We start from the raw sequence: 72,089 nt of genomic DNA, 5'->3' as shown, positions 1-72,089 counted from the left end.
ACTACTACTTTACATGACACGTATGTAATTTATGATCATAATGATGTTTTGTAGGAGGTCCTTGTGGTGGCAGATTATGAAGACATGATTTGTATATGCGAAATCCTCTCCTAAAGATGAAGATGATGCTCAAGGTTTTGAAGCAAGTCACACCCTTCGACCCCACAACAAGGATTTACCCAAGAAGCATATGCCACTAACACCCAAAGACAAAAGTATGCTCCTTACCCACTCCTAGCACCATTGTGAGAATGGGATGAGTTGATGCCAATGGTAGGGGAGGGAACCTTGTGGGAGAATGTAGCAAAGAGCACAAAACTAGCCACCCTTCCAAACGCAAGACCTACTAGATATACTAGGGTCACATATATGATACTCTTCAGAGCTACAAAAGATGGCACTGCTAACATCCAATTCAGACAAGAAGTGGCTATTTCAAAATAGAGACATATAGTGGTATAACCCAAGGCTCAAGGATTTTGGAGTATAGCCATAGTTACTAGGATATAATACTAGAATACAACCAGGTCTACAAATATGTGCCTCTAGTGGACCACCCAACCTATGTGAAAATGCAAAGAAGGTTCACTCTAGTGGCCTTTGCAAAAGAGAAGAGTAGGGATTTCTGTATATGTTGCAATTTTTGAATCTTCAAGCATATAACTTTTGATTCAATAGGGTCACAAAGGCAACATCATTTGTTATGGATAAGGGTTGGGATAGATTACCTAATCCAACAATTGTAGTAGCATGTAAATTCATGGATCTGATTGTGTGGTACTTCTCGATTAAGGAAAAGAAAGTGTGGAGAACTACAACCTAGAAATTTTATGTTTTGACATGAATATATGAGTAACTAAAGCGGTCATGATGTGATGTACTACTATCATAATCTTCGGTGCCTACTAAGATACATGCACATTGCATTTAAAGACATGGTAGATATATCTTTTTGGACTCTATATCCATATTTGAGACATACACCCTAAGGAGGTTACAATGACAAAGAATCACTATCATCACACAAGCTAGATGATAGGGTATTTAGGTCTTAATAGGTTTTGGAGGACTGAACTTGCATGAGGTAGGGGATGATGCTAACCCTATTATGGGTTTTCTAGCACTAAGAGAGTAAATAGAAATATATATATATACACATACTACATACATGAGACATTCATACATACTTATCTATATATATGTATAGATATGTACGTTTGTATACACACACATGTAGATAGATAGATAGATAGATATATATATACACAAATATTATACACATACATATATATGTACATGTATATATGTATATATATACACACACATACATAATATATACACACATACATATATTTACATACATATATACACACATACGTATATAAATACATATATATATACACATACATATATACATACATATATATATATATATGTGCGTATGTATGTATGTATGTATATAGTACACACACACACACACTTGCACATAGTATATATATACAGACACACACACACACACACACACACACACACACACACACACACACACACACACACACATAGTATATATATACATACACACACACACACACACGTGTATATATATATATACACACACACACACACGTGTATGTATATATATACACACACATGTATGTATATACGTGTGTGGGAGAATGTGGCAAAGAGCACAAAGCTAGCCACAACCCCCCTCCCTATGTGCAATATATACTGGAGATACTAGTGGTCTATAGAGCTAGCTACTAAAGATGGCACCATCAACAAGAAGTGGCTATTACAAAATAGAGACAAATGGTGGTGACCCAAGGTAAAAGGATTTTGGAGTATAGCCACACATACTAGAATATAATACAAGAATATAGCTAAATGACCCGTGTGCCAATGCAAAGAAGGTTCACTCTGGTGGCCTTTGCAAAAGAGAAGGGGAGGGATTTCCTCATATGCTGCAATTTTCTAATCTTCAAGTCTATAGCTTGGCTCACAAAGGCAACATCTTTTGTTATGGATAAGGGCCTGGCATAGAACACCAGATCTAGTAGTTATAGCAGCATGCAAATTCATGAAGCTGATCATGGTACTTCTCGATCAAAGAAAAGAAAGTGTGGAGAATTATGACCTAAAATTTTTATGTTTCGACATGAACAACACTACTACAAGATCTTCAATATTTGATGTCCAATTTTGATGGTACCCACGTCATCAAAATGAGCGTCGAAATGGCCGTCGAAATAAGTGTCTATGTTTGTATGTAAATAAGCGTTGAAATGTTTGCCGAAAAAAGCGTCAAAATAGATGGTGATTTTTTTCTTGGTTTTTTTAATTTCGTGTCACTTATGAAAAAATGTCTACCGAAAAAAGCGTCGAAATAGACGGTGATTTTTTTTTGGTTTTTTTTATTTCGTGTCACTTATGAAAAAATTCAAGTGTTTTTTAAATTTTTATTTTGTTTTTTTATTTGGTGTTTTTAGTTCTCATGGTTCTTATCAACCCAGTTTTTAGTTACTTTTCAAATAAATACAAAGATATGTAACAATATTTATAAGAAATTAATATTCCAATATTTGTCTACCAATGCTTGCATTAATGATCCCAAATACAAGGATATATGTAGCAATATTTACAAGAGATTATGACAATTGTCTGCTAAAGTCCCCATTTATAGTCCCAAACACGAAAACTGTGATAAAAACCAAGTATTGCTTGCCAAATAAAAAAGAAATAAGATGTTATAGCTCATCATCGACTCTCTCATCCTCAGCTAGATCCATGGCTCCAAATACATCTATTTCTAGATAGACCTCTCCATCTGCATCTTCGTCATCTCAATGGGTGTAGCCTCGTTTGTTGTAGGAGTAGAAGGTAGTTCATTCGTATCGTCCTCTTCTATTTCAAGCATTGGAGGTGGTTGTGTTGAAAGTTGTTCTTCTATGTCTTATTCGAATACTTGATTAGCTATTGTGTTTGCTTCTGGTTCAAGTTTTAGTTGTTAAATTACTATACCTTCATTTGATCCTTCTTCTACTTGTTTAACTGGATCAATATCTGCTTCTGGTGCTTCTTGAGTGGGTTCCTCAACCTCTACTTCATCTGATATTTCCATATCTTCAAATATCTGTTTACTGCGTGTATCAATTTGCATTACAAAGAACCTTCTCACAATGTTTTGGTAGCACAAATGCGTCCCTTTGGTTTGTCCATATCTTTGTGGAGTCTACTTGAACAAATCCTCTCTTATCTCTATGCATGATTACTTGTGGTCCTTGAGTCACCACCTTGAACCACTTTACATAAAAAATGAACATAGAAAACTTTCTAAACCTAACCTTGATAATGTCTTGTATCATTCTACAGTAATCAAACATGCCAACTTCACTACTTAGGGCACTTGCACAGTAATCAAACATGCCAACTTCACTACTTAGGTCACTTGTACTTGAACAACTTTCTTGCATGAAATTTTCCTTCACACCACAATCAGATGTTGTTCTCTTCTTATCTATTCGACACAATGAGGATTTAGCAACGAAAATAGCAACGCTTTTATAACTAGAAGGGTACGGAGATGTTGGGTGTATATCACTGCTAAACATGCTGCTAGTTTCGCTGCAATGGATTGGCTGCTCAGCAGCAAAAATATCAGGGCTATTTCATTGCTGAGCAGCGAAAGTACTGCATAATAAAAAACAGCTGGGTGCAAGTGACCTAAGTAGTGAAGTTGGCATGTTTAATTACTGTGGAACGATACAAGACATTATGAAGGTTGGGTTCAAAAAGTTTTCTATGTTCATTTTTCATGGAAAGTGGTTCAAGGTGGTGACTCAAGGACCACAAGTAACCATGCATAGAGATAAGAGCGGATTTGTTCAAGTAGACTCCACAAAGATATGGATAAACCAAAGGGACACATTTGTGCTACCAGAGCATTGTGAGAAGATTGCCTTCAACGTGGACCCAAGAGATCATAGGTGGTTGTTTGTAATCCAAATTAATCCGTGGTAAACAAATTTTTGAAGATATGGAAATATCAGATGAAGTAAAGGTTGAGGAACCCACTCAAGAAGCACAAGAAGCAGATATTGATCCAGTTAAACAAGTAGAAGAAGGATCAAATGAAGGTATAGTAATTTAACAACTAGAACTTGAACCAGAAGCAAACACAACAGCTAATCCAGAAAATTAGAATTTTGTGGTGCTCATGAAATAGATCAAATATGTGGAGGAGAGAGACTCACAAAATACAAGAAAAGATCTTGCTTATTAAGTTGCTCAAAATACAACTAAGCTTCATGCTCATAAAATGCCTTCTAGCTCCACCTTTAAATAGGTGAGCTAGTGGACCATAAGTCCATTCACACACACACACTCTTCTCCTCCCCTTTTACATAACCTTAGTCTCTTAATACCCTTCTTCTCCCCTTTTACACACACCCTTCTCCTCCCCTGTTTTACATAACCTTATTGGAATAGGTCGTATTGGACATAGGATGCCTTTATAACATTAGGCATACAAGGTTAGGAATATAGGTGTGGTTACATTGAGATTTAAAAAAATTTCTCAGTGGAGTTAGAGGCTGATACAAAGTTAGCTTCTGACTCTTTGTTAGGACATTTGGAAGTGATATGTCCTGTTTGTTTACGCTTGTTACATTTCATTTTATTGGGATATTTGATCCAACAATTATTTGTTGCTAAATGACCCACATTTTTGCAATGGACACATCTTACTTTGATCACTTGTGATGTGACAAAGCTTGTTCGATATTCGATGAAGTTGTTGCATTTAAAAATTTCCTTTGGCCTCTTTTCTTCATCAAGACAAGATTGAATGACTCCTTCAAGGGTGGGATTAGGTATGTTCTTCAGGGTGGTGACTAAGTTGGGGTATACCTTCTTGACTGCTTTTAGCAAAACAGCCACTGCATCATCTTCATCCATTCTCGCATTCACTGATGCAAGTTGAGCCATAAGTCCCTTCAAGTGAGAGATGAAGGCTCCAATTTCATCTCCCTCTTTGAGTTCCAAGCTGAAAAATTCAATTTTAAGTGAGATCTTGGAATTCTTACCACCACGAGCTCCATAGAGCTTGTCAAGCTCATCACATTTCTCCTTTGCAGTCGGAAGCTGGTCTACATGGTGAATGAGAGCCTCATCAAGATGAAGCATGATGATGGCTTGTGCCCTCTCATCATCTTCAATATCTTCAGCCTTAGTTCGATCAATAACCTTAGTGCCGGAGATGAATGGCCAAAAACCTTTGGACATTATCTTGTACTTGACAAGGACTTGCCAAGTGTGGAAGCCCTCTCCAGAGAACTTCTTAATTTGGGTGTTGTCCTTTGACATTGGGTATTGAAGGAGATTATTAGAGAGTAATGGAATGATTTATGAAGAAGAAAAAAACCAAAAATTTTTGATGTTTTGGCTCAAGTAGAAAGAGAAAGGCTTATGAGAGTGCAACAACCCTTAATCAAGCCAAGGATGTTGCATAAAAAAGGAGATTAAGATGGTGAAGTTTATGGTTTAGCACTTAGAGTTTGTGCCCAACCACTAATTTCAATGGAGATTAGCTTCATTATTGTCAAAGAACACTTTGTTCAGTGATTAAGATCACCATTAGTGTTTAGCAACACTATTAGTGCTTAAGAACATATTTCTAGCATCTAATGACACTTGCATTGGTGATTAGATTCACCATTAGTATTTAAGAACACTCTTAGTGTTTAGAAACACTTTGGAATGGCTTTCCTTTTCTCGATTAGTAGTCTCATTAGTGTTAATCAATACTATTAGTGCTTATAAGCACACTTTGAGAAGCTTTGTGCACTTGAAGATGTTGATGAAGCTTGATGGCAATGAGGCTTATGAATACCCCATGGTGTATGCCCATAACATCAGAGAATCTGGAGCAAAACACTTCAAGAAGCACTTAAGAGTTTTGAAGCTAAGAGGAGAGGATTAGTGCAGAAAGGACACTTGATTTTGAAGCTTTAATGGAAGCTTCAATGGCTACCAAGTGAGCAGCCTGGTTTTTTGATTCTAGCGCACGCGTGGAGTGGCCATTGGGGCTGATCTCTGAGCTGTAGATAGTTGAGACTATGGCTTCAAAAGCCCTAAGCCCACATAGCCCTGAATTGCCTGCAAATGGCAAATGGGCTGTACGATATTAGCGCCTACAAATGGCGAATGGGCTGTATGATATCAGCGCTACAAAAAACGGGCACCGATTTGAACCAGATGCAATGCCACGTCCAGGAGAGATGTAATCCATCAATTGCTTGTACGAACCTGAGCGCCCGGAGGTCTTCTTCAAGTTCTTAGTTGAAATCACGCCGAGATTCGGCCTCCTCAAGCTGCTGGAGGGCCTCCACTGGCTGGGGGTAGATGAGGTGCAAAAAACCACTTTTTTGACCTATTCTACACCTTGCAAGTTGCCTAGCTTTGATACCATGTTAGAATTTCGTGGTGCTCATGAAATAGATCAAATATGTGGAGGAGAGAGATTCACAAAATACAAGAAAAGATCTTGCTTATTAAGTTGCTCAAAATACAACTAAGCTTCATGCTCATAAAATGCCTTCTAGCTCCACCTTTAAATAGGTGAGCTAGTGGACCATAAGTCCATTCACACACACACCCTTCTCCTCCCCTTTTACATAACCTTAGTCTCTTAATACAGAATTCAAATAAGACATATAAGAACAACTTTCAACACAACCACCTCTAATGCTTGAAATAGAAGAGGACGATACGAATGAACTACCTTCTACTCCTACAACAAACGAGGCTACACCCACTGAGACGAAGATGCAGATGGAGAGGTCTTTCTAGAAATAGATGTATTTGGAGCCATGGATCTAGCTGAGGATGAGAGAGTCGATGATGAGCTATAACATCTTATTTCTTTTTTATTTGGCAAGCAATACTTGGTTTTTGTCACACAGTTTTCTTGTTTGGGACTATAAATGGGAACTTTAGCAGACAATCATCATAATTTCTTGTAAATATTGCTACATATATCCTTGTATTTGGGATCATTAATGCAAGCTTTGGTAGACAAATATTAGAATATTAATTTCTTATAAATATTGTTACATATCTTTGTATTTATTTGAAAAGTAACTAAAAACTAGGTTGATAAGAACTATTAGAACTAAAAACACCGAATAAGTCACATAAAAAAAAATAAAACAAAATAAAAATTTTAAAAACAAAATAAAAAATTAAAAAACACTTGAATTTTTTCATGTCACACGAAATAAAAAAAATAAATAAAAAAATCACCATCTATTTTGATGCTTTTTTCAACAGACATTTTAACGCTTATATACATACAAACATAGATGCTTATTTCGATGGCCATTTTGACAATCATTTTGATAATGCAGGTACCATCAAAATTGGACATCGAAAATTGAAGATCTTGTAGTGTTTTGTTCATGTTGAAACATAAAATTTCTAGGTCGTAATTCTGCACACTTTCTTTTCTTTGATGGTGGAGAAGTACCATGATCAGCTTCATGAATTTACATGCTACTACAACTACTAAATCTGGTGTTCTATGCTAGGCCCTTATCCATAACAAAAGATGTTGCCTTTGTGAGCCAAGCTATAGACTTGAAGATTAGAAAATTGCAACATAACAGGAAATCCCTGCCCTTCTCTTTTGCAAAGGCCACCGGAGTGAACCTTCTTTGCAAAGGCCACTGGAGTGAACCTTCTTTGCATTGGCACGGGTCCACTTGTAGTTAACGGGGAAGAGGTGCATATGTGCATACTTAGTTGTATTCTTGTATTATATTCTAGTATGTATGGCTATACTCCAAAATCCTTTTACCTTGGGTCACCACCATATTTGTCTCTGTTTTGTAATAGCCACTTCTTGTTGATGGTGCCATCTTTAGTAGCTAGCTATAGACCACTAGTATCTCCAATGTATCTTGCATATAGGGAGGGGGGTTGGCTAGCTTTGTGCTCTTTGCCAAATTCTCCCACACGTATATACATACGTGTGTGTGTGTGTGTGTGTATATATGTGTGTGTGTGTGTGTGTGTGTATGTATGTATGTATGTATATACTATATGTGTGTGTGTGTGTGTGTGTGTGTGTGTGTACTATATACATACATACATACATACACAAATATATGTATGTATGTATGTATGTATGCATGTGTATATAGATATGTATTTATATATGTATATGTGTATATATGTATGTGTGTATATAGGTGTGTGTATATATATACATATATACATGTACATATATATGTATGTGTATAATATTTATGTATATATCTATCTATCTACATGTGTGTGTATACAAACATACATATCTATACATATATATAGATAAGTATGTATGTATGTCTCATGTATGTAGTATGTGTATATATATATATTTCTATTTACTCTCAGTGCTAGAAAACCCATAATAGGGTTAACATCCTCCCCTACCTCATGCAAGTTCAGTCCTCCAAAACCTATTAAGACCTAAATACCCTATCATCTAGCTTGTGTGATGATAGTGATTCTTTGTCATTGTAACCTCCTTAGGGTGTATGTCTCAAATATGGATATAGAGTCCAAAAAGATATATCTACCATGTCATGTCTTCAAATGCAATGTGCATGTATCTTAGTAGGCACCGAAGATGATGATAGTAGTACGTCACATCATGACTGCTTTAGTTACTCATATATTCATGTCAAAACATAAAATTTCTAGGTTGTAATTCTCCACACTTTCTTTTCCTTGATTGAGAAGTACCACACAATCAGATCCATGAATTTACATGCTACTACAATTGTTGGATTAGGTATTCTATCCCAAGCCCTTATCCATAAACAAATGATGTTGCCTTTGTGAGCCTATTGAATCAAAAGTTATATGCTTGAAGATTCAAAAATTGCAACATATATGGAATTCCCTACTCTTCTCTTTTGCAAAGGCCACTAGATTGAACCTTCTTCGCATTTTCACATAGGTTGGGTCCACTAGAGGCACATATTTGTAGCGTGGTTGTATTCTAGTATTATATCCTAGTAACTATGGCTATACTCCAAAATTCTTGAGCCTTGGGTTATACCACCATTTGTCTCTATTTTGAAATAGCCACTTCTTGTCTGAATTGGGATGTCAGCAGTGCCATCTTTTGTAGCTCTGAAGAGTATCATATATGTGACCCTAGTATATCTAGTAGATCTTGTATTTGGGAGGGTGGCTAGTTTTGTGCTCTTTGCTACATTCTTCCACAAGGTTCCCTCCCCTACCATTGGCATCAACTCATCCCATTCTCACAATGGTGCTAGGAGTGGGTAAGGAGCATACTTTTGTCTTTGGGTGTTAGTGGCATATGCTTCTTGGGTAAATCCTTGAACATTGTGGGGTCGAAGAGTGTGACCTGCTTCAAAACTTTGAGCATCATCTTCATCTTTAGGAGAGGCTTTCCCATACAGATCATGTCTTCATAATCTGCCACCACAAGGACCTCCTATAAAACATCATTATGATCATAAATTACATACATGTCATGTAAAGTAGTAGTGATTACCTTAATTGAAGGGTATGTAGTAGGCCAAACCACTGGTGAAACCAATGTGCTCCATACCCCACAAGGTCTCTTAACCTACATACAAGACTTCAAGAGTGGAAAGGCCTCTTGCAAATTGATTTGCCCTTCAACATCTCTGAGCTTTGCAAAAGCTCTCATCAAAGAACACGAGATAAGTGTGCAGAATTCAAGTCTTGGTGCTGAGATCAAGATTCATTGAACTTGTGTAAACTTATAACATTTGAAACAATTTTTTTTTACAAAGATGGGCAGTTGACTAATACTGATCTTTGGTCCAAATCCAAGTTGACTAATACTCATCTTTGGTTCAAATCCAAGTTGTGACAAACAAAAGAACCAAGAGACCATTACATAATGGTTTGTTGGACACACCATTTGGGGCCTTTTGCAACTGTGGGCATTTGAACAGTGTTAGCCATCCTTGAGCTTTAAAGCTCTAAATTCACAGGCACATCAAGGAATTCAAGTCTTTAGGCCAAGCTCAAGTTTTTTACCCCATTTGACCATAAGACTCTTGGGACGAGTAGAATGAAAAGGAGGAGTTCTTGTTGTTGGTCAAGCATGGATCATTGATACTATCCAAGCTTCCACTAAACGGAGGCCTTTTGAAGTAGTTAAGCTTCAAGAGCTATCACAAGGACTTGGCAGGCTATCACAAGCACTTGGCAAATCTAACAAAACAAGACTTTGGTTTGCTTCATCACTCAAGGTTCAGCGCAAGAGTGGAGCAGGAGTGTAGTTCTTTAAGATCTAGTGGATTCAAGATGTCATTGATGATAGCCCTAGTCAAGAACAAAGCAAGCTCATTTGCAACATCAAGATGTCTAGATTTGTATCATCATCAGATTCTAGAAGTAGAAGAAAAGCTTTGGCAACAACCTCAGCAGCAGAAGCGGGAACCTCAGCATAGAGAGAAGAAAGCAAGACAGAAGTGCAACACCATCACAGAAACATAGCGCCATCTCTTTTTGACTCTCTCTCATTTCAGGGGAGGGGCAAAGAACTCTTTGGCTTCACCCACATGCATGCCATGTGATGATAAGCAGCTAATGTGATTAGTGGTGCAGGCATTTTAGTATAATTGATCTTGGCCAAACAGAATTCATCGCCTCTCAGCTAGGAGGCTCAGTTGGATTGCAGTAACTCAACTATAATATATATAAAAAAGAAAACAAGAAGAAAATAAAAAAGAGAAGCAAGCCTCACTGAGCAAGGAGCCCTCAGCCACCATTATCATTAGTAGTCTTTTTAATTTTTAGGGTCTCTTTCACACAGGTCTATTTACATTTTGCCCATTCACACCTCCAACCTTAGTGTCCACATCCACTTACACGTTCTAGACCTTTTTCCCTATTCACACGTAGTGGACATTCCTACAAACATTATTTGGGGGTAGATTTGAGCATTACCACATGTTCATGTGCATTGGGGACACATAGTATGTTCACATGTTTTTTTGAGCTTCGGGTTTGAATGGTGATCACTATTTTTTTAGATTGGGAGATTCATCTTGATAGTGTTCACATGCAACATGCGAGTCGTAGGATTTGTTTACATGCCTTGAGCATTTGTGAGGGATTATTCACATGTGTAGCCATTTTAATTGGCATTATTCATGCGCATTGGCATTTTATTTGGGGATTATACACATGTGTAGTGCTTTGTGAGCGTGTTTTCACACATTTAAGGGTACTTTGTGGAGGGTTTTCACACATAGTTATGGGTTTTTCCTACTATTTTTACCCCTCATTTGATTGACACTCTCAACCCTATCATCATTATCAACATCACTATGTTACCATCATCTTAGATCCTAATCTTAGGAGGGATGCTCATGCATTATCTTCATGGCTTTACGGTTGTTATCGTGAGTTGCCATTTTATGTCACGGATCATATTTCTTTTGCCGCATTTACACATACTTTTGGCATTTTGAGGTTGAGGGTTTCAGATCCTCATTCATTGACTTCATGTGACGAGGTAGCCTATTCATGCCATGGGTGGTTTTTTGAGATCAAGGGATTGATATCTACTCACTCAAGATGTTTGTTTGATGAGGTGGATATTTGTACCAGATGGTTCGAATGGCCTACACATGGGGATTTTATTGTGTCATTGCTTGACTTTCTTCACATGGATGGTTTGATATTGTTCGCGTGGGATGATTCTTTCTTTGGCATCCTACATGAGTGTCCTACACTCTTGAGACATTATGATTATGTCCTTGAGTATGTGGACTACAAATGATGATGATGATGATGATCAGATGATGTATCACACCCGCATACCTATGATGATGTATCACACCCGCATACCTATGATGATGTATCTCATACACATGATGATGTACCACACACACACACTTATGATGATATTAGTACACATGCACATGAGCATAGTGATACATATGCACATTATCATAGTGATACACATGCACATGATGCTATTGAAACATATGTATACGATGATGATAATGATGTATGTGTACTACATTGCCATAACTGCCATCATAGCCAAGGAGGGCTCCGAGCTCTAGTCACCACCCAACTGTAGAGGAAATGTGGATAAGTATCCACATTGCTGGCTTATATAGTGGCATGCCTGCCCACACTAGCCCGGCCACCCACGGTGGTCCGCCAACCCATGCACCTCTGAACCCCGAACATACTCCCCACATGCACTCCGGCTTGTGGACTCCATGTCCATTCAAGCTCTACCGCCGTCTAACGGGCGACTCACGCATGCTTTTTTACAGTAGGGTACGTGACATTAACCCCCCCTTCTAAAGAGTTTTCGTCCACGAAACTGTAAGATTCCTCCCTCCAGCTTGTGAGGTGTAAAGGTGTAAGAACCTCCCCTTCCATTCTTGTAATTATTCCCCTCTTTGAAATAGAAGAAAGTGCTGTTTACCCTAATTTTGGCCTAGAGAGGGAAAATGTCTAGAGAGAGGTAATCCAAAATTGAGATATTTTTGGATATAAAAATCCTCCTAGCGTCTAAAATGGTTTCCCTTGAAAAACAAAAATTCAAAAATAACTTTCCAATGTGCATTTGGAATTAATTGAAAATGTGTATCGGTTGGCTAACCCATGGGACTGTGGATGGGGTTAGGCTGGACTGATGGATCCCTAAAATGAGACTCAATTTTGTTATGGTATGATAGATGAAGTAAATCCCGGCGGACAGTCCTTATTTTATAAAAAAGAATCAACGGTTGTGCCTCTCGATGAGGAAAAAAGCGTTGGTCTCTATGATCCAAGTGCAAGTCTTTTCCTTGATCTGACCATGTGATTTACGGGTTTGGTCGGATCAGTTTGGTTAGTGATAACCTTGACGACGTTAGAATAAAAATATCCTGGAGGAATCGCTCGTGCTTTCTGGTTGAGGGAAGTTTTCCAAGTTTGGTTTTGGAAGAACCGAGGGATTAGTCTCTTGTCCGGATATCCATGGGCGAGGCCCCGAGTGAGAGGCTCTGTCCCGCACAAGAAATGCTACTTCCGCTGCTAGCACCCCCGAATTCGTTGTGCAGAGGGGGCAGGGTTCTTTCAGCGAGAAGGGTATCAGAGCAAATTGGCTAAAGTGGATCAACCGAGAAACCAGAAATGTCAAAAATTTATGGAGTAGCAGTAAAAGGTTGTAATTGTGTGATGAAATTCATGCAAATTGATATTCAGAATGAAGATTCATAAATAGGTAATTGGGTCTTCAAATGGAAGTATCGCAATTGTATGGAATCCTTGACTTTCTTGAGGCCTAGACATGATGATATTTACCTTATAATTCTAAGGACCGTGATTACCCGTATATTTCGAGGGTATAACTGTAGCTCTTTACTGGCAGTATATATGAGTAAATCTAAGACCTTGAAATTATAAGAAAAATGCTATCCAGATGATGAATTCGAATGCTGATTGATATGATTTTAAAATTCTGGTTGAGAATTGATGAGTTGATTTGAATTCCGATTGAAAGATGATGATTCCTGAATTCTAGTTGAAAGAAGATAAGTTGAACAAAACCACAATGAGGATGAATGGGACGAATCCCAGTAAAATGATGTTAATAAGTGGAATGGTGATAATGACTTCAGCAAATCACTATGAGATTAGTGGATTGTGCTGACAGATTGCTACTGTTAACACTTGACCCAGTGGATCAAGTTAAGGGATGACAAATTAAAAACCTGCATAACTGAAATTCCCATGGAGGAATGTTCAGATGGAATTTTCGATCTAATGGACCATTATTATATTAAGGATATGAATGATATATTTTGAATGAATTATTATCTGATAATGAGTTCTATATGTTCTTCTTGTAGAAGGGATCTTTATCCCAGGATTCTGTTGGGTTGACCAGACTATAAGGAACCCAAGAACCAGTTGGATTTAAGGGAAAGAGTTGTCTTCCAGCTGCGAGATGAGGACATCTTGCGTTTTTTAAGTGGGGTAGGATGTAAGATTCCTCCCTCCAGCTTTTGAGGTGTAAAGGTGTAAGAACCTCCCCTTCTGTTCTTGTAATTATTCCTCTCTCTGAAATAGAAGAAAGATCTTATTTTACCCTATTTTAGCCTAGAGAGAGAAAATATCTAGAGAGAGATAATCCAAAATTGAGATATTTTTGGATCTCAAAATCCTCCTAGTGTCTAAAATGGTTTCCCCTAAAACAGAAATTCAAAAAGAACTTTCCAATGTGCATTTGGAATTAATTGAAAATATGTATAAAGGACCTTAGCCTAAGGGTCAAGATTTTTAGAAAATTTTAGATTATGGTCCAATTAAGGTTCCTATGAGCCAATAAGATTAATCCAAGTGTTTGGATGAGATAAATCCAAAGAATAAAAGAAAATACCCAAAAAATGAGTAAATGCTCACATAAGATGAAGAGTTGACTAAGTACAAGGTTTATTAGTTAAAAACTATGAGATATAACTAAAAAAAAGAGATATTTTAGAGGAATGATGAATTTTTAACACCTTGGTAAGGAAGGGGAAACCTTTAAGGTAAGTGCATATTTCACACATGTGGATGAGTTTTTAATTCAAAAAAATTATGATATTTTTATCTCTCCTCTTTCCTGGATCAAACCAAATAATCAAAAAGGGAGCTAAACTGGTCCAAATCTTGTCCAAATTCAGCCAAACTGAAGCTGGAAAATTCTAGAACTTAGTTGGACTCAATTAGTGGCCTTCCTCACTTATAAATAGACCCTCATTCTTTTGTATTCTCATCTTTGAGCTATACCATGACAGTATTACATTAAAATACTCATATTTTCTATTATCCCTTAAAAATCCTCATCTTTTGTATTCTCATCTTTGAGCTATACCATGACAGTATTACATTAAAATACTCATATTTTCTATTATCCCTTAAAAATCCTCTACTTTTGGAGAGAGTGGAGCTTCTCTCTCTCTCTTCAACCATCCTTGGAGCTTTCCTCTCAACACACTAACCAATTGATTGGTTGGGGGCTTTTTCTAAGATAGAGAAGCAAGCAAAAACAAGAGGTAAAGTGTAATTTTATGGTTTTTCTCTACTATTCTCAATGTTTTCACTTCTCAACCCCTCTCAAGCTTGAGAAGTTTCTAAATTAAGTATTTATAATGCAAATCAAGCTTTTCTTAAGAGTTGTAATGAATAATTAAGAAAAGTTTACATTTATGCTTAATTAGGATACTTTTTATGTTTATCTCTCTCTCCCCAAAAGAATGGTCATTCCTATGACCAATTCTCTATTCAAATGATGCTTCTCATTGATAAATTCTCAATTCACAAATCAAACTCTAGGCTTGTGAAGCTAGAGGTTAAGAAAGGACTTTTTATACTTTTATGGTTCTAAAATTATGATAATCTTATGATTTAAATCCATAAATTGGATTTAAGTTTAGAAGATAGTTATACGATCATAATTGTATTACTAAGTTTATTCTTTTCAAAAATATTTAAAATTATCAGTAATAGCGGAGCTATGGTAAAATTTTTAAGAAATTAATACATAATTCATTCTTATGCATAACGTGAAAAGAGGACTTCCTACCATATTCTAGGATTGGTCATCCTATGATAAAAGAATGATTTTCATCACATTCAATGGAAAACTAATTTTTAAGGTTTATGCATAATTAAATAATTAAGAAAAGAGAAAATTATGATAATTTTATTTAAATGATAAAAGAGGAATTTCCATGAAATTTGGAATTCAATCATTTAAATGGAAAAAGTAAAATTCTTAGCATATTGAATTAATGGATATTTTTATTAAAATTCAAAGAGAAATTTTAGATAAATTTATTTTATGCATGAGAAATATTTAAATGATAAAAGAGGAATTCTCATGACATTTGGAATTCAATCATTTAAATAGTAAAAGTGAAATTCTTGGCATATTGAATTAATGGATATTTTTATAAAAAAAGAGGAATTTTAGATAAATTTATTTGATGATAAAAGAGGAATTCCCATGACATTTAGAATTCAATGTAAAAAGAGGAATTCCCATGATATTTGAGATCCAAGAAATTAAATGGAAAAAAGAGAATTTTTTGGCATAATTCAAATTATGAGTATTTATCAAAAGTAGAATTTTGAGCATTATTGAAAAATATGGGTATAATTTTTTTTTTTGTAAATCCCATGAATTCTTTTATTCAAAAGAAGAATATTGAATACAATTCATTTGAGAAATTGAGAAAGAATATGGAAATAGCCGTCGAAAAAAAAGAACCTTTATCTAGGCCAAGCAATTGGTAGAAATTTAGAAAAAGTCCCATTATCGGTATCGAAGTAGGAAAAGCTACTAAATGGGAATACGATATAAATGGGATGCGATAGGATGTGAATGGATATGATAAGATGTAAATGGGATGCGAATGGATGTGATAAGATATGAATGGGATGTGATAGGATGTGGTGTGATGTAATAAATGAATGTGGATGAGATGTGATAGGATGTGGTGTGATGTAAATGAATGTGGATGAGATGTGAAGTAAATGGATGTGTATGTGTATGTGAAAGAATGTGATGTAAATGAATGTGTATGTGAAAGAATGTGATGTAAATGAATGTGGATGTGAATGATGAGATGAGATGAGATGTGAGGTTATGTGAAAGGATGAGATGTAAAGTAAATGGATGTGGATGTGTATGTGAAAGAATGTGATGTAAATGAATGTGGATGTGAATGATGAGATGAGAATGAGATGTGAGGTTATGAGAAAGGATGAGATGTAAAGTAAATGGATGTGGATGTGTATGTGAAAGAATGTGATATAAATGAATGTGGATGTGAATGATGAGATGAGAATGAGATGTGAGGCTATGTGAAAGGATGTGATGTGATGTAAATGGATGTGGATGTGGATGTAATGTGATGTAAATGGATGTGGATGTGGATGGTATAAGATGTGATGTGATGTAAATGGTTGTAGATGTGAATGGATGTGATTTGATGTAAAGGGATGTGGGTGTGATGTGATGTAAAGGGATGTGGATGTGGCTGTGATGTAAAGGGATGTGGATGTGAATGTGATGAGATGTGAAGTGATAGGTGTGAATGTGAATGAATGGATGGATGTGAATAGTCATGCATGTGAATGACTGCATGGATGCGGATGAATGAGATGGGATGTGTATGAATGAGAAATGATGAGGATAAATGTGGATGTGATGTAATATGGATAGAATGTATGTGATGGGATGGTGATGAGAATGAATATGATGGACATGAATGGATGTGATGTGATATAAATGAATGTGATGAATGTGAATGGATGTGATGTGATGGATGTGAATGGATGTGATGTGATGTGATGTGAATCGAGATAGATGTGAATGGATGAGATGTGATGTGAAATGAATGTGATGTGATGTGATGTGAATTGGGATAGATGTGAATGAATGAGATGTGATGTGATATGATGTAAATTGGGATAGATGTGAATGGATGTGATGTGATGTGAATCGAGATAGATGTGAATGAATGAGTTGTGATGTGAAATGGATGTGATGTGATATGGGATAGATATGAATGGATGATATGTGATGTGAATGGATGATATGTGATGTGAATGGATGTGATGTGATGTGAATCGAGATAGATGTGAATGAATGAGATGTGATGTGATATGATGTAAATTGGGATAGATATGAATGGATGTGATGTGATGTGAATGGATGTGATGTGATGTGAATCGGGATAGATATGAATGAATGAGATGTGATGTGAAATAGATGTGATGTGATATGATGTAAATTGGGATAGATGTGAATGGATGATATGTGATGTGAATGGATGTGATGTGAATCGGGATAGATGTGAATGGATGAGATGTGATGGGATGTGAATGGATGAGATGTGAATGAATGAGATGTGAGGTGAAATGGATGTGATGTGATGTGGATCGGGGTAGATATGAATGGATGAGATGTGATAAGATGTGGATATGGGTAGATGCGAGTGATGAGATGTGAAGAGTATAAATGTGGAAAGATGTGATGAGATGGAAAATGATGTGATTGGATGAGAATGGATTAAGGACGATGGTAATACATACGGGTAATACATACGATTGGACTTGGATTAAGTAATGTGGATTGATGTGGAACAATGTGGAAAGACGAGAGTTCGTTATAGAAACTGTATTTATGACCTGTTTTTAAATGACTATTTTATGTCAAGAATACTGGGAAAGCATTTTGACCGTCTTGTGAATGAGGTCGTGGAGACCTAAGTGATAAAGTTGTAACAGCCTGACAGAGAGTCAACGGAGGACGTCTCGCGTAGCACGATCGACCGAGGTCTTGACCAACCTCGGTTTGATTTAAATGGTGAGCTTCCGGTATGGTGGATGAGGGACCAAGGAAGTGGCTTATGAGTGAAGCGCTAGGTGACCTGCGAAGGATCCTAGAGGGTGCTCACCATACGGTGCTCGGGCTCTGGGTCGCCGAAGATACCCACGCGTATCGAGGAAGATATTGGAATAAGGAGTAAGAGTTGTTTTCTGAATTCGGGCATAGATCTGGTTGATTGACCTTGTTGGTCCCTGAACGGATGTTTCCATGGGTCTTTTATATGGATCTATTGGTTGATCTTGCTGATCTTCAACAGAGAGTCCATCTAGATTTTTATAAGTAAATATATTTCCGGGTACTATGAGCTAGGAACTATTGAAAAGGCCCCTGAGTGGACAGGTGGTGAGTGTTCTGGTTGCCAATGATGCCATGGGTACACCGATGAAGGAATGATTGGAAACTAGAATTCAACCAGATATTTTGGAGCATTATGATCAGTGATACTACGATTTCATTAAAAGATTGTTTTAAAGTTAGCTGAATCTATGAAATAGGCAAGTTCATATTGGGTGTGTAAGTGGTGTGACTATTTTGAAGTTTGCCTTGAAGTTTGCATGAAGTGCCGGCTAGGGGGCCTCCAAACTCTTTTCCCTGGTACCCAAGATAAAACATAACCCAATTCCTAAACGGATTCTATCACTACAGTGGTTGGGCGGTTAGCTAACCCATGGGACTGTGGATGGGGTTAGGTTGGACTAATGGATCCCTATAATGAGACTCAATTCTGTTATGGTACGATAGATGAAGTAAATCCCGGACAGCCCTTGTTCTATGGAAAAGAATCAACGGCTATGCCTCTCTCGATGAGGAAAAAAACGTTGGTCTCTATGATCCAAGTGCAAGTCTTTTTCTTGATCTGACCATGTGACTAACGGGTTCGGTCAGATCAGTTTGGTTAGTGATGACCTTGACTACGTTAGAATAAAAATATCATGGAGGAAACGCCTATGCTTTTTGGGCGAGGGAAGTTTTTTCGGATTCAGTTTTGGAAGAACCGAGGGATTAGTCTCTTGTTCGGATATCCGTGGTGGGTGAGGCCCTGAGTGAGAGGCTCTGTCCCGCACAAGAAGTGCTACTTCCGCTGCTAGCACCCCCGAATTCGTTGCGCACAGGTGGCAGGGATCTTTTAGAAACAAACAGGGGAAAGTTGTTAGTAAGCATATATAGTTGTTCTCACTTGAGACCTTTTCTGGCTTATCCTTCCATTTAACAATTTCTCATTTGTACACACTAAACCTCGTGTTTCGGTCTTTGAACCTAAGAATTCTCCTTGGTTCATGTGGAAGTGCAATAACTCCAAGGACTTAACTACAACTTTAAGACAAACTACATTGTCTTGGTGATACATTGTTTTCACATGCCACTGACATGAAAAACTAGGTATACTCGAGAGCTCTCCGGCAACTCAAGTTTATAGACTACGCTACCAACCATTTGTAAACTACGCTACTAAATATTTGTAGACTACACTACCATGCTATGCCACCAACTTGTTGACTCTTCTCCTTGCATAGCTCTACAGCCATAGGAGATCTAGACTAGAGTCCATAAAACAACGTAAATGGAGAAAATCTAGTCATGAATAACAAAAAATAGATTCCAAAGGGAAGAGGTACTCCTCTCCGCTAGATTATTCATCTATGCACAGGCATATGCTCTAGAGCCTCATTGGGTTTTGGTTTGACCACCATCAATCTATGGATGGTTGATTGGTTGATTTCACTCTTACTTAGAGTGATATTTTACCTTTGAAGATTTTCCTTAAAGATGACTATCAAACTTTTTATCTCTACTCCTACGGGTAGGCTATATAGTTTGTAGAGATGTTTTATATTAAAGAGCCTAGCAAGCTCAGATATTTTCACATCTTTTAGTTGGAAAAAAATTTGTCAACCTATTTACTCTTCCATTCAAGAAGAGTTTCATCCACGAAAAATGGTTCAAAAATTATAAACACATGTCTATGTGTAGACCATATAGTCATCTACGCTTGTAACTTCACTAAGTACTACGACACGGAAAGCAGGACACATAGCACATATTTTCCTTAAGTACTATGACCAAGGAAACATGCATCACTCGTGTTTCATTTGGAACACCGAACCATAGTTGCCACTTGCAACTATGAAAGATGTCAATAAAACACAAATTTCTATTAAGGCATCTAATGACATCATGCCTTTAGTATATGCCGGAAGTTCTCAAATCCTTAAGAACTTCATAATGAATGTGCTCCGACATTCAAGGAACTCCTTTGCATGCCCTATGACATCAAAGATGTTTTCCTCGTGTGGTTAGAAACCACATGGACTTTAATTCAACAAATTTGTGCAATTGTTATAAGTGTTTAGCAAATTGTTCTATAATGTGGTAAAGTTCAATTGACCACACAGAGTTTAAGAAAAGCTACACTTTTCTCTCTCCAAAAGTTCTTGCATTCTTTGAAGAAATGTTTACACATCTTGCAAAACGAAGATTATTTCCACGTTGACAGCGTAGTCTATAAACTTGAGTATAGTGTCCACGCACTACTAGAAAATCAAGAGTAACGTGAACCAATAAGAGTATCACTCCCAGCCCACGAGTAAATACATGCCTATCGGATACATGTCTACTCCTGCCAACCACTTTGGTTGCTTGGCAATACTTATCTATTTCTCTATAGCTAACCATGTCCCTACGGACATGTTTATGGGCTATCTATGGTCACATCCAAAAGTTACTAGCACCACACACCTCTACAAGTGTGGTCTCACTAGACACCTCTGCTAATGTGAAATAATATCACAAATCATTTCAACTATGGAAAATGATTTACCATAAAGCAATAAACGAGAAACTCTTTATCGGTTACCCAGTCTGTATATACATATGTTATACGATATGTGGATTAGGTATACCTCCAACACACCTTAGACTAATAGATAAACAAAATCAATCTCTGTACTTTGAGACTGCTTTGACCATGAATAACACAACATCCATCAATAACAATATGAAGTCCGGTGTATAACAAATCTTTGTTGCCTCCCTATGACAGTGGCAATGCAATACACACCCGTACAGGTGGCAAACTATAATCGATGACAACAAACTATGTGACTACGCACACAGAAGATGATCTTGCACACACACACAATGACTAGTCATGTGCTACTGTAGTAGTGACATAGTGGTCTTCTTTGATAATTTTAAAATGCATCAATGTACCTCTCGTGTTGTGTGACTATGCACACATGAGAAAATGGTCACAAATATGAGCACGTACGCTTACAAATTGATGATGATGCTAACCATCATTGAGGTTTACAATGTGTGGCTACGCACTCACAAGATTTTTTTAAAAATATTTTGGGAAGACCCAATTTTATAGCCAACGTGGGAACCCTCGTGAGACTTTGAAAACCAATAAAGATTCAAAGCTCAAAGCTCTTTTGTTTATTATGCCGGTCATGGCTGGCCAACTCAAAATAATACTAATTTTTTTTAAAATAAAATAAAAATTTAATAAACGTGTGTGACGTGGCCTGTACACAGCTCGGGCTGCTGCAAGCGGCCTCCACGTCAAGGTGAGCGACAGCGCACAACGGCGCCACAGCTAAGCAGAGAGAACGAGGCCATCAACGCATCCGTGATGAGAAGTCACTCTCTCTCTCTCATTTCTTTGTCTCGCCAATGGCTACGCTGAGCTACCATGGCTAGCGCCCTAGCTACTGGCTGCCGTTGTGGTTGTGGTTGTCGTGGCTACATTGCATTCTCTCCTCTAAGGTGGCGCAAGAATGCAATGCACACAGCGCAACGAGCACACAGCATAGCGTGCACATTACACAGCAGAACCGAGCAATTATCCCACCACCACTGGGCACACGTCTCTTACACAGGCCGCAAGAGTGCGATGCACACAGCAACATGTTTTTGATACACACAGAAATAAACACATCCATTTTTGTCTATGGTTACTTCAACCACGAACACAGAGAAAGTGGCCCTCCGTTTTCAAGAAGCTCCAAATGTCTCTAGGGTGTGTAGTCCTACACACACAAACTTCTTCTACTCCTTCCTCCAATGACATTCAAAGACTAAAGAAAACTAATTTCTTCTTCTCACACACATGCGCTATTCTTGCAGTGCAGAGAACAGATTGAGAGAAAAACAAGAAATTGAAAGCATGAGCCTTATGTTGTCTAATGTAGGAAGAGCGCGATGGATGACTGACATGGCCACACAAGACAAAAGGTGTCATAGCTCGCTCTGATACCAATGTTACATTGCCGTAACCGCCACCATAGCCAAGGAGGGCTCCGAGCTTTAGTCACTACCCAACCATAGAGAAAACATTTCCTGCTTATATAGTGGCTTGTCTGCCCACACTAGCCCGACCGCCCATGGTCCTCCGACCCGAGCGCCTCACCCCTAAACCTCGGACACACTCGTGAGCCACATGCACTCCGACGTGTGGACTCCATGTTCAGTCGAGCCGCGCCGACGCGCGACTCATGCGTGCTGTCTTACAGGCTACATGACAATGTGAGTTGGACCATATGGGCATGATCTCAAGGGCAGAGATGGCAGTATAGCAAGCACATCGAGCATTGATACTTTTATGCCTATCTTCCTTCCTACACGAATAATGAGGATACATTAGTTGATGAGGATACATCAGCTGATTGTGGGAGCATTTTAGAGGATGGTGTGCATTCGACTAGTGATAGATCTAGTATAGCACATGAGTTTAGTGATACTTCACATGTGAGTTGTTGGGATACTTATAGGCATAGTCCTGAGTTCCTTGTGCTAAATAGGATAGGCTATTCTTCTAGGACTTTCACATGTGGGGACATTCAGGATTTGGTCACTACCACTACTCCTAGTTCTCATAGTGTACCTGGTAGTGTTTGCATGGATGTAGTACACATATTAGAGTAATCAGGCGCATTATGTATGAGATTAGTGTGGACTTTATTGAGGTGAGACCTCTTAGGAGACTCGAGAGGCAAGTTGATGTATATGGATCTAGAGAGTTTCTCATTGGACTCTAGTTTTTTCCTAGATCTAGTTATTGGAGAGATTGACGTAGTCGAGGGTATGTTGTATCGTTGGGATCATGTTTATACACACATAGATGCATTGGATCATGCCATCGATTGTTCAAGTGGCACTACATGGAATAAGGGTATTGGTTCACATTTGATCTTGCATGATGCCGACCTCAAGTTGTGTTCATTTGGTCTCGACGGGTGCCGACATGATCCTATGTTATTTGGAGCTAAGACATTTCTTTTAGGGTGCATTCCATGCCACTTGATATGCATGGTGGATGATTATGTGATTCAACATTCAGATGCACCTGCATATCATAGTCTTTTGTACCAAGACCGTTTGATATTCCGGCCAGGAATTTTGAGCTCATTTGGTGGATCACTTCAGCATTGGATTCACACTCTGTTGATTGTTTTGCGAGGATGGGCTTGATAGCTTTCCCTTGTATTTGAGCTTTCATTCTGACCTAGGAGCTACTTCTACATCGGCCTTAGAGGTCCATGCACATCCATTTGATCTTAGAGGACACACTGCTAGTTTCGTCATTAGCTTCGTCATCGAGACGGTGCTTCTTATCTTCTCTATTTGGTCCCGAGACAACACAGAGCATTGTCCTAGAGTTTGCGGGCTTCGGATTTCTTTTGATCTAAGAGGAGGCATAGCTAGCTTCATCATCAACATTGGTTCTCTATATTTTTCCATTTGACCCAGGCGGATGGAGAGCTGTTGTCTTGGATTTCACATGGCAGCTTGGGCTTTATTTGATCCAAGTGTTTACATCATTAGCTCATCATCCAGCAGGAGTCCCTTATCCTTTCCATTTGACCCTGAGGGTCATACGATTCAGGTGTTGGTCTTCAACAACATTGATATTCAATTTTGGATGTAATTTTTTGGCAGTTTGGACTTTATTTGATCCAAGTGTTTACATCATTAGCTCATCATCCAGCAGGAGTCCCTTATCCTTTCCATTTGACCCTGAGGGTCATACGATTCATGTGTTGGTCTTCAACAACATTGATATTCAATTTTGGATGTAATTTTTTGGCTTTTGTATGTGTCTTTTGTGCATGACCACCCTTGAATTTTGAGGACAAAATCATTATAAGAGGGGATGGTTTGTAATGAAGCAATTATATATGCACATGCACATGTATGGGTATGGGTATGGGCCTAGGCACATGGACCTTGGGTCCCTTGAGCATAGATTTGGGGCATGGGCATATTGATTAGCTAGTGTGAAATGCCCAGGCACTATGTAAGTGAACTTGGTCTATGCTATTGTACCCTTTTATCACCTTATCATTTAATATAGACATCTTGTCTTCTTGGAGCTTATGTCCAAGCTTTCATGGTTGATTCATGGCAGACTTTCCATGCTTAGGTGCTACTCCCTAGGATGGATGAGTGGGACGTGTGTGTACTCCATGCTAATGGGTGCAAACCCCTAGGCCTCTTCATTGTAGAATTGTTTCATTTTGTCATCGAGTTATTTTTTTAATTTCTTTTGCACCAACATAACGTTTAGATTACAGTCAAAAGACATGCATACAATCTAAATGATGCCAAAAAGATATGCACACAGTGCCAAAAAAGATATGCATATAATCTAAACAGTGCCAAAAAAGATATGCATACAATCTAAACAGTGCCAAAAAATATGTGTGCAATCTAAATGATATGTTGGTGCCAAAATATTTAAAAATTATATATTGTAACTCAAGTTATTGTATTTCGATAAAACTTAAACTTTGGTAGCGATTTCTAGAAAAAAACCCAAAAAACAAGTAGAATATCATTGTTTGTTCAAAAAAATAGATACCAAGTTGAAAGGCATGTGTGTTTTCAACACTATTCATGTTGAAAACACTATTCATGTTGAAAACACACAAGTCTCAACTTGGTATCTGTTTTTCAAAATAGGTAGCTTTTACGTGTTTTGGAAGCTCTATGCCGGTTTTTTACACAATTCATGTTACAAACACACAAGGTTTTCAAGTTCGTATCCATTTTCCCAAATATGCAACTTTTACTTATTTTATAAGCTCTTTGTTTGGTTTAGAAAATAAATATCAAGTATCTAGATTTGTGTGTTTTCAACAAAATTGTGTTTTTTCAACACAATGTAGATACTTTTTGAAACAAGATGAAAGCTTTAACTTATTTTTATCTTTTATCTTTTAAAAAAGGCATAAAACTATTTCTAATATAATAAAACAATAAATGGATTTATGTATCAAAATCTCACCACTAAATAAAACATTATAATGAATAATTTGAAATATATTAAAGTGTTAAAAAACTTGAAAATGGATACTATGTATCCATTTTAAAAATATATATTTCAGCATCTCATTATCTAGTTTCATATTTAAAAAATCAATACTCCTTTTGTTACTTTCTTAATATCTAGTGCTACATTCAAAATCAATAACAAGAATCAATATCCAATATTTGTAGCCATATTTGGTACACTAGCCATATTTGGTAGTAATGTGTGTGAACACACTAGGACTAGCCGAGGCACTTTCTCCATCTTTAGGAGGTTTTTTCCCCTGTGCTAGTATATACCCACCACCTTGGGTATACTTATCTTCTTTGTACAGCACACATTTATTATCTATCTTCATCTCATTGTGTACTCCCTTAAGCTTCTCCACTCTGTGTGTGTGTGTGTGTGTGTGCGTGCACGCGCGCGTATGTGTGTGCGTGTGTGCGTGCTGCGCATGCATTCTTGTAACCCTATTTTTAACTTTTGGTATTAGAGCATACACTCCTCACCCCTATGCTGCTTCCTACCCCTCACCCCAAGTCACCTATCTTCTTGAAACCCTTTTGGGAGAAGAAAGAGGACCGTGAAGTATGTAGTACTTTGTACTGAGTTTTTCAGTCAGATTTCATTCCAGGCATGTTTTTGGGATCGTTCGCACGGTTTTCAGTTTTCTGCAGACATCTTCGGGGACCAAATTTGCACTGTAAATATTTTGTTGAATCTTTTATGTAATGAAATAATGCGATCAAGTTTTAATTTTGCAAGTCTGTATTAAGCAAAAATGTTTGCAACACTCTTCAAAATGTTGTCTACTTGTTATGGCCTGTTCTTATTTGTTTGGTATACAAAATTTCGTTACACTAAATCCAAATTCTTCCTTCTCATCTTCTTAATGATCTCCATGCCGCATGACATGGTCCTATGCCAGCTTTCCACTTCAATCATCTCCTCATTTTAGCTTGATTTCATGCTGTCTGCTAAATCACTCGTACGGGCCTTTTCCATGGATAGTTTTCACCCAAAAGTATATCTGTAAAACCAATTGAACATTTCTTTAAGGTAATTTGTACGAGTCTTTCCTCCTCCATGTCGGGTGTTTTTGAAATATACTCCTCTAGCTCGATAGTGAGATTTTTTCATTCCTTGGGTGCTCCATATGTCAAGAGAACCATATTCATTCATGAAGTATGCACCATGAGCATACAAAATGTGTTGCAGAAGAAAACAAGACCAATTCAAAAGCTATTATTCATAATCATTTCAAATTGATGAGAGTAGAAAGAAACTCTACATGTTTACCATGTAATGCATAATATTGGTATCACCCCATGTATCGACCATGGCCTTTGTAAAATTTTGAAGCTCTTCGTGAAATTTTTGGCGCTCCTCTACAGTCATCCTGCTTTTGGTCATTAATTTAACCATTTTATTGAAGTCTTTGACCAAACCTTCTCACGTAGAACTACAAGGCTTAGATTGGTGTAGTCGAACGTCGTACATTTACACAAATCCTTCCACAAGTCCCAGGACTTTGAGTTCTTTACTTTTTCTGGCCTTTCTAGAAAATGTCTTTCCTTATATCCACTCATAGACACCTGCTGGGCCACTTCATGATTCATGCCAGAGGTCTTCTTGTTAACAGTAATCAATGCCATGCTACTATATAAGTGCCCTTACCCTCCACTTCTAATTTTCTCCCCTGAATTTATGCTTTGATGACATTGGTAATCCATGGTATCCTATCAAACATCCAAGCTAGCACTTTATGTGTCTCCTTTGGTACTTCAAACGCCCCAAGCCACCATATCTCCCCCTCAGATTGGACACTAAAAGAGGAAAAACTTGACTTGTAAGCCCTCTCCCTATTGCTCATTTGATTGTCTGGGTTTTCATTTAGAACCTTCCAAAGGAAACTCAGTCTCCTCAGTCATGTTGATCTCACTTTTTGCATATGCCATTGCCTCATTCTTCATAAGTGTGATTCTCATTCATTCTCTAACCTCTTACCTTTCACAATCTGACACTCATCCACTTTCAACATAAAAACTTACCTTGTCACCTTGCATGATCACAAACAAAAGTAGATAAGTTTTAGTACTTAAAAGATTTTTCTATTAGCTCACAAAGGAATGTAAAAAAATACTTACATTGTTTAGGCAGTCCATAGAATAAGATCATAGCTCTCTGAACACGTTGTAGATCAACAAATATATTGTAGTAGGGATACATGATCTTACCATTTTTGCCTCGCTTTTTTCCCTAAGCTCCAATGGTGGTTAATGTATCATTGATGCAATAGTATTCTCCAATTTTGTGTTGCACATCATAATCTTATCTTTCCAAGGATAGGAAAAATATTCCTTGTGAGGCCTTATTTGCGGAGTGTATCTTTTAGTAATTGATGGAGGGCTTGATATCCTTTTGTTCTAATGCCCACCTCATCGCATGCATTCTCAACCTCCTCAACACTTAGAAGATTGGTAATGTCATCCGTTATCTCATTTGTGATGAGTACCCTGACATGGCGCGGGTATCGAATGATGGAAAGAATGTCACGCCTCCTCACATAACTATGTAATATTTTTCCAAAATATTGAGGATCATTATCACCACATGCTTCTTTCATAAAATTCATGTCACAAACCAATGAAGATTACCAAAGACACCTTAATCTATTTCTTATAACAACTACAACAACCAAAAATACCTTTATCAAAATTACTTGCAACAATAATAGACAAAGAACAAAAAACAAACCTTGCTGCATGGATTCTTTGCTTGCGAGCACCACCACCAACTATGAGTTTTTGAATGTTACTGATTGTCTCTTTTGCTCTCTTGCTCCCACGGGGGTGCTCTTCATGTGACAGATTGTGTCTTGTAGCTTCATAACGCGAGCGTCTTTCTCTTTGTCTCTTTTCTCCAGCTCTACAATATTATTTTGTGCATCTTGTAGTGCATGTTGCACACTACTCAAAGCGCTTTGTAAGTTTTGTGTTTATGAGTGGAGGAATTGGACTCTCCATGCATCACTCATGCTTAACCTTCTACAGTACCCAAGCAGCCCATTCTCACCCTCTCCAACAAACTGGATAAATGAAGGGAGATCAGTGAAGGGTGGAGAACAATGCGAAGAAGGATCATTAGGATATAAATATCCATCAACCCAAAGACCCACATTAGTCCGACCCTATTGTCTTCTTGCATGCTTCTCCTATGCATTTAGATGTTCTTTCTTGATTGGTGTATATTCATTCAATATACAAACATGTAAGTCCACCTTCCGCACTCTTGTTGAATCTGAAATTTCTGCCATTCGAAAAATGGAAGAGACTATTTTGAAGTGACTAAGGGCTGTCCTATTGTATTCACAATAGGACTGTCCTATTGTATTCACAATAGGTCTATCCTACTATATCACAATGGGAGCTTGGGAAAGAGGGAGAGAGACAAAGAGAGAGAGAGAGAGAGAGAGAGAGAGAGAGAGAGAGAGAGAGAGAGAGAGAGAGAGGGAGATAGCCCTATTGTATTTGCAATAGGAGAAGAGAGATTGGGAAAAAGGGAGAGAGAGAGAGAGAGAGAGAGAGAGAGAGAGAGAGAGAGAGAGAGAGAGAGAGAGAGAGAGAATCATATACAGAGGTTGGTAGGAAACGTGATGAATAATAGTAATGATAGAAAGAAACAAAATGTGGGGGGAATTTCAAATATGGCTATTAAAGTGGAGTAAATAAGATTGAAAGCGTAGATATCAGTGATCATGCTAGTAGGGGTTTTAATCGCTAGAAAGAGAATCCTAGAGAGAATCCTAGTTCGAAAATTAGAGAGATCCCCTACTTTTAGGCCCAAAAGTAGGCTTCATTTATGAGCTTTATCTCCTTAAGCCTCAATAAAATTAGTCTTAATTTCTTAAAATTAGAGATCCTTATAGGGCCCTTTTTATGCTCAAATGCCCCCTAATGGATCATGTGGATATCCAACCGGAGCAAAAGAGCAAGGGCAGAGACAACCTTGATGATGGGATTGGAACCTGAGCCAGCTTTGACAGACTGCAATTAAGTTCTAGAACATGACATTGATAACACGTGATAGATGCCTGCACGACACAAGCCATGGAGTAGATGATCATGATTCGAAGCATGAAATGGCCCAAGAAGTAGAAGACATCAAACAACGTGTGGAGCATGCTTCTCGAGAGAGGAGAAAGAGCTACGTAGGCTTGCTTGTCTACCACTTTACCATGGAGCACGTGTTTCAATTTTGCACACTTGTCTCTCCATATTTAACTTGCAATCAATATATGGGTGGTCTGATACGAGTGTTTCAAAACTTATGGGGTATGTGTCCCTTCCCCTCTCTATGTTTCACATGACTGCATGAATGTCTTGTCTTTCTCCTTTACTATTTGTTTTGTTATATCATACAAGTTATTAAAGGATCAAATTCTACCAGAAGACAATGAGATGCCTTCGGACTATGCATGAGCAAAATCAATGTTGCACTCCATGAGGCTAGACTATATAACACATACCATGCTTGTCTGAAGAATTGTATTCTCTTTCGGCAAGAGTACGCCACTCTTCACGAGTGTCCATAGTGTGGTTCATTGAGATATAGGCAAGATGTCCAAGGACAAAGGGTCTCTGGTAAAGTCTTATGACACTTCCCCATCATTGCACATATTCAAACAATGTTCAAATGCAAATCCATTGGATCTTTAATGACTTGGCAGCATCGGAACACCAAATCCACAAATGACTTTATGCGTGTGCCTGCTTATTCTCCAGCATGGAGGCATATTGAAGAGAAGTGGGTGGACTTTAGGGAAGAGCCTCATCACATTCGTCTCGAACTAGCAATGGATGGAGTCAATCCATTTGGCTTACGAAGTTCATCATGGAATACATGGCCCGTTTGCCTAGTCAACTATAACCTGCTCCCACCATGGTTAGCGACGATAAAGAAGGGGCACCTTTTACTTTCCTTGATAGTTCTGGAGAAGTACAAGGCTGAGAACATAGACGTCTACTTGGCTCCATTATTTGACAGGCTGCACACATTACAAGATGGTATCCAAGTTCAAGATAAGTCTAAGTAGTTTGAAGAAAGGGCTGCAACACTACGAGGAATACTTATGTGGACCATGCATGATTGGCCGGGGGCTATGGAGAGTGCTCTACTAAGTTAATTATTCTATGATTTCTTGATCAGATATAATTTCATAATTTTTATATTTCTTTATTATTTGCATATCTCATCACAATGATTAGAATGTTTGGTAGGGCTTTCAATATCTAGTTATAATGCATGTGGGCTTGGATCAGAGGCTCGATCCTCAACATCTTTGGAAGGTTGTCTACAAGGGCCAAAAAAATTATCTCCCCAACAACCATGAGTTGCCAGAGAGATTTCTAGGGAGGCCTCCTTATGTGCTAAAGCCAAGTGATTGGAGGAGGGCATGGGAAGTGGATCCAAGTTGTTCACCCCCAGGAATGAGGCGGCTATCCATCTTCCATCTACTCCCATACTGGAGTAATCTTCTAGTCAATCATCTTCTTGACCCTATGCATGTTTTCAAGGTAATCAAACATGCCAACTTCACTACTTAGGTCACTTGCACTTGAACGACTTTCTTGCTATGAAATTTACCTTCACACCGCAATTAAATGTTGTTCTCTTCTTATCTATTCACTTCACTGGAAAGTGACGATTGCGTGACCAAACACTACAACAGAATGAGAGTTTAGCAACAAAAAATAGCAGCGCTTTTATAACTGGAAGGGTACGGAGATGTTGGGCCTATATCACTGCTAAACACGCTGCTATTTTCGCTACAATGGGTTCGCTGCTCACTAGCAAAACTAGCAGGGCTATTTCGTTGCTGAGCAGCAAAAGTACTACATAATTAAAAAAAGCTGGGGCAGACTGGGGAGTCTGCACAGGACTCCCCATTGCCCCAGCTCTTTTTTTTCTAATGTAGACACAATAAAACTAACATAACTTCACATCATCATGGACATGTGTAATGTAAAACTTGACAAATACTAAAAAGAAAAGACATTTGCAAACCATGGTTTTAGGAATGTCAAAATTCAATTACAATACTTAGCAAAATTACATAAGTGTATGTTTCCAAAAAACTCATAAAGCGTAATAAAAACCTATGGAGCTAGGGGCTATCTAGATCTCATGATGTGCGATTGGTATTGTTCCTTGTTGAAGCTCTAGCCCCTTCTCTTCTTCTCACATTTCCATTGCTACCAGCATGGGTCACCACCGTTTCTAGTTACATGATCCTAAAACACAATAAAACTAACACAAGTGAGAATTAGTTTTACATAAACAAAGAGGTTTAGGGTTTAGGAATGTACTTACTTGCCAGTCTTGCCAAGCATCTCCTCCAGTAATAACAATATATCCTTCATCTTGCACCCTATCAAATAGAGCTTGTAAACCCCGCTGTAATGCAAAATCTTATTGCTCTTGCATAGGGGGCGGGGCGGTCCATTGCTTCAAAGTATAGACATACAAACAAATGAACATTTTATAAAGTTGTTATTTAAGATAACCTTCTTTAATTAAAAGATAAGATACAATTTGAGGCTAATAAATACTTACAAATATTTTTGGGATATCAACTCCTCCTTCACGTGTAACATCACGCCTCAAGTTATTTGCCATCTATCCAAGAAAAAACATAAATACTTAAAACTCTTATGCATAGGAAGCTACCGGCATGCGTTGGTTACTACTGGCATGCATTGGTTGGTATCGGCTTCCAGAGGTTGCTACTACTAGCATGCATAGGAAGCTACCAGCATGCGTAGGAAGCTACCAGCATGCGTAGGAAGCTACCGGCATGCATTGGTTGCTACCCTTGTTAGGTTGAGACTCGATGAGAGCCTCAACCTGTGGGTCTGTGGGATAAGAGGACAAGGCCACATCTATACAAACAAAGAAAATATTATGAAATGAAGATTTCCCGGCTCTTTAAGTCAATTGACCCCAGGAACCATCTCATTCTTCAAAACACAAAAAATAAACAAATACTAAGAAAGCATGTAAGCCGTTATGCAAGAGCTGGGAATCATCTCATTCCTGGCACTATGCGTTATGCAAGCCCTATGCAAGCCGTTACGCAAGCCTTGCATCAGCATTATGCATTAGGCCTTATGCATAAAGCTTATGCATAAGGCCTTAAGCATGAGTCCTTATGCATAAAGCACTATGCATAAGGCTTTAAGCATGAGGCCTTAAGCATAAAGCTATGCATGAGGCCTTATGCATAAAGCTATGCATGAGGCCTTAAGCATGAGGCTTATGCATAAAACTATGCATGAGGCCTTAAGCATGAATGCATAAAGCTTAATGCATGCATAGATTAAGCTCTATGCAGCATAGAGCTTAATCTATGCATAGAGCTTAATGCATAGATTAAGCTATGCTAAAGCTTATACATAAAGCCTGTATGAGGCCTTATGCATAAAGCTTTAAGCATAATGCTTTATGCATAATAAAGATTTAAGCATAATGCTTTATGCATGAGGCCTTATGGATAAAGCTTATGCATAAAGCATTATGGATAAAGTACTATGCATAAGGCCTTAAGCATGAGGCCTTAAGCATAAAACTATGCATGAGGCCTTATGCATAAAGCATGCATGAGGCATTATGCATAAAGCCTATGCATAAAGCTATGCATGAGGCCTTATGCATAAAGCTATGCATGAGGTCTTAAGCATAAAGCTATGCATGAGGCCTTATGCATAAAGCATGCATGAGGCCTTATGCATAAAGCTATGCATGAGGCCTTATCCATAATGCATTATGCATAAAGCTTATGTGCAAACCTACAAAACAAATCCCCAGCACCCAAGGGTGCAATAATAATAGAGGAAAGAGAGAAAAGATATGAAAGCACTTACCTCTTTTTGTGATGTTGAAAGGGATTAGAGGACCTACAAAGCCAACAAAAGGGTGAGCAAAAGATTAGCAAAGCTTATGCATAAAGCGATGCATGAGGCATTATGTTTAAAGTACTATGCCTTAAGCATAAAGCTTATGCATAAGGCCTTAAGCATAAAGCATAAAGCTATGCATGAGGCCTTCAGCATAAAATTATGCATGAGAGCTTATGTATACAACTTATGCATGAGGCCTTATGCATAAGGCTTATGCGCAAACCTACAAGGCTTATGCATAAAGCTTAAAGCATAAGGCTTATGCATAAAGCACTATGCATGAGGCCTTAAGCATAAAACTATGCATGAGGCCGTATGCATAAAGCATGCATGAGGCCTTATGCATAAAGCCTATGCATAAAGCTATGCATGGGGCCTTATGCATAAAGCTTATGCGCAAACCTACAAAATAAATCCCCAACACTCAAGGGTGCAATAATAATAGAGGAAAGATATGCCTAAACTAAACCGGACCTCGACACTATGCATTAAGCATGCATTCATAGAGCTTAATGCATGCATAGATTAAGCTCTATGCATGTATAAAGCTCTATGCATAGAGCTTAATCTATGCATAGAGGTCTATGTATAGAGCTTAATCTATGCATAGATCTCTATGCATTATGAATGCATGCATAGAGCTTAATCTATGCATTAAACTCTACGGATAGAGCTTAATGCATAGATTAAGCTATGCTAAAGCTTATGCATAAAGCATGCATGAGGCCTTATGCATAAAGCTTTAAGCATAATGCTTTATGCATGAGGCCTTATGCATAATAATAAAGATTTAAGCATAATGCTTTATGCATGAGGCCTTATGCATAATAATAAAGATTTAAGCATAATGCTTTATACATGAGGCCTTATGCATAAGGCCTTAAGCATAAAGCATGCATGAAGCCTTATGCATAAAGCATTATGCATAAGGCTTATGCATAAGGCCTTAAGCATAAAACTATGCATGAGGCCTTATGCATAAAGCATGCATGAAAGCCTTATGCATAAAGCCTATGCATGAGGCCTTATGTATAAAGCTATGCATGAGGCCTTATGTATAAAGCTATGCATAAAGCATTATGCATAAAGCATGCATAAAGCTTATGCATAAAGCATTATGCGCAAACCTACAAAACAAATCTCCAGTACCCAAGGGTGCAATAATAATAGAGGAAAGATATAAAAGCACTTACCTCTTTTTTGTGATGTTGAAGGAAAGGATTAGAGGACCTACAAAACCAACAAAAGGGTGAGGAAAGGATTAGTAATGCATACATACAAAAGCTTATGCAAGCTATGCCGCTATGCAAGCCTTATGCAAACTATGTCGCTATGCAAGCCTTATGCAAGCTATGCTAAAGCTTATGCATAAAGCATGCATGAGGCCTTATGCATAAAGCTATGCATGAGGCCTTATGCATAAAGCTTATGCATAGAAGCATTATGCATAAGGCTTATGCATAAAGCATGCATGAGGCCTTATGCGTAAAGCCTATGCATAAAGCTATGCATGAGGCCTTATGCATAAAGCTATGCATAAGGCTTATGCATAAAGCACTATGCAAGCCACGCTAGGCTAAACTAAACCATACCATGGCACTATGCATTAAGCATGCATGCATAAAGCTTAATGCATGCATAGATTAAGCATGCATAGATTAAGCTCTATGCATGCATAGAGGTCTATGCATAGAGCTTAATCTATGCATAGATCTCTATGCATGCATAGAGCTTAATCTATGCATTAAGCTCTACGACTAGAGCTTAATGCATAGATTAAGCTCTATGATTAGAGCTCTATTCATAGATTAAGCTCTATGCATAGAGGCTACAAAACTAAGCCCCTCTTTTTGGTAGATAAAAATAGAAGATAAAAAGATAGGAAAGATAGGAAAGCACTTACCTCTTTTTGGTGATGTTGAAAGAGAAGATTAGAAGACCTACAAAACCAATAAAAGGGTGAGGAAAGGATTAGCAATGCATACATACAAAAGCCCTAAGAACCTAATGCATACATACAAAATCAAAAAGATTAAGCTCTATGCATAGAGCTTAATGCATAAAAGATCCCTATCCCATCCGCATAACGAATTCAGGGGTGCTAGCAGCAAAAGTAGCACTTCTTGCGTGGGACAGGATCCCTCACTCGAGGCCTCGCCCACAGATATCCGGACAAGAGACTAATCCCTCGGTTCTTCCGAACCCGAAAAAGCTTCCCTCGCCCGGAAAGCACGGGCGATTCCTCCAAGACAAAAATTACACTAATGTAGTCAAGAGCCTTAACTAACTGAACTGATATGACCGAACCCGTAAGTCCCATAGTCAGATCAAGGAAAAGACTTGCACTTGGATCATAGAGACCAACCCTTTTTTCCTCATTGAGAGACATAGCTATTGATTCTTTTCCATAGAACAATTTTTATTCGGGATTTACTTTATCTATTGTACCATAACAGAATTGAGTCTGATTTTAGGGATCCATTAGTCCAGCCTAACCCCAGTCCCGTGGATTAACCAACCGCCCAACCACTGGTGTGATGGGATCCATTTAAGAATCTGGTTAGGTTTTGTCCTGGGTATCAGGGAAAAGAGTTCCCAGGTCCCCTAGTTGGATATTCATGCAAACTTAAAACTAGTCACACCACTTACACACCCAATATGAAATTGCCTTTTTCACAGATTCAGCTGTCTTTAAAATAATCATTTAATGAAACTATGGCATCACTGATCATAATCCTCCAAAATACCCGGTTGAATCCTAATTTCCAATTTTTCCTTCATCGGTGTACCTATGGCATCATTGGCAACCAAAACGCTCACCACCTGTCCACTCAGGGGCCTTTTCGATAGTTCCTAGCTCATAGTACCTGGCAATATATTCACTTATAAAAATCAAAATGGAATCTCCATTGAAGATCAGCAAGATCAACCAACAGATCCATATAAAAGAGCCATAGACTCATCCGTTGAGGACCAGCAAGGTCGATCAACCAGATCCATGCCCGAATTCAGAAAATAACTCTTACTCCTTGTTCCAATATCTTCGACGACGCACGTGTGGGTATCTTCAGCGACCCAGAGCTCGAGCACCGTATGGTCAGCACCCCCTAGGATCCTTCGCAGGTCGCCTAGCGCTTCACTCATAGGCCGCTTCCTTGGTCCCTCATCCACCGTACCGAAAGCTCACCATTTAAATCGAACCAAGGCTGGTCAAGACCTTGGCCAACCTTGCTACGCGAGACGTCCTCTGTTGACTCTCCGTCTGCTGTTGCAACTTTATCAGATAGGTCTCCACGACCTCATTCGATAGGTCTCCACGACCTCATTCACAAGACGGTCAAAATGCTTTCCCAGTATTTTTGACATAAATCAGTCATTTAAAAACAGGTCATAAATACAGTTTCTATAACGAACTCTCGTCTTTCCACATTGTTCCACATCAATCCTTATTTATTTCATATGTATTCCCATTTTCATCACATCATTTTCCATCTCATCACATCTTTTCTCATTTATCCGTATCAGATCTCATCCACTTGCATCTACCCATATCCACATCTCATCACATCATATTTATTCACATCACATATCACATGTATCCCAATTTATATCACATCTCATTCACTCACATCCCGATTCACATGACATCACATTTCATTCATTCACATCCCGATTCACATCACTTCACATCTATTCATGTCCATCACATTCATTTACATCACATCCATTTACATCCATCACGTCACATTCATTCATATCCATTTACATCCATCACCTCACATCCATTTACATCCATCACCTCACATTCATTCATATCCATCACATTCATTCATTCATATCCACCACATTCATTCTCATAACCATCCCATCACATACAATCTATCCACATTATATCACATCACCTCTATCCATATCGTATCTTATTCATACTATCTCATTCATCCACATCTCATCTCATTTATCCACATCCATCCAATTATTCACATGTATACGACTACTCACATCTATCTATACATTTATATCTATCACTTCACATCCACCTCTTTACATCACATCACATTCTTTCACATACACATCCACATCCATTCATTCACATACATCCACATCCATTTTTTCACATACTCATCCACATCCATTCTTCACATACACATCCACATCCATTCTTCACATACACATCCAATCTTCACATACACATCCACATCCATTCCTCACATATACATTCACATCCATTCTTCACATGCACATTCACATCCATCCATTCATTCATTCATTCTTCACATGCACATTCACATCCATCCATTCATTCACATCTATCTGATTCACATCGCATCTCATCACATCAATTCACATCCTATTACATCCATCCATTCATTCACATCAATTCACATCCTATTACATCCATCCATTCATTCACATCTATCTGATTCACATCGCATCTCATCACATCTATGCACATCACATCTCATGACATCTATGCAAGTTTTCAGTGTAAGTTTTCAGTTTGATTTTCTTTTGAATACGAGTATTTCTTGAATTAGTATTCCCAAAACTTCTTGATTGGAATTCTGAATTTCATACCAAAATTCTTGGAATTCTATAACCTTGATCCATAGATCAAATCGAAGGGTCTCAAACTTAGTTTCAGATTTGGCGGGAGTTTTGAGTGTATTTTTCTAAACTAGACACACCTTCTTTTCTCGAAACTGTGATGAAAGAGTTTGGTCTTGGTCATAGAGTCTGATTTAAGGTTCGAGTCGGATAAGATTTTTCCTGGACTATTGACAAGCTGCTTCCAATGTATTTCTTCTAATCTCCTTCTTTGATATCCACTATACCAATGCACTAATCTTGTATACTGTCGCTCTTATGTTGTTGGTGAGGCAATCCTTAATGGCTATTGGCAGCATAACTTATAAGATTTTGTGCCACTCATGAGACTTCAAGACATTAAGCTCTTCATCCTTTGTGAATTCTCCCTTCAAGCAATGCATATAATTAGTGGGAGTATGAAACTCACTGATGCAATTCTTTACATGCCACTGCTCTTCTATGCTTAAGACCCAAGGTGCTCTAGAGAGAATCACCTTCCCATCAAGTCTGGTCCATGCCCATAAACGCTGCATGCGATCCACCTCTTGTAGATCATCCCTTTGTGCCTTGCTCTCTTTAGCACACCTGTCATGGTTTTCTATAGCATATTGGCTATGTTCTTGAAAACGTGCATAGGGTCAAGAAGATGATTGACTAGAAGATTACTCCAGTATGGGAGTAGATGGAAGATGGATAGCTGCTTCATTCCTGGGGGTGAACAACTTGGATCCACTTCCCATGCACTTGGCTTTAGCACATGAGGAGGCCTCCCTAGAAATCTCTCTCGCAACTCATGGTTGTTGGGGAGATAATTTTTTTGGCCATTGTAGATAACCTTCCTCAAAGATGTTGAGGACCGAGCCTCTAATTCCAAGCCCACATGCATTATATCTAGATATTGAAAGCCCTACCAAACATTCTAATCATTGTGATGAGATATGAAAATAATAAAGAAATACAAAAATTATGAAATTATATATGATCAAGAAATAATAGAATAATTAACTTAGTAGAGCACTCTCCATAGCCCAGCCAACCATGCATGGTCCACATAAGTATTCCTCTCGTAGTGTTGTAGCCCTTTCTTCAAACTACTTAGATTCATCCTGAACTTGGATACCATCCCGTAACGTGTGCAGCCTTGTCAAATAATGGAGCCAAGTAGACGCATGTATTCTCAGCCTTGTACTTCTTCGGAACTATCAAGTAAAAGGTGCCCCTTCTTTATCACTAACCATGGTGGCAGGTTATAGTTGACTAGGTAAACGAGCCATGTATTCCATGATGAACTTCGTAAGCCAAATGAATTGACTCCATCCATTGCTAGTCCGAGATGAATGTGATGAGGCTCTTCCCCCTAAAGTCCACACACTTCTCTTCGATATGCCTCCATGCTGGAGAATAAGCGAGCACACGCATAACGTCATTTGTGGATTTGGTGTTCCGATGCCAAGTCATTAAAGATCCAATGGATTTGCATTTGAACATTGTTTGAATACGTGCAATGATGGGAAAGTGTCATAAGACTTTACTAGTTTGTCAGGCTTGGACATCTTGCCTATACCTCAATGAACCACACTATGGACACTCATGAAGAGTGGCGTACTCTTGCCAAAAGAGAATACAATTCTTCAACGAGCATGGTGTGTGTTATATAGTCTAGCCTTATGGAGTGCAACATTGATTTTGCTCGTGTACATTCCGAAGGCATCTCATTGTCTTTTGGTAGAATTTGATCCTTTAATAACCTGTATGATATGACAGAACAAATAGTAAAGGAGAAAGACAAGACATTCATGCAGTCATGTGAAACATAGAGAGGAGAAAGGACACATACCCCATAAGTTTTGAAACACTCGTATATCAGACCACCCATATATTGATTGCAAGTCAAATATGGAGAGACAAGTGCATAAAATTGAAACACGTGCTCCATGGTAAAGTGGTAGACAAGCAAGCCTACGTAGCTCTTTCTCCTCTTGAGAAGAATACTCCACACGTTGTTTGATGTCTTCTACTTCTTGGGCCATTTCATGCTTCGAATCATGATCATCTACTCCGTGGCTTGTTCGTGCAGGCATCTATAACATGTGTTGTCAATGTCATGTTCTAGAACTTGATTGCAGTCCGTCAAAGCTGACTCGGGTTCCAATCCCATCATTGAGGTTGTCTCTACCCTTGCTCTTTTGCTCCGCTTAGGTTGGATATCCACATGATCCATTAGGGGGCATTTGAGCATAAAAAGGGCCCTATAAGGATCCCTAATTTTAAGGAATTAAGACTAATTTTATTGAGGCTTAAGGAGACAAAGCTCAGAATGAAGCCTACTTTTGGGCTAAAAGTAGGGGATCTCTCTAATTTTCAAACTAGGATTCTCTTTCCAACTATTAAAACCCCTACTAGTATGATCACTGATATCTACGCTTTCAATCTTATTTACTCCACTTTAATAGTCGTATTTGAAATTCTCCCCACATTTTGTTTCTTTCTATCATTACTATTATTCATCACGTTTCCTACCAACCTTTGTAATGAGATTCTCTCTCTCTCTCTCTCTCTCTCTCTCTCTCTCTCTCTCTCTCCCTTTTTCCAATCTCTCTTCTCCTATTCCAAATACAATAGGTCTATCTCCCTCTCTCTCTCTCTCTCTCTCTCTCTCTCTCTCTCTCTCTCTCTCTCTCTCTTCCTCTCTCTCTCTCCCTCTTTCCCAAGCTCCCATTGTGATATAATAGGATATTGTGAATACAATAGGACAGCTCTTAGTCATTTCAGAATAGTCTCTTCCATTTTTCGAATGGCAGAAACTTCAGATTCAACAAGAGTGCGGAAGGTGGACTTGAATCTTCATATATTGAATGAATATGCACCAATCAAGAAAGAATGTCTAAATGCACAGGAGAAGCATACAAGAAGACAATAGGGTCGGCGGACTAATGTGGATCTTTGGGTTGATGGATATTTATATCCTAATGATCCTTCTTTGCATTGTTCTCCACCCTTCATTGATCTCCCTTCATTTATTTAGTTTGTTGGAGAGGGTTAGAATGGGCTGCTTGGGTACTGCATAAGGTTAAGCATGAGTGATGCATGGAGAGTCCAATTCCTCCACTTATAAACACAAAACTTACAAAGTGCTTTGAGTAGTACGCAACATGCACTACACAAGATGCACAAAATAATATTGTAGAGCTGGAGAAAAGACACAAATAGAAAGAGGCTCGCATTATGAAGCTACAAGACACAATCTCTCGCATGAAGAGCACCCCCGAGGAGCAAGAGAGCAAAAGAGGCAATCAATAACATTCAAAAACTTGTAGTTGGTGGTTGTGCTCGCAAGTGAAGAATCCATGCAGCAAGGTTTTTGTTTTTGTTCTTAATTTTGATGAAAGTATTTTTGGTTGTTGTGGTTGTCATAAGAAATAGATTAAGGTGTTTTTGGTAATCTTCATTGGTTTGTGACATGAATTTTTTGAAAGAAGCATGTGGTGATAATGGTCCTCAAGATTTTGGGAAAACATTACATAGTTATGTGAGGAGGCGTGACATTCTTTCCATCATTCGATACCCACGCCACAAGAAGATACGTCAGGTACTCACAAATGAGATAATGGATGACATTACCAATCTTCTAAGCGTTGAGGAGGTTGAGAATGCATGAGATGAGGTGGGCATTAGAACAAAAGGATATCAAGCCCTCCATCAATTGCTAAAAGATACACTCCACAAATAAGGCCTCACAAGGAATATTTTTCTTGTCCCTAGAAAGATAAGATTAGCAAAGAGGACATGCACAATGATGATGTGCAACACAAAATTGGAGAATACTACAATGAGTTCAACAATATATTTATTGATCTACATCGTCTTCAGAGAGCTATGATCTTATTCTATGGATTGCCTGAACAATGTAAGTATTTTTTTACATTCCTTTGTGAGCTAATAGAAAAATATTTTAAGTACTAAAACTTATCTACTTTTGTTTGTCATGCAAGGTGACAAGGTAAGTTTTGTGTTGAAAGTGGATGAGTGTCAGATTGTGAAAGGTAAGAGGTAAAAGAATGAATATCACACTTATGAATGAGGCAATGGCATATGCAAAAAGTGAGATCAACATGATTGAGCAGACTGAGTTTCCTTTGGAAGGTTCTAATGAAAACCCAAACAATCAAATGAGCAATAGGGAGAGGGCTTGCAAGTCAAGTTTTTCCTCTTTTAGTGTCCAATCTGAGAGGGAGATATGGTGGCTTGGGGCGTTTGAAGTACCAAAGGAGACACATGAAGTGCTAGCTTGGATGTTTGATAGGATACCATGGATTACCAATGTCATCAAAGCATAAATTCAGGGGAAAAAATTAGAAGTGGAGGGTAAGGGCAATTATACAGTAGACTGGCATTTAGGAGGTGACTTAAAGACAATAAAGTGCCTTCTTGGGTGTCCACAAGGTGCTAACACCCAAAATCCTTGTCCATGGTGCATGAGAATGGTGAGAGAAAAGAAACATATGAAGGTAGGAAGGAAGAGGAAGCTAGAGAATAAGGATGATGAGAACGACACAGTGGATGATGATGCTGACAATTGGGTTGGTGGTGTCTTGTCTGCTGCTAACATGCTAGCTGAGCCAAACGGGCATTTAAGAGACCTCGAATGGAATCCTATTATTCCCTTCGAACTCAAGAATGTTCACTTTTGTACTTTGCATGCATTCATGCATGTGTTTGATCATCTGCTCAAGTGTCACATTGATTATGCATTTACCATGCAAGGGAAGGAAAGACAACATGAAGCTCTTCAAAAAGTAGAGGAGCTACTCAACTCAATTGGGTGCCATGGTGGCGGCAATGTGCAGGTTACTGTTAACAAGAAGACCTCTAACATGAATCATAAAGTGGCCCAGCAGGTGTCTATTAGTGGATATAAGGCAAGACATTTTCTAGAGAGGCCAGAAAAAGTAAAGAACTCAAAGTCTTGGGACTTGTGGAAGGATTTGTGTAAATGTACGATGTTCGACTACACCAATCTAAGCCTTGTAGTTCTACGTGAGAAGGCTTAGTCAAACTTCAATAAAATGGTTAAATTAATGACCAAAAGCAGGATGACTGTAGAGGAGCGCCAAAAATTTCACGAAGAGCTTCAAAATTTTACAAAGACCATGGTTGATACATGGGGTGATACCAACATTATGCATTACATGGTAAACATGTAGAGTTTCTTTCTACTCATCAATTTGAAATGATTATGAATAATAGTTTCTGAACTGGTCTTGTTTTCTTTTGCAACACATTTTGTATGCTCATGGTGCATACTTCATGAATGAATATGGTTCTCTTGACATATGGAGCACCCAAGGAATGAAAAAATCTCACTATCAAGCTAGAGGAGTATATTTCAAAAACACCCGACATGGAGGAGGAAAGACTCGTACAAATTACCCCAAAGAAATGTTCAATTGGTTTTACAGATATACTTTTGGGTGAAAACTATCCATGGAAAAGGCCCGTACGAGTGATTAAGCAAAGACAGCACGAAATCAAGCTAAAATGAGGAGATCACTGAAGTGGAAAGCTGGCATAGGACCAACACGTCATGCGGCATGGGGATCATCAAGAAGATGAGAAGGATGAATTTGGATTCAGTGTAACAAAATTCTGTATACATAACAAATAAGAACATGCCATAACAAGTAGACAACATTTTAAAGAGTGTTGTAAACATTTTTGCTTAATACAAACTTGCAAAATTAAAACTTAATCGCATCATTTCATTACATAAAAGATACAACAAAATATTTACAATGCAAATCTGGTCCCCGAAGATGTCTGCAGAAAATCGAAAACCGCGCGAACGACCCCCAAAACATGCCTAGAATGAAATCTGACCGAAAAACTCAGTACAAAGTACTACATACTTCACAGTCCTCTTTCTTCTCCCAAAAGGGTTCCTTGTGATCCGATTCAAGAAGACGGGTGACTTGGGGTGAGGGGTAGGAAGCAACATAGGGGTGAGGAGCATATGCTTTGATACCAAAAGTTGGAAATAGGGTTGCAGGAATGCGTGTGCGTGCATGCACACACACACACACACACACACAGTGGAGAAGCTTAAGGGAGTACACAATGAGATGAAGATAGATAATAAATGTGTGTTGTACAAAGAAGATAAGTATACCCCAAGATAAGTGTATACTAGCACGAGGAAAAAACCTCCTAAAGATGGAAAAAGTACCCCGGATGGTCCTAGTGTGATGTGTTCACACACATCACTACCAAATATGGCTAGTGTACCAAATATGGCTACAAATATTAGATATTGTTTCTTATTATTGATTTTTAATGTAGTACTAGATATTAAGAAAGTAGCAAAAGGAGTATTGATTTTTTAAATATGAAACTAGATAATGAGATGCTAAAATATATATTTTTAAAATGGATACATAGTATCCATTTTCAAGTTTTTTAACACTTTAATTTTTTTCAAATTATTCATTATAATGTTTTATTTAGTGGTGAGATTTTGATACATAAATCCATTTATTGCTTTATTATATTAAAAATAATTTTATGTCTTTTTTAAAAGAAAAAAGATAAAAATAAGTTAAAGCTTTCATCTTGTTTTAAAAAGTATCTACATTGTGTTGAAAAAACACAATTTTGTTGAAAACACACAAATCTAGATACTTGATATTTATTTTCTAAACCAAATAGAGAGCTTATAAAAGAAGTAAAAGTTGCATATTTTGGAAAATGGATATGAACTTGAAAACCTTGTGTGTTTGTAACACGAATTGTGTATTAAAAAACCGGCAGAGAGCTTCCAAAACAAGTAAAAGCTACCTATTTTGAAAAACAGATACCAAGTTGAGACTTGTGTCTTTTCAACATGTGTTGAAAACACACATGCCTTTCAACTTGGTATCTATTTTTTTGAACAAACAATGATATTCTACTTGTTTTTTGGGTTTTTTTTCTAGAAATCGCTACCAAAGTTTAAGTTTTATTGCAATACAATAATTTGAGCTACAATATATAATTTTTAAATATTTTGGCACCAACATATCATTTAGATTGCACACATATCTTTTGGCACCGTTTAGATTGTATGCATATCTTTTTGGTATCGTTTAGATTGTGTGCATGTCTTTTGACTGTAATCTAAACGTTATGTTGGTGCAAAAGAAATTAAAAAAACAACTTGATGACAAAATGAAACAACTCTGCAATGAAGAGACCTAGGGGTTTGCACCCATTAGCATGGAGTACACACATGTCCCACTCATCCATCCTAGGGAGTATCACCTAAGCATGGAAAGTCTGCCATGAATCAACCATGAAAGCTTGGGCATAAGCTCCAAGAAGACAAGATGTCTATATTAAACGATAAGGTGATAAAAGGGTACAATAGCATAGACCAAGGTCACTTACATAGTACCTGGGCATTTCACACTAGCTAATCAATATGCCCAGGCCCCAAATCTACGCTCAAGGGACCCAAGGTCCATGTGCGTAGGCTCATACCCATACCCATATCCATACCCATACCCATACATGTGCATGTGCATATATAATTGCTTTATCACAAACCATCCCCTCCTATAATGATTTTGTCCTCCAAATTCAAGGGTGGTCGTGCACAAAAGACACATACAAAAGCCAAAAATTTAAATCCAAAATTGATTATCAATGTTGTTGAAGACCAACACATGAATCGCATGACCCTCAGGGTCAATTGGAAAGGATAAGGGACTCCTGTTGGATGATGAAGCTAATGATGTAAACACCTGGATCAAATAAAGTCCAAGCCATGTGGAATCCAAGACAACAGCTCTCCATCCGCCTGGGTCAAATGGAAAATATAGAGAACCAATGTTGATGATGAAGCTAGCTATGCCTCCTCTTGGATCAAAAAGAAATCCGAAGCACGCAAACTCTAGGACAATGAACAACCTCCTAATAAACTACATAAATAATATAATTTGAGATCGATACTTACAAACTGGGCCTCCCATGATTCAACACCCCCTGCTCCAAAATGCACGCTTCCATATTGCTCCATTTGGATCCTTCGTGCCTCCACGTGCTTTAGACTGGGTTCCTCCTTCGCTGACTTCATTGCTTTCTTCCACTCACGCTTGTGATGAGCGGTGTGGGGCGGGCCCCTTGGTGGTTGACCTCCCTAGTGTATGCCTCTTAAGCGAAGATCTTTTATTGCTAAGTATCGAAACAATCTTTGACTTGGCCCATTTATCTGTGAACTGAACATTGGGGGGGTTAGGATACCTAGAGCATACAACAGTGAGGGTCTCATCAGCTAACCTCTTTGGTTGATCTTTGTAGTGAATAAAGCAATCTCTGTATTTGTTAGCAATTATAGAGCGCATGAAGGCCATGATGTCCTTCCCCCGTGCATCCATCGAGATGCCTCCTATCTGAGTGATGTCATAGTAGATCGTACCATCACCCGGAGGCGCGTCTAAATCATCTGAATCATTCTCGTCCCCACCACCACCCCTCCCAAAGCACTGTGCCATGCATCCCCCACCGCTCTCCCTGCTACTACGCCTGCTCTACTGTGTCGTGTCGAGCTAGTACGCTAGCCACCTGAAGCTGCTGGAGAACCAAGTCTGCACGGGAGTACGCTGACGGCTCTGCGAGAGGCAGAAGGGCCTCCTGACAGCATGGAGGAAGGGACATAGGACGGCATTGGGGAAGGGTCTCGGTTATGTAGCCGGCTAGGCTGTGTTGACTCCACTGGGGTAATCTCAAAAGGTGTGGGGTTGGGGTGGTTTGGAGTCTGTAGTGCCGACTCCTGGGGGGTGTTTAGAGTACCCGTCATGTAGCCGTATAACTCCGCAGGACTGGGAGGGTGCCCCAAAAGGTTATATAAGTCCCGAAAGATGGATTCCCGAGGATCAGGTGAGCCTGAAGCGCTTCCTGGCCACATGATGAACTGGAAAAAAGAAAAAAAGAAGATTACTGATGAACTGAGAAGAGAAAAAGAAGAGAAAAAGAGAGAAGGAAAGAGAGTAGAAAAGGCATGCACAGCGAGGATAAAAGAGAGGAGAAAGGGGAGGAAAAGAGAGGAGAAAAAGAGGGGATAAAAGAGAGAAAAAGAGAGGAGAATAGAGGGAAAAAGAGGGGGATAAAAGAGAGAAAAAGAGAGGAGAATAGAGAAAAGAGAGGAGAAAAAGAGAGAGAGAGAGAGAGAGAGAGAGAAAGAGAGGAGAATAGAGGAAAAGAGAGGAGAAAAAAGAGAGAAAAAGAGAGGAGATAAGGAGAAAAAGAGAGACAAAAAGAGAAGGAAAGAGAGGATAAAAGAGAGAAGGAAAAAGAGAGGAAAATATAGAGTGCAATCTATTTTTTCAATCATGCTTTTTCTTTCCATCATTAATGCGATCCCCTTCTTCAATCATGCAATCCCTTTCCATCATTCATGCAATCCCTTTCTTCATTCATGCAATCACTTATTTCCATGAAAGGAGAGGAAAAGAGAGAAGAAAAAGAGAGAAAAAGTGGGGATAAAAGAGAGGAGAAAGGAGAGGAAAAGAGAGGAGAAAGGAGAGTAGAAAAAGTGGGGATAAAAGAGAGGAGAAAGGACAGGAAAAAACACGTCTATCTACGCGTTTAATAGCGCGTCTACAGACGCGGCTACTTGTTTCTAGCACAGAGTAGACGCGTCTATAGATACGCTTTTAGACACACTTTTAGACGCCCTCTCAGATGCGTCTATAGACGCGCTCTGATAGACATACTATTCTAAAAAGACGAAAAGGACATGCACCCGATGCGCCCGACACAAAAACACAGTTGTTGTACCAAAAACATTCATTTCAAAGAGAGCAAAGGACGAATCAAACGAGAGCAACTTTCAAAGAAGATCAACCCTAAAGAGACTTACCTTCGATAGAGGTATGGAAGCTTCTTGTCCTTCTTCAAAGCTGCTTCTCTTTCTTCTCTTCCTTGTTCACCCTTTGCTTCTCTTTTTTCTCTTCCTTGTTCACTCTCTTCTCTTGTGTGCTTGGAGATGATTGTGTAAGCCTGTAGATAAGTGTGGGTGCTTGAAGATAAGTGTGGATGCTAGGCTATGGATCTGTTAATAGCAAAGCAAGCCCGTTAAAAGTATGCGAAGAAAAGCAAGTGCGCTAAAAGTAGGTTTGAAAATGAAAATCGCGTCTACAGGAGCGTCTACTATCGCGTCTAAAACCGTGTGTAATTGCGCGTTTACAGCAATTTAGACGCGCCTATAGATGCGTACCACACAGAACAGATGCGGTTTTAGACGCGCAAATAGACGCGCTGCCACAGAGTTTTAAGATTAAATATTTTACAAGAGTAATTTTTTTGGGTTGTTTATTTGTAGGATGTCTTCATCTTCAACAAGTAGCTCCAGTGAGGATGAATCCCTCCGTATCCACCATCGCGAAATGTGGTTGGAGCAAAAAATCAAATGTATGTGTGATCGATGTCAAGGAAACATGTATCGTGCACGTAGGATTACACTCAATCACAAGAATGGGATGCAACCGTAAACACTCTTGCGTGGAAGCATATTGAAGACACATGGCCAAGCTTCAAGGAAGAACCTAGGAGCTTGAGACTTGGATTGGGTATGGACGGTGTGAACCCATTTGGTCTCAAAAGCACCTCTTATAGTGTATGGCCAGTGATATTGGTGAATTATAATCCCACCCTCTATGGCGATTAAGAAAGGACATGTTATGTTATCCCTTCTAATTCCAGGGAAACATAAAGTCAAAAATCCTGATGTTTATTTGGAGCCTTTGATTGACGACCTAGAGATACTTTGGAGAGGTATCGAGGTGCATGATGTGAGCAGGCCTCCCTCGTACACGAGACTTCAACTGCAAAGCAATCTTGATGTGGACGATGCATGACTTCCTAGGCTATGGCGAGTATTCAGGTAAGCATTGCACTTCTAATTATGAGTAGGCAAAGGATGTGGCACCCTAAACCCACCTTCAACTCTTAATTGTGTCTATTGTTCAGGTCTCACTACATCAGGTTACCATGCATGTCCTGTTTGTGGTCCTTCGCTTGTTGCCTCACGGGCAGACGCATTGAATAAGGTCATCTATGAGAATCACCATCAATTTCTCCCACTTGATCATCCTAGATATGTTGCCCCTTGGAATGAAGTCCTCCCACAATCACTCATAGAGCGGGAGATCAGATGAGAATTTGGGATGGTTCCACGACTCCTCCACCACTTGGCATGAGCCGGTAAGGGTTTGTAACTATTGTGTGCTATATTGGCAAGAAATAAAGATGGCTCGCTAACACCAGCTTTTGTTTAGATACTCCATCTTTTATCGTTTACCATATTGGTCCCACCTCAAGATCAATCACCTGCTTGATCCCATGCATATCTTTAAGAATGTGGCATCTACCATTTGGGAACATTTGAATGGGACACGAGATTCCGTAGGCATAAGGGAGGATCTACGTACCACAGGGAGGATGCGTGAAGCTTGGCCACAAGAAAGACCAAATGGGCGTGTTTTTTTACCTCGTGCACCGTGGAGGTTATCAAAGCTAGAGATGGTTGCGGTGAAGCGTGCTATTACTACAATTCGTACTCCCACTGGATGCATGAGGTGTTTGAAGGGGGCCTTTACAAAGAGCAATAAAAGAGGTGTAGAGCAATTATATGGCTTGAAATCTCATGATTGGCACAAGATGCTCCAAGTAAGTATTTTATGTGCATAGTATCTTTTTCCTTTCAAATTTGTGAGTGAATTAGAAGAAACTAATCAACCATTCCTCGTGTGTTTAGTTCATACTACCTACTAGCATTTCTTGTAGTGCATCGAAGGACGTGAAAGATTGTATTTACAAGATGGGCGAGCTTGTGAGATACTTTACATGATACAAAATGTGATACGTATCAATGCTCCATGCAAGGTGTTCATATTGCTAATATGGTGTACTTTTTCATTTCTAGGTATGTGAGCTCAAAGGAAATAGATCCCACCACGCTTGAGAATGCTTGAGTTATGTCAGTGGAGGTGGTTTGTTTAGTGGAGGAGACATTTCCACATTCTATTCTCACAAGCCAACTACATCTCATAGTGCATTTGGTGAATGAGATTACTATATGCGGTACTATACATGCACGATGGTTGTTCTTCCTCGAGCGCTTCATGAAGACCTTGAAGGGTTTCATGAGACAAAATGCAAGACCCGAAGGTAGCATGGCTGGTTGATACAAGAGTCACTTGTATATATTTCTGAGTTTCTTGTTGATGTGGATAGCTCTCTCCCACGACTATGGAGAGATGATGAAGACCTAAGGATGACCTCTATTGTGCCTCAAGGGAAAGGACGCAACAAAGTAATAGACACGGAGTTGCTTAATAATATCAACCTCTATTGCATGCTTAATAGTGATGTGATGAAAAGATGGGTGACAAGATACGAGGATGCGAAGGCAAGAAGACAAGAAGAAAGGGCCCTCTTTCGTACACACCACGGATCTCGTGTGCCATACCCTCAGTATCTAAGAGCACTTCCAAAGGATATTCATGTGGATTGGCTACTTGACGAAATGGAGAAAGCAGAGAAAGACGAGGGGATGAATATCACAATGGAAGAATGGGAGTATGCTAGTAGGGGATGCATGAGCAAGGTCGGTATATAGAATGTTATGCATAAGTTAGGAGCTTTCAATAATTTAGATTGCTTATTTAATTGATTTTGTCTTGGTGCAGTGCACTATGTTCAATGCTATATGGTGTCAGGGCAAGCATTTTCGAACACAACAAATTGATGATAAGAGAAACACACAAGATTGCGGCGTCATTGCTAGCTTTGAGGGAGCCAATGGAGCCATGGATGATTATTGTGGCATAATCCAAGATATTATTAAGCTTGACTTTCGACGCTTCTTTGTGTATGTTTTGGATGTAAAGTGGTTTAAGGATGTGGTGGAAAGAGGCCCTAATGTAACAATCAAACGCCATGCAAGTAGTGGCTTTGTAATTATTGACTCCACAAAGTTTTGGCAAAGTAAGAAGGACACACTAGTACTACTGCAACAATGTGAATAGGTACTGTACACACATATAAAAGTACTCACTTTTAAATATTTGATACCTTCGATGCAAGGAAAATAACATGATTGTATTTGTGTTTGAATTAGGTTGTTTATCAACCAATGGTGGATAATAACAGATGGTGGCATGTCATACCTATTATGCCATGTTCCAAAGTGATGTATAGTACATTTACGAATATGGAGCGTATGGAGGATGATCATGGCCATGGAGGTGATGATGACCGTGATACGAAAGAGGAGGATGATCATGAGATAGGAGATACAAATATTGAGGCCATTACCCGTGAGGACGAGCCTACCATTGGTGATGCTGATTTCGATGAGCACATGAATAGCACAAGTAGTAGTGGGTTGAATGTATTTGTAGATCTAAACACTTGTTTGGATTTTGAAGTAGATAGTTTGGCAAGGGTTGATCTCATTGAGGATGAGATTGAACCGTAGCCCATCATTGATATTGGCTAGACTATTTTACATATTGTCTCATTCTCCTCACCTCACTTATTTTTTGTATATGTGGATTTGCAAAAAAGCATTGATGTTTTTGTTAAAATTATGTGCTTTGGTAATCATGGGCAATTTTTGGAAAGCAGTGATGTACATTTACCGGCCTACACCAAAATCTCACTTTTTGTACTCTCTGTTTTGCGTCTAAATACGCGTCTAATTCTTAGTGTAGACGCACTAATAGATGTCCTAATACACGCGTAAATAGACGCCCCAATACACGCGTAAATAGATACGATGTTAGACGCAGTGTTAGATTCTCAGTATAGATGCCCTAATAGACGTGTCAATACATGCACAAATACACGCGCTATTAGATGCGCTGTTAGACGCGTCCGTAATTTCTCTATTCAAGCAATGCCTATAGACGCGCCCACTATTTTGCACGTCTATAGTTGCTTTGTGTTGTTGTGTGATATAGACAAGATGTGGAAGGAGAAAGGGTACTAGCAAAAGTTTTACGACACTTTCCCATCATCCCTCAGATTAAAACAATGTTCAAGTGCAAATCCATTACAGGATTGATGACTTGGTACGTAACATAGGTCCACGGAGGGTGTTATGTGTGTGCTTGTAGATTCCCCTGCATGGAAGCACATTGAAGAGAAGTGGGTAGCCTTTCGGGAGGAGGCTCGCCATATTCGACTCGAACTAGCGATGGATGGAGTGAATCCATTTGGTCTATGAAGTTCATCATGGAGTACATGGCATGTTTGTCTAGTTAACTATAATCTTCCACCATGGCTAGCGGTAAAAAAAAGGACATCTTTTAAGGTACAAGGTGAAGAACATGGATGTGTATTTAGCCCCTTTAGTTGAGGAGCTTCGTGTTCTATGGGAGGGCATTGAAGTTCATGATATTTCCAAGAGGTTTGGACAACGTGCGCTAACATTGAGAGGAATACTTATGTGGAATATACATGATTGGCATGGCTATGGAGAGTGCTTAGGTAATATTATAGCTTGTTAACATATTATGTTAAGTCATGATTGTCATCCAAACTTACCTGCTACAATCATTTTTGAAGTTCTACAGGGCTTTCAGTGTTAGGGTATAATGGATGTCTATTATGTGGGCCGCAACTTGAGGCTCGATACTCAAAGTCTATGAAGAAGATAGTATACGAGGAGTATCTCCCAGTGGACCATCCTTTGTGTGAGGGATTTCTAGGGAGGTCTCCTCGCATATGGAAGAGCAGTGATTGGAGGACCTTATGGGAGCTGGATCCAACCTGTACACCTCCAGGAATGAAGCGTCTATCCATTTTCAATCAACTTCCATACTGGAATGGCCTTCTAGTGAAACATCTTCTTGACCCAATGCACATTTTCAAGAATATAGCCAAGGTGCTTTGGAAAACCATCACAAGAGCAAAGGAGAGCAAGGCACAACGAGATGATTTACAAGAGGTTCAATGTATGCACCACTTATGGGCCCAAAATAGAGCAGATGGAAAGGTGAAGCTACCAAAATAGAGCAGATGGAAAGGTGAAGCTACCAAAAGCACCCTGGGTCATGACAAAGGATGAGCAACAGCGTGTAAAGAAGTGCATTAGTGAGTTTCGTACCCCTACAGGATGCATACACTGCTTGAATTGAGCATTTACAAAGGACGATGAGCTTAGTGGCTTGAAGAGTCATGATTGGCAACAATTCTTGCAATTCGTCGTGCTTCCTATAGCCATCAAGGATTACCTCAACGATGACATTAAAGCAACAATTTATAAAATTGGTGCAGTGGTACGTTGGATATTAAGGAAAGAGATTAGTAGAGACACATTGGAAGCAGCACAATTAAACTCCATCGAGGCTATTACAATGGCTGAGAAATACTTTCTAATAAGTATTTTAACCATTCGATTGCACTTGCTAGTTCATGTGGTTGATAAAGTTGCTATGGCTAGGGTTGTCCATAGCCGATGGATGTTTTTCTTGGAGAGATTTATGAAGACACTTAAAGGATTTGTTTGTCAAAGAGCTCATCCCTGAAGGTAGTATGGCAGCCAGCGGGATGGCTTGTTTAAGAATCACTTGTATATATAATTGAATTTCTCAGTATGTCTGATCTCGATATGCCAAGATTATGGACACAAGAAGAAGATGATCGACTAGTTGGGGAAGAGCCACAAGGGAAAGGCCTTGTGAGAACAATGGATGTAGCATTACGTGAGAAGATCAATAAATTTTGCATCTTAAACTCACATGCTATGGAGAAATGGATCGATAGATATAACTTGGTGAAGGCTGAAAGGGACCAAGATCGTTTGAGTTTTAGAAGGAGTCAAACAACCCGCACACTACCGTACCCAATAGAACTTGCACTTATTCCAGACTTTCCTTCTAATAAATGGCTCGAGCAAACCATACTACAAGCTAAACGCAATGGTGAATCCATAAGTGATGAGGAGGAGGAGCTTGCATATGGTTGTGATTTCCATGTATGTGAGTTAGAGATATCTACACATTGTCTTTTATGTTGTGCTTTCGTGAATTTATACAATAAAAGTACTTATTTATTGTGCTTGCAGTATCGTAAGTTTGGGGCAATTTGGTCACGCGGACGTCACTTTCGACCGAGTAGAAGGAATAGATAAAAAGAGAACAACATTTGATTGTGGTGTGAAGGCTAATTTCATGCAAGAAAGTTGTTCAAGTGCAAGTGATGGCAATACTGAAGTAGGCATGCTAGATTATTGTGGAACAATCTAAGATATTATCAAGGTTGGATTCAGAAAGTTTGATATGTTCATTTTTGATGTGAAATGGTTCAAGTTGGTAACTCAAGGGACGCAAGTAACTGTACGCAAAGACAAGTGTGGATTTCTTCAAGTAGACCGCACAAAGATATGGATTGACCAAAGGGACACATTTATGCTACCAGAACTGTGAGCAAGTCATCTTTGTGGAAGACCCGACAGATCATAAATGGTTGTTTGTGACCCAAATAAATCCACGTGGAAAACAAATATTTAAAGAGGTGAAAATAGCAGTTGACTGTTTGCCAGATGCTTGAGGAACTCCCCCCCAGATCATGTGATGGTTGAGCATACACCACTAGCACCTATTGAACAACAAGAAGAACAAGAAGAAGACATACTAGTTGAGGAAGTAGGTGAGGCTCACACGAGATTAGGATCGGATGAAGGTGTACTCATTGAGCAAATACATCTTCACCGAGAAACACACACTAGAGATAATCCAGAAGAAGAAGTGATTCAAGCTGTGTATGATCATGATGCATCGACAGCTCTCATGCTAGAGCTAGAAGAGGATGACGACATGGATGAATTACCTTCTACTACTACAAGACAATTGGTTCCACCAATTGACAACAATGATGGAGTATTTCTAGAAATAGATTTATTTGGAGCCATGGATCTCACTGAGGACGAGCAAGTTGATGATGAACTTTAATTTCATTGTAAAATAGAGCACTTCTTAATTGCACCTTAGTGTGATGAGGAGGAGGAGCTAGCATTTTTTCTCCTTCAAAGAGCTTGATGGAAGTTATACCCTCCTCTCTCCCTCGGCTCCCCCCTTCTCTCTCTCTCTCTCTCTCTCTCTCTCTTTATCTCTCTCTCTCTCTCTCTCTCTCTCTCTCTCTCTCTCTATCTATCTATCTATCTCTTTCTCTCTGATCATCTCTCTCTCTAGCTCTCTCGCTCTCTCGCTCTCTCTCTCATAGACACATATTGCAAAGAGGTAGAAAGAGAAGGTTAAAACACACCCCAAGATGGGAACTAGCAAATATTATATATAAATTCAATTTAAAAAAAAAGGAAAAATTTTGACTGTTATTTCGGTGACTTTTTCCACGCTTATTTCGACACATTTTTCCACGCATATTTTGACGCCTATTTCGACGCACATATCGACGATGTGACCAGGTGTGGAAACTAAGCCTCGAAAAACAATGATTCTCTTGCAGTGATTGTTGGCTAAAAAATGAAAAGGTAAGAGAAATAGAGAATTTAAAACAATTTGTGAATAACTGAAAACGTAATTAGGGTGAACATGAAGACTTATCGTGTGTAAGTCAAGATGATAATCGTCGAAAACTCAACATAATCTCATGGTAGAGATCATAACTTAAGTTAAGAGTTCCTGCAAAGCTGAGAAAATGTCTAAAATAATTAATTCTAAACAATGTAAGTATAAAAATAATTTCCCTTTGAAAAATAAATAAATAAATATTTATCTCTTTATTTCTTTCTCTTCTTCTTCTTCTTCTTCTTCTTTGTATTTCTCTCTCCTCTTCTTTTTCTTCTCTCTCTCCTCTTCTTCTTCTTCTCCTTCTCTCTCTTTTCTTCTCCTTCTTTTTCTTTCTCTCTCCTCTTCTTCCTCTTCTTCCTCTTCTCTTCTTTCTCTCTCCTCTTCTTCCTCTTCTTCCTCTTCTCTTCCTTCTCTCTCTTTTCTTCTTCTTCTTCTTCTTTCTCTCTCCTCTTCTTCTTCTTTTTCTCTCTCTTCCTCTTCTTCTTCTTCTTATTTTTCTTCTCTCTCTCTCTCTCTCCTCTTCTTCTCCTCCTCCTTCTCTCTCCTCTTCTTCTTCTTCTTGAGGAGCGCTGTCTATGTGATGGTCGTGCCGTTGTGTGCCATGTTGGGGCTCTGACTACTGTCCCTTGGTCAAGACTTGTGCCCAAGGCAGCTGATGCTTGATTTGACCTTCACGCGATGGATCCTCAGATGTCATGTCAATGTTGCTCTGAGTACTAGAACACATGGACCTCTGTTGGCCCCGGGCCGTTTGCCTTGTTCCCGGGCTATCTGAGCGCCCCACACACAACTTTTTACAGAACGGAGCATAGCCACACGCTCTGATACCACTGAAATAAGAAAATGTAGACCTCGAGAAGTGCATGCAACCTCGAGAAAACACCATATTAGGTCCCAATTGCCCCCCTAAGCAAAAGCATCCACACTTGATTATTTTATAGTATTTTATTCCATCAAAAATAGATTACATGGCTATTTTAGCCCAAGCTTGCTCTACAAGCTTTCTTTTTATAAAAATTGGATGGTAAAATATTTCAAAAATCTCACTCCTGTGATAGATTTGAGGTCACATGCATGGCTAATAAAATCATAAGATGACGATCAAAAGTTACACATCTTTCTAGCTACTCTGAAGGATGAGGCTGCCAATTGGTATTGGAACTTGGATCTAGCTTCTTAAGCTACATACAACGACTTATCACAAGCCTTCCTTACTAAGTTCGGAAGGCAAGGTTTCCAAGACCGATTAGCACAATAACTAGACTACTTGTCTCAAGGCATAAATGAGAGTATTGACCATTACATCAAACGAATGGAAATGATTATGAGGAAGATGGGAGCTACTGCTCTGAATGAAGTTTCATCAATGGCCTTCAAAATGTAGAGGCATAAACGCATGTAAGCCTTAGGCCTCTTGTAACATTAATGGATGCAAAATAGGAAGTGAGATTGGAAAGATGTGCAATTAAGTCAATAGTAAGAAAAAGCAAGTGATGTTTGTGAGTTAGCATAAAAAGGTTACTATGTTGGTGCCAAAATGATTTTTTATATAGATTTATCATATAACTCATGTTTGTATGTGAGAAAAAAAGAACTCAAAGGAGCACTTGGGTCCATAGATAACTCTCAAAACACTAGGGATGTTTACTCACTAGTCTAATCACTATAAGGTGATTTCAAAGCATCTCTAGAATTAATAAGCATTAGTTCACTTGTTTCAAGTTTTCTTAGATAAAAGTTTCTAAGTGATTTGCGAGATTTATTGTATGGAAATATAAATGCAGACAAGCTAGCAATATCTTTGAGTCACAAGTGAAATATGAGCCCAAAACAACATCAACTAGAGTCTGGAGAATGTGGATTATGGAAGGAAAGGAAATATAAGGTAAGGCAAAATTGCATTTAATACAAGAGTGATAAAGTGAGAGGGTAGTACTTTTGCTTCTATCTTAATCTAAATCCATGCTATAATCGTGAAACATATGAGTGTGTTGCTTCAAGTTGTGTTGTCATGTCATAGATTCTTCTCACACATGGCTACACTTTTCTCAAAATTGAGCATGTTCTTTTGCTACTTTTTAGAAATGGTACAAATGAATCATACCTTCTTTATTGTTTGTGGCTAAGTTTGGGATAAGCTAATACTTTGTGTTAGGAGTTGACATGTTCAATAGTATTTTTGATGCCTCCTTTTAAATATCACATCGTCGAACACTCAATTGTCCTTATTGGTTGTTTTGTCTCACCATAGTGATGGCCCTCATGTATGACATCCCTAGGGTACTAGGGTTGTAACTTGTAGGTCCTTCTTATAAAGTATCTATACGTATCCTCTAAAGGGAAAAAAGAAAATTTACATCATGAAATCTCTCAAAAGCAACTCATGTTTGCTAGCATAAAAAGGTTACTGTGTTGGTGCCAAAATGATTTTTTATGTAGATGTATACATATGGGGTTGTAAAGATAACTAGTTTGGGATCCGGAGGAATGATCTTATATACATGAAGAAATGAACTTCACCCACAATATGCAAGAGTTTATATGGAAGACTTATTTGACCATCAATATTGATTAATCAACAAGGAATATGGGGTTCTCTATAACTACTTTCCTTCATTGGGGTTCTACAAAACTTCACAGGTATGCATGATTTTTTAGTGGCATCACATATCTAAATCTTTGTATATTTTCCATCCATTGGGGTTCTATGCATGAATTTTTTCGTGGCTTCACATATCTAAACCTTTGTATATTTTCCATAGAGGGCTAAATTAACGATTTATCAATAACACATGTATGTGTGGGTGGACTGCATCATGGATTTAAGGTCCAGATCCTTACTCTATGGCAAGACTGGCCGCCGCAAACCGGCCAGGGTGCCCCCTTAGCTTCGGAGAGGAAGCATTCATTCCATTGAAGATGGCCGAGGAACCCCGTTTTGCAAATGGATTGTCCTTGTTGAAGAGGCTACTGCCGGCTTTTAATTGATGATGGCCAGGCTGCAGCTGGCTATTCAGGTTGCTTCCATAAGCTTCTAATTAGCCAGCCAGCCCGGCCAGTCTGCATCTCGCTATCATATTATACCCGTATTGCCCTTAATTCAGGAGGCGAGCTCTGGTACTCTCTCGTCTTGTGCCAGTTAATTAATAGTCGATAAACCATGGGACTAGAGGAGGCTAATAACGCAGGCCATGGGAATTCTGATGTTATTAGTGACATCACATCAACCGAGGATCTTGAAAGCCTTACAGAGCCATTGCTTCCCATCAGTGCAAAATCCTCAAATAATATGGAGGCGTCACTAGATCAACGCTTGCAAGATCCTGATGGGGCTGCTATTATTGATCTGATAAGAAGGGTGGGTTGATGCAACACATGAGTGACTATGACCAATCTTTGCTTTGTTTTGTTTTTCTAATGGTACAAATCAGTGACAAAGCTTTGCTACTTTGATGCGTTGATATTACATGAACTCCTGTTGATCTTCATTTTTAGTGGGTGCAGGTGGTTGGAGAAACCATGGCCAGTTTTGTTGTTGTGTTTACAGTGTGTGCTGTCACTGTTAATACATATGGAGGGGGTGTTGCTTCTACGTTGGCCACTTCCTTGATCGGAGGGCTTGCTGTAATGGTGACCATTTTCTCCTTAGGGCATGTTTCAGGCGCGCACATCAACCCTGCAGTCACCATAGCTCAAACTGCAGTTAATCACTTCCCTTGGCGTCTGGTAAAGAATCCCCTAATCATTCCATCCTAATTAATGCTCCCCACGTTGTATCTGGATTATCCGAATTTATAAATATGACCCTTAAACAACAACGCAGTAAAGGTAATCTGCTCAATTACATCCGCGGATTGGCGGCAATCATAATTACAATAGTTACGTCTGGAACTCCTGACGATATACATCTCCGGTTTAGTTTAAGCCTTTGTTAATTAACGGCAGCCACATGTAAAGTGCACTAATATAGTCCACCCCCACACGTGTTCAGGCTCCTCTGTACGTGTCGGCTCATTTGGTGGGCGGGACACTGGCATCTCTGGCTGTTGAATTGATTTGCCTTCCCGAAGCAGGCATCATCTTGGTGACACCCAAGACTACAGCTCTGCAATCTCTGTTTGCTGAGACCTTAGGTGGTTTCTTGCTCCTGTTTGTGGCCTCTTCAGTCTACACGGATGCAAGAGCGGTCAGTATTTCTACTAGTTTGCTACTTTTTTCCCCTCTTTTCTTTTCTGGGAACCGAAATGGACAAAATGAACAGCCAACGCGCAATCAACCGTATAAAAGTCATATATTAGAACGAATCGATGGATTTCTTCTAATTCGCATGAGTACAGCCGGCCCTAATAAGTATTGAGATTATATGTAGCAGATCAAATATATTTAACCCGTTGATTTGATTAATGTGATGCGTTGGCAGATTGGTGAGTTTGCAGGCATGGCCGTTGGATCCATAATAGCCATCGACATCGTGGTTGTGGGGTAATTCAATAATAAATAAACGTGCAAACATGATAAGTGCATGTTTATAAGACATGCAGCTAGCGCATTGAGCACGTCAAAGATAAAAATGACTGTAAAAAACTAATTCTTAATTAAAATGTGCACATATTATTGTAATTGGTTTCTCGTTATGCAGGCCGGTGTCAGGGGGTGGTGTGAACCCGGCGAGGGCGCTAGGGCCGGCGTTTGCGTATTGGAACTTCGACAAGGACGTGTGGGTGTTTGTGGTGGGGCCTATTGTGGGCGGGTTGATGGGGGCTGGCCTGTATAGACTGTTGAGAGCCGGCGACTCCATTACACGCTACAAGTACCAAACCAACAACGGACGTACTTTAAGTGCTGCTGCTGCAGCTATTAGGAGTCCCTCGGCCTCCTTAATCAAACACCTCCGCCAACTTAGCGTAACTACACGCGCCGTCTCATGAGCGCTGGTGGAGCTCTCCAAAATAATCATCACAAAATAAGACCCCGGGTCTTCGAGCAACGTAACGGCGAAGACAATCATTTCTTAATTATGGTCTTTTTGTCTTCTTTGGTTTTTGTACTATAGACCAAGTCATTGAAAATTTTGAGTGACAATTCCGGCATGCTATCGTGTTAATATTTAATTACTACATAGTACACACTCTTTCGTAAACAAGAGAATCTTTCCTATACATGCCTGGTTGTTGCCAGGTGCCTTTGAATATGACACCTAACAGACAAATGACACGCCAAAGTATAATACTAGTTATTAATTGAAGAATGTGATATGAGAATGGCGACGCCCTGAACAGACATTCCACTACGGTCCAAAGGTGCGTTGGCGAAAGAAAAACACTAGCCAACACAATGGCGAACACAGTCGGTTCACCAGCTAGCTATCACTATCTGCTTTCTTGTATTGGGTATCCAGTCACGTGAAGTCAGTGTAGTGCTATCTCATGGACCGAACTATCGAGGAGTATATCTCTCGCAGTTGTTGGATATCTCTCTCTCTCTCTCACACACATACGTACCACGTACGTACCTATATATGTATGTGTGTATGTATATCTATGTATATATGTATGAATATGCATGTATATTGAAGATGATGATAGTAATACATCACATCATGACCGCGTTAGTCATGTCAAGACATAAAATTTCTAGATTGCACTACAGCACAAACCCCTAGCAATGGATTAGAAATGGTGCGTTTTTAAGCTAGCGTCATTTAAGCAATGACTGTTGTTGTATAAGCGACGAAAGCTTTTTAAGAAAAAAAGTCATCATATATACGACACACTTTGTCGTTGTATGGGACGTCACATAAACACGACTTATTATACGTTGCATATACACGTCTGTAACGATGCTTACAAACTAAGTTTTTGTAGTGGTGTCACTTAGGCGACGCTCGCGTGTTTTTAAACAAAAAACATAAAACAAATCACTTTCGCGAAATCGTAGGAGCAACAGCACACAGAGAGAGAGAGAGAGAGAGAGAGAGAGAGAGAGAGAGAGAGAGAGAGAGAGAGAGAGAGAGAGAGAGAGGATCTGTATGTGTGTGTGTGTGTGTGAGAGAGAGAGAGAGAGAGAGAGAGAGAGAGAGAGAGAGAGAGAGAGAGAGAGAGAGAAGAGAGCGGTGTGTGTGTGTGTGTGTGAGAGAGAGAGAGAGAGAGAGAAGAGAGCGGTGTGTGTGTGTGTGAGAGAGAGAGAGAGAGAGAGAGAGAGAGAGAGAGAAAGAGCTGTGTGCATGTGTGTGTGTGTGTGTGTGAGAGAGAGAGAGAGAGAGAGAAAGAGCTGTGTGCATGTGTGTGTGTGTGTGAGAGAGAGAGAGAGAGAGGGAGGGTGTGTATGTGTGTGTGTGTGAGAGAGAGAAGAGAGCGATGTGTGTGTGTGTGTGTGTGTGTGTGTGTGAGAGAGAGAGAGAGAGAGAGAGAGAGAGAGAAGAGAGAGTGGTGTGTGTGTGTGTGTGAAAGAAAGAAAGTTATATTAACATCTGCAAAAAGCCAAAATGACCTATGAGACCAAAAAACAATATATTAACCTGATATGAGTACACGATACAAACTTAAATAAAAATGAACTGAAACGAAAGAAACTGAGCATAAAACTAGAACTGTGAGTTGATTCACCTATCACTATCTACTTTCTTGTATTGGGTATCTAGTCACTGTAGTGCTATATCTACTTTCTTGTATTGGGTATCTAGTCACTGTAGTGCTATCTCATGGACTAACTTTGTGCTATCAAGTATATTTATGGTTGTTGTTATATATATATATATCACACACACACATACGTACGTACTTCTATGTATACATACATACATATATGTATGTATGTATGCCTATATAATACATACATGATTGCATGCATGCATATATATGTATATAAATATATGTATATTCATGTATGTATGTATATATAATACATACATGCATGCATATATATATGTATATGAATATGTATACAAACATATATATGTAATATGTATGTATATATATATGTATATGTGTATATATACAGATACATGTACATATATATGTATGTATGTATGTGTGTGTGTGTGTGTGTGTGTTCGAAAACCCAAAATGGGGTTAACATCCTCCCTACCTCATGCACGTTCTGTCCCTCGAAACCCATTAAGGCCTAAATACCCTATCATGTAGCTTGTGCCAATAGTGATTCTTTGACCTCCTTAGCATGTCATGCACCCTTGGTTTCTTTATGTAGAGTTCCTTGCTTAAACATAAAATGCTTCAGTGGTGAATGTACAGGCATTTTCTTCTTCTTCTTAGATGGAGAGGCTTGACTTGGGAGTGGAGAGTCTGGATCATTAGGAGTAATTGAATTATTCAAAATAATATTGATTGCTCTTGCACGAACACTCCACATCCAAAACTCATGAGATACAAGAGTCTGTTAAATTAAGAAAATTTCTTAGATTTAAGAACCTAAAACTATAGAAAATAAGTTAAAAAATTGGGTAAAGATTTATAGCAAAAATAGTGGGTTTTTAACATAACCTACACTGCTATCAATCTCGGTATACTTAGACAAAAGAAATTTCCACACATTGGCAATAACATGCCATCCACATGAGGTAGAATCTTTTTGTAAAGCAACTGGCTGATTTAGAAACTTATACTGTGCATCGTCTTCAATAGCTGTTGCAATAGCTCTCTTACATGCCCTATTAAAAATTAAATTATATATGATTATATACAAAAAAGCAAGGAAAAATAAAGTATGAAGCTTAGTAAAGAAGATCAATATTCAAGTTATTAAGAGAACTTACAATTTAATTTTCCCATGCATGCCAGTCAAGCTGTTCATAAAAATAACACTTCTTCTCAGAATATTGATAACACAAGCACTCTAGTGTCCATTGGAAAAAAGTAAAAGAAATATTTAAGAAAGCGAATATCCTTAAAAGAATTCTACATATATGTCATATAGTAAACACATAGTATCAGTTAGAGACAAACCTCTCTATATATACGGCAAAACAACAAAACAAATGTTCTTATTTTTCATTGGCTTGAAATATGATGGGAGCTTGGAGGTCTTCTTCTTCATATCAATCAATGCTGGCGAAACTAAGGGATCGCAAATGAATACCTTGTTGACTTGATTTGGAAGCAATTTCTTCATAAGTGCCTTGAAAGAGTTTATAAACAAAATAGAAAATATTCATACATTAAACATGTCATGAGAAAAATGTATTCATACCTTAAACACATGAGAACAACACTGTCACGTCATTGATCTCCTTATCCTTCTCTACACACAAGCATGTAAATGTCCCTAGGAGAAATATAGAGGTAGTCTTTCTCCATTATGCTAACATTGCAGACCTTGGTACATGGGCAACCCTCTCAAAATTGGCTTTCTCCAACTGCACTAGGGTCTCTAAGCTATCATGCACATGTGAGATATTCTCCTTCTCCTCCTCCTCCTCCTCCTCCTCCCCCCCATAACTCTTTTTGCCTTGCTTCGATTTCCTAACCAACTTTCTTTTCTTCTTGTTGGGAGGACTAGGAGAAGTGACTTCTTCTACTTTTATATTATCTACCTTTGATTTCCTTTTCACAATGCTGGGGGAATTACGAGGATCTCAAAGGCTTTCCTATCCCTTATTGGCAAGGGATGAAGAAATTTGTCAAACCTGTACCTAACCCTGCTTACAAGTGTCATGTCTCTGTCCATCAAAGTGTCTCTTCTTGCATGGGCAGCGCATATGAAGCTATCATTCATAAAATCTATAATGAAGTCTTCACAAGCTTCTTGTAGACATGCCACTGCACTACTCTGCCATCTATAATATCCCTTCCCTTTGATACTATCACTTACTGTCTTACAATTCTTAGGAATGGTGCCCTAGGGATGAGAAGATGTGTCGACTCTTGTGCTTGCCTAATCTCCGCAAACAATCTCTTTTGTTTCTAAAGGAAAGTTCTTGCTTTGGATATATTATTTCTCCCCTTTACTGGTTTCTTCTCTAATGGTTGCTTAGATGTTGTTGCCTCAGCTTCAGTTTGAGGTTTTGGCTCTGAATCTTGCTGTTTTGGAAGGGAGGGATTAGGGTACACCATCCTCACAGTTTGCTTCATACGAGCCATACTTGCCACAAAGCGATAGTAAAAAACCAAATCAAGATGATAATCTAAATTGCGTCGACGACGGAATCATGTATGTCGTCCAAGGAGCGATAAAGCAAATCGAATTTCACTCGAAGATCAGCATCGCGTTGTTGACGGAATCGAGCAAGGAGGATAAGCCTTCCGTTCGCGGAGCAATAGAAGAAATCCTATTCAAGACGATCGTCAGTATCATGCCATCTCGAAGGAATGGGCTGATGCGAGAAGGTGCCTGCTGTCCCCATGGAGAAAAAAGATAAATTTGAAAATAAAGAAAATAGATCTTGCCCTGTCAATGGAATGGGACAAAAAAAATGAATATTTTCTCCTTTTTATAGAGTGTGATTTCATCATTATTGTGAGGATGACGTAAGTCCTGCACATGGAGATTCGGCACACTTTGGTGATGTCAACCCTACACGTCCGTCATACACGAATGATGTCAACCCTAATAATGTCAATATATAGTCGTTCCTTGTTTAAATTTTAAATTTTTTCCTTTTGGTTCCCCTTCCTCACACCATAGAAATCGATCGCTTTCGGTCCCCCTTCACTCGCGCTGTAGAAATCGAATGCTTTCAGTCCCCCTTAACTCGCGCTGTAGAAATCGATCGCTTTCAGTCCCCCTTAACTCACGCCATGGGAATTCAGTTCACCATGCGATAAGCAATTTCAGTTTTGGTTGGTCCTTCATCCCTCGTGCTGTGGCCAGCAATTTGAGCATGGAGCAACAAGTGGTTCACTATTATGATCCTGTGGAAGATTTAGATGTAACACTTGAAGAGGTAATAGATGAGCCTAGTGCTAATGAAAACCATCTGTGCATGGAGAGTGCTTAAAATCAAACTTCGTCATCCCTGGGCTGCCCTTCTTTCTTATAAATGGCAAGAATTTTATCCTTCTCTCCCACATATAAAAGCTTTATAATTTAAGGGAGGATTATTACCTCGCAACAATTATAGCAGATGGTTGTGAAGCTGCCAGAGGTATATTCGATGTGGAGAATGAACATAAAGAGGAGTTTCTAAAGTTGGGCACCGAGGTGACATAGAACTTCATTGAAACCCCTAGAGCCATGCCATTGTACTTTGACAAAGCCAAGGAGACTAAATCTTCTCTTCCCACAGAGCTAGAATTTCAAAGTCTTCAAGAGGAGTTGGGATTTACTGAAATGGGAAGAGAGCCCTTACCCGAGCTTGATCAAGGAAATGAAGAAGGCTCCATCAACCTCTGGGATGCATACAAGTTGGAAGAGGTAGAGAACCAGAAGGTAATTTATTTATTCTTGAGTGAGTTTATGTTATTGACTGAATTTATGTGAAAGCCAAGTTCTTTGTTTAATGCAGATAGAGCTTGATGATGCCAATGGTTTCCTTGGACGTGGAGGTGCTGCCTATGCGAGAGTTGGGCAAGATGATGCTCTTGCATGCTACATCCCATCGATTGACAAAGAAATATTTATTGTCTACCATAGCAAATATTCTAGTGATGTTGAAATTCCACTTCTCACACTCAAGTTCTCACACTCAAGGCACTATCTAGATATACGAGCTATTCTTTTATCCCTTATTACAATACACATAAGGTCATGCTTATAGAGAAGTGTGTTGCTATTCGTATCTTTGGATACGATACAAGATTTTGGCCTACCATAACCGGATACTTCCTCTGCTATGGTAGCTATGCTCTAGGTGCCGGCAGACTAGAAGATGTAAATGCACTCAAGGGTTATAGTCGCAAGAATTTTTTGCGCTATAGAGGAAAAATGCCCAGTGAAGAGGAAGAGCAAGTAGAGAAGAGACTCAAGAGCAATTAATTATCTTGTCATTGTAAATATTTTGTTGTATCTTTTATGCAATGAAATGATGCGATTAAGTTTTAATGTTGCAAGCCTGTATTAAGCAAAAATATTTACAACTCTTTAAAATGTTGTCTACTTGTTATGGATGTTCTTATTTGTTTGGTATACAAAATTTCGTTACACTAAATCCAAATTCTTCCTTCTCATCTTCTTGATGATCTCCATGTCACATGACGTGTTGGTCTTATGCCAACTGGCTTTCCACTTCAGTGATCTCCTCATTTTGGCTTGATTTTGTGCTGCCTTTGCTAAATCACTCGTACGGGCCTTTTCCATGGATAGTTTTCACCCAAAAGTATATCTGTAAAACCAATTGAACATTTCTTTAAGGTAATTTGTATGAGTCTTTTCTCCTCCATGTCGGGTGTTTTTGAAATATACTCCTCTAGCTCGATAGTGAGATTTTTTCATTCCTTGGGTGCTCCATATGTCAAGAGAACCATATTCATTCATGAAGTATGCACAACAAGCATACAAAATATGTTGCAGAAGAAAACAAGACCAATTCAGAAGCTATTATTCATAATCTGATTCATTTCAAATTGATTGAGAAGAAAGAAACTCTACATGTTTACCATGTAATGCGTAATGTTGGTATCATCCCATGTATCGACCATGGCCTTTGTAAAATTTTGAAGCTCTTCGTGAAATTTTAGGCTCCCCTCTATAGCCATCCTGCTTTTGGTCATTAGTTTAACTATTTTATTGAAGTCTGACCAAACCTTCTCACGTAGAACTACAAGGCTTAGATTGGTGTAGTCGAACGTCGTACATTTACACAAAATTTCTTTCCACAAGTCCTAGGACTTTGAGTTCTTTACTTTTTCTGGCCTGTCTAGAAAATGTCTTGCCTTATATCCATTCATAGACACCTACTGGGCCACTTCATGATTCATGCCAGAGGTCTTCTTGTTGTTAACAGTAATCTGCACATTGCCGCCATGGCACCCAATTGAGTTGAGTAGCTTCTCTACTTTTTGAAGAGCTTCATGCTGTCTTTCCTTGCCTTGCATGGTAAATGCATAATCAATGTGACACTTGAGCAGACGATCAAACACACGTATGAATGCATGCAAAGTACAAAAGTGAACATTCTTGAGTTTCAAGGGAATAATAGGATTCCATTTGGGGTCTCTTAAATGCCTATTTGGCTCAGCTAGCATGTTAGTAGACAAGACACTACCAACCCAATTGCCAGCATCATCATCCACCTCTGTGTCATTCTCATCATCTTGATTCTCTAGCTTCCTCTTCTTCCTGCCTTCTTCTATTTCTTTTCTCTCACCATTCTCATGCACCAGGGATGGGTGGTTGCAAGATGAGGGTACTCACTTTCATTCACTCTCTCTAAAATTGGGACATCGACGCATCTGGGGCGGAGTACCTCGATCGTGATATTGCCCCATCAATTAAAACACGACACGTGCCTCCCAAGCCTAAAGCAAAATATCTCAAACGAGATACCAACCAATGCCACGCTAGCAAGTCCGGGTTTCTAGTTATCATCCATGTCACCAGTACAGGGTCACCGCCAACACACTATCTCGATCGAGATATTCATGCCACTCGGATCTGCATCAATGCCATGGTGTATCCCCCTAGACACCTTGCTCAAATGTACATTCAACATATTTAACCAGCCCATCTCCACCATCCACATATCTCAAACGAGATATTGAAATAAAATCTCGACCATTGAAATACCTCGTTCGAGGTATAGAGATGCAATCTCATCTGTCCACATATCTCATTCAAAGTATAGAGATGAAATCAAGACCATTTAAAAACCTCGAATGAGGTACATCTACAAAATCTGACCCGTCCATTCATGCACATTTGAAGATGCGATCCTAGCTATTTAAATATCTCGATCGAGGTATTAAATGAATCTCGACCGTCAAACGTACCTCGATCGTGGTAATGACTTAAAATGTAAGCCATCCATGTACCTCGATACTGAATTCAAATCTCAGCCGTCGATCCTTCACCAACCCTAAAATTAAGTGCGTATCTTGGCCACTTCTCTCACTAACCCTAAAATCTAGAGCGTACATCTTGCAAACCCTAAAGTGCATGATGCCACTGACCCTCGTTCGAGGTTATGAAACCGGATCTAATTTTTTTTTGCCTCATTGTCATAAGTCGTTTTCACTCTCCTTTCTCTCTTGATTTGGATTAACATTAGTAGGCCCATTAGCATTGTTTTATAGCTTCATTAACTTAGCACTAAGCATTGGACCTTTCACATTACCTATTTGTGTTAGGCTTAGGTTTTAGCATGGAGTCACATGAGGAGGGCTGCTCGTCTATTATGGACCTCATCGCGGAGATTTACTGCGAGTTAGTGGCTATCTGTAGGAAAGCTAGAGACACACCGTCTACATTACATATCATGGCAAACTTGGAGGCGATGCTATCGTCCCTTTGTAGCCTTCACGATATTGTTTATGTAGATGAGTGGATAGCCCACCATTGCACTGCTCTTGTGTCACATGGCCTGACATAATCGTCAGGTATGTGATCTTGGTCCGATTAGGGATGGAGCCTACTTAGATCTTTTCCTCGATAGCCGTGGGATGAGGCCTGGGGCGGGCAAGCCCCTTACTATTTCGCGGTGTTCGCATCCTCGTATGGCGGTACATATCTATAGTCGATATGTTGCTGCATATGGGAGAGGATGTCGAACAACCGCCAGATTCCCATCTACTTCGCAAAGCAATTATATGCAGAGTTTAGGGGAGGAGGTGGATTACACTAGCCATCGGCCTGGTGGTGGTGCTGGTGGCTGAGGCCCTGTCTAGGACCAGGGTAGACGGCCTCCACCAGCCCTTCGTGTAGCTCCTACAGATTTGGCATTTGTACCTATGTCGATGGTCGAGGCTCTTGGCACCCAGGTTGGCATATCGACACACAGAGTACCACAGAGAGTATCCATCACGTGGTGCGCTTGTTCTCATGATTGATACCCGACGACAGATGTCGAGGTATTTACACATTTATTACTTCTTAAGTTTTTTTAGTCATTTATTTACATGTTTATATGTACTTTTCTATATTTTTACATGAGCGACATGGTTGATTGTGTCATGTAGGGTCCCACACCTACCACTAAAAAGAGACTCACTCAAGAGTTGGTAGAGGCAAGAGTGGAGATTGACTGCCTTAGAGCTGCATTGCGGATGACAAAGGCAGCTACTACAGACACACGAAGTTATAAATTTCTTTAAGTAATACCTAATGAGAGAGACGAATCAATTATTTTTATGCTTTACTTTTTGCGTAGGCTCGGACTGAGGTAGAGAGTTCTAGAGGTGAGGTGCAGCAATACATGATTATGGAGCAAATTGCACAACATAGGGCATAGTAGTTGATGCTGCATGTTCGTGAGTTCCGCAGATCCTCAGACGTGATAGTGCCTTACTTGCCTTTATATCCACAGCCTATTACAGAGGTTTTTTGACGACCTCTTCCTCAGGATGCACCACCATTCCTCCGTGATGCCTGTTGTGCTCTCTATATTAAGGACATTGACAGTACTGGTGGATATGCTCTGGGATGTGGACATTGACAGTACTGGTGGATATGCTCTGGGATGTGGACATTTTTTCCATTTGTCTTGCATCTCCCAGGAGCTAGTACGCTTCTCAACATGTCCCTCTTGCCATGCACGCGTTAACCTAGCGACATACAGAGTTTTGGGCATAGACGATCTTACCCAGGCTTCGCTCGAGTAGATGCTAGGACTGGTAGGCCTCTTGATTTTACCTCAGCCTACTGACTTAGGACTCGACGCCGCCGATGATGATAGAGATTAGGAGCCTGAGGTGCCTCTAGAGATTGAGTGGACTGCACATGAGTTTGATGCATACCAGAGAGACCTTCATGAGAGCCAGATCATAGCATACAAGCATGTGGGTGGTGCTGGTCCTAGCACCTCGGGTGATGGTGCTAGCAGCAGTGCTGCTTCTCAAATGAGCAACGTGTCCTTATAGCAGAGGAGCTTACACGCTCAAAGTGGCAAACACGTACCATTGCTGATTACAGATTTTGGGTTTATAGATAGAGACGTGTTGTAGTAGCATAACGTAGAGAGAGGGAGAGGGCTATAGCAGCTTATGGGACTCATGAGCTCCCGAGTACACTGGCACCAGCTCATGATCCTGCCTTTGAGAGGCAAACCTCCTCATAGATATTCGATGACCCCCATAGCCGGCATAGCCTCCTCGACGGTGCACAGCAGCCTCGATGCACACGTCGACGAGCAGTTAGAGATGACGATTTTGATTGGGTTGCTGTTGATAGTGACTAAACTCAGACTAGCTGGTTAGTTCACTTACATTGTACTTAGATTTATGGGCATTGACTAACCTCAGACTAGCTAGGGTAGCTCAATTTCATTATGCCTTGATCTTTTGAGTTAGTGGCTAAACCCAGAGTAGTTGGGCTAGCTCACATTCTGATGTATATATTTGATGTTTATATCATTATGAGTTTTTTCATTATAAAGTATCATTACATTTTAGTTGATGTTCATGGTTTTTTTATTTTTTTAACACTTTGGCTATCATATTATTTGTTGAAAATCCCCATGCCATCGTACCCAAACATGCCTCGATGGGGACCAAACTTTGCAAGCATGTGGGGGGAGGGGAGGCACCCTCACATGCTTGCAAAGTTTGGTCATGATCGGAACATGTTTGGTTTAGTAATTAGCGCCCAGTGCGGATTCTTCAAGTCTCTTGGTGCTAAAGAGACCATGGAAGATCCGAGTCTTTTCCATACCATCGTACCTAAACATGCTCTGATGGGAGACCAAACTTTGCAAGCATGTGGGGGGGACCACCTCCACATGCTTGCAAAGTTTGGTCACCATCGGAGCATGTTTGGGTTAGTAATTAGCACCCACCAGTGCGGATTTTTCAAGTCTCTTGGTGCTTAAGAGGCCATGGAAAATCCGGATCTTCCCCATACCATCGTACCCAAACATACTCCGATGGGAACCAAAATTTGCAAAAGCATGTCGGGGGGACCCACCCCCACATGCTTGCAGAGTTTGGTCACAATCGGAGCATGTTTGGGTTAGTAATTAGCGCCCAGTGCGGATTTTGTAAGTCTCTTGGTGCTTAAGAGGCCATGGAAAATCCCGGTCTTCCCCATACCATCGTACCCAAACATGCTCCGATGGGGACCAAACTTTGCAAGCATGTGGGGGGGGGAAGACCCGGATTTCCATGGCCTCT

At 39.2% G+C, this 72,089-nt stretch overlaps 1 protein-coding gene across 6 annotated transcripts; it reads left to right on the top strand.

Moving 5' to 3' along the window:
* Positions 1-58,334: 58,334 nt before the first annotated feature.
* LOC147622394 (putative aquaporin NIP4-1) lies at positions 58,335-60,954 on the top strand. Of its 6 annotated transcripts, none has more exons than XM_086821935.1 (6): positions 58,335-58,515; positions 58,703-59,233; positions 59,371-59,601; positions 59,867-60,061; positions 60,296-60,357; positions 60,515-60,954. In XM_086821935.1, exons 2-6 carry the CDS (start codon positions 59,036-59,038, stop codon positions 60,801-60,803), a joined length of 975 nt encoding a protein of 324 aa, XP_086678061.1. In that variant the 5' UTR covers positions 58,335-58,515; positions 58,703-59,035; the 3' UTR covers positions 60,804-60,954. The 6 variants fall into 6 exon arrangements, with proteins under 6 accessions (XP_086678061.1, XP_086678065.1, XP_086678064.1 ...); XM_086821937.1 differs by lacking the exon at positions 58,335-58,515 and having other exon boundaries at positions 58,526-58,992; positions 59,089-59,233; XM_086821939.1 differs by lacking the exon at positions 58,703-59,233 and having other exon boundaries at positions 58,338-58,515; positions 59,380-59,601.
* Positions 60,955-72,089: the final 11,135 nt, after the last annotated feature.

The sequence above is a fragment of the Cibotium barometz genome, chromosome 28, assembly GCF_041138505.1.
Source record: "Cibotium barometz isolate CiBa-2024 chromosome 28, ASM4113850v1, whole genome shotgun sequence".
Lineage (NCBI taxonomy): Eukaryota > Viridiplantae > Streptophyta > Polypodiopsida > Cyatheales > Cibotiaceae > Cibotium > Cibotium barometz.
Note: the sequence above shows the minus strand (reverse complement) of the source record. Positions and strands in the feature narration are given on the sequence as shown.

Excerpts from the sequence above, each read along its gene's own strand:
- LOC147622394 (XM_086821935.1), top strand. The coding sequence starts at position 59,036 with ATGGGACTAGAGGAGGCTAATAACGCAGGCCATGGGAATTCTGATGTT. Across the intron at positions 60,062-60,295 it reads TCTACACGGATGCAAGAGCG|ATTGGTGAGTTTGCAGGCAT; the intron begins GTCAGTATTTCT and ends ATGCGTTGGCAG. Across the intron at positions 60,358-60,514 it reads ATCGACATCGTGGTTGTGGG|GCCGGTGTCAGGGGGTGGTG; the intron begins GTAATTCAATAA and ends CTCGTTATGCAG.